At 33.1% G+C, this 72,089-nt stretch overlaps 5 protein-coding genes and 1 long non-coding RNA gene across 8 annotated transcripts in view; 4 read left to right on the top strand and 2 right to left on the bottom strand.

Moving 5' to 3' along the window:
• Nucleotides 1-17,996: 17,996 nt before the first annotated feature.
• On the top strand, nucleotides 17,997-22,100 carry LOC139889503 (uncharacterized). The gene is made up of 9 exons (XM_071872450.1): nucleotides 17,997-18,021; nucleotides 18,075-18,353; nucleotides 18,438-18,685; nucleotides 19,314-19,474; nucleotides 19,555-19,615; nucleotides 19,897-19,962; nucleotides 21,513-21,598; nucleotides 21,696-21,759; nucleotides 21,882-22,100. Exons 1-7 carry the CDS (start codon nucleotides 17,997-17,999, stop codon nucleotides 21,579-21,581), a joined length of 909 nt encoding a protein of 302 aa, XP_071728551.1. The 3' UTR covers nucleotides 21,582-21,598; nucleotides 21,696-21,759; nucleotides 21,882-22,100.
• Nucleotides 22,101-27,993: 5,893 nt separating this feature from the next.
• LOC139892761 (uncharacterized) lies at nucleotides 27,994-29,267 on the top strand. Of its 2 annotated transcripts, XR_011774231.1 has the most exons (4): nucleotides 27,994-28,053; nucleotides 28,509-28,588; nucleotides 28,672-28,835; nucleotides 28,945-29,267. It is a non-coding gene; the product is annotated as an uncharacterized lncRNA (long non-coding RNA). The 2 variants fall into 2 exon arrangements; XR_011774230.1 differs by lacking the exon at nucleotides 28,945-29,267 and having other exon boundaries at nucleotides 28,672-28,915.
• Nucleotides 29,268-30,529: 1,262 nt separating this feature from the next.
• LOC139892763 (uncharacterized) lies at nucleotides 30,530-33,657 on the top strand. Of its 2 annotated transcripts, XM_071875884.1 has the most exons (5): nucleotides 30,530-30,688; nucleotides 30,794-30,928; nucleotides 31,298-31,450; nucleotides 31,557-31,732; nucleotides 33,396-33,657. In XM_071875884.1, the coding sequence occupies exons 2-5, from the start codon at nucleotides 30,800-30,802 to the stop codon at nucleotides 33,526-33,528; spliced, it is 591 nt and encodes a 196-aa protein (XP_071731985.1). In that variant the 5' UTR covers nucleotides 30,530-30,688; nucleotides 30,794-30,799; the 3' UTR covers nucleotides 33,529-33,657. The 2 variants fall into 2 exon arrangements, with proteins under 2 accessions (XP_071731985.1, XP_071731986.1); XM_071875885.1 differs by lacking the exon at nucleotides 30,530-30,688 and having other exon boundaries at nucleotides 30,775-30,928.
• Nucleotides 33,658-35,720: 2,063 nt separating this feature from the next.
• LOC139892764 (GCN5-related N-acetyltransferase 6, chloroplastic) lies at nucleotides 35,721-37,524 on the top strand. The gene is made up of 8 exons (XM_071875886.1): nucleotides 35,721-35,878; nucleotides 35,954-36,152; nucleotides 36,416-36,468; nucleotides 36,580-36,616; nucleotides 36,710-36,775; nucleotides 36,896-37,003; nucleotides 37,079-37,235; nucleotides 37,322-37,524. Exons 1-8 carry the CDS (start codon nucleotides 35,784-35,786, stop codon nucleotides 37,462-37,464), a joined length of 858 nt encoding a protein of 285 aa, XP_071731987.1. The 5' UTR covers nucleotides 35,721-35,783; the 3' UTR covers nucleotides 37,465-37,524.
• Nucleotides 37,525-38,609: 1,085 nt separating this feature from the next.
• On the bottom strand, nucleotides 38,610-42,219 carry LOC139892765 (uncharacterized). The gene is made up of 7 exons (XM_071875888.1): nucleotides 42,090-42,219; nucleotides 40,498-41,911; nucleotides 39,904-40,340; nucleotides 39,642-39,803; nucleotides 39,450-39,525; nucleotides 39,138-39,293; nucleotides 38,610-38,940 (listed from the first exon to the last, which is right to left on the bottom strand). Exons 2-7 carry the CDS (start codon nucleotides 41,893-41,895, stop codon nucleotides 38,815-38,817), a joined length of 2,355 nt encoding a protein of 784 aa, XP_071731989.1. The 5' UTR covers nucleotides 41,896-41,911; nucleotides 42,090-42,219; the 3' UTR covers nucleotides 38,610-38,814.
• Nucleotides 42,220-68,315: 26,096 nt separating this feature from the next.
• Nucleotides 68,316-72,089, bottom strand: part of LOC139892766 (G-box-binding factor 4-like) — a 4,526-nt gene continuing 752 nt past the window's right edge. Inside the window, exons 2-5 of the mRNA XM_071875889.1 lie at nucleotides 69,712-70,079; nucleotides 69,549-69,620; nucleotides 69,065-69,094; nucleotides 68,316-68,776 (exon numbers count right to left, since the gene is read on the bottom strand). Of these exons, the coding sequence (XP_071731990.1) occupies nucleotides 68,693-68,776; nucleotides 69,065-69,094; nucleotides 69,549-69,620; nucleotides 69,712-70,079 (554 nt within the window). The 3' untranslated portion in view covers nucleotides 68,316-68,692. The remainder of the gene's footprint in view (nucleotides 68,777-69,064; nucleotides 69,095-69,548; nucleotides 69,621-69,711; nucleotides 70,080-72,089) is intronic.

Genomic DNA, 72,089 nt, shown 5'->3' on the forward strand with positions numbered 1-72,089 from the left:
GTGACCAATAATGCAGATTATAATTAGGAGTTACTAATTAACATGGTCGTTCCGTTAAAATTATGGGTCTTGTTCAACAAATATAAAGTAGACTCTTTGTATAACAAAATTTTTTATATACATAATAATAAATTCAATAATACTAATAATATCATGATTATTATTACTAACATCTTTAAAAATAGTAGTTTTAAAAAAACTTAATATCAAACTATTAACGGCCGCCCTGGATCACTATATATAATATAAGTTGGATTTTTCTTGGACCCCTTTAAATTATGGGCCATGTGTCATAACACACTTAGAACATGCTCAAATCCGCCCCTGCTAATTAAATAAAAATGTAAAATTACAAGGTCTATTCTAGCAATTTTGTCTAAATAATACGGAGTAATAATAATTAAATTTTAGTTATAATTATGTGGACTAAAAATGATTTTTATTGGTTACTTCTTCCTTATAATTTTGAAACGTTTGACCTGAAATTTACTAATATACATGAGGTTTTGGTTTAATTTTGAAACGACCGCTTGAAAATATTTAAACCAATTTTCGAAAAGCCACGGTTAGGATTGGGATTGCCAATGAAAGCTTCGCTCTCACTAAGGTTTGTAAAGTTTTCAAAGCCCCACCACTTATAAACGCGAACCCATAAGTCCATTGCCACTTTACATATGATCAAGGAGTGATCAATGGACTCGAAATCTTCATCGCATACGGGACATCGAACCGTGTAAAGGTCAATTCCACGTTTGTCCAATTCGATTAACACCGGCAACCTCCTTTTCATTGCTCTCCAAATAAATATTTCGACTTTCTTCGGAACAAGGTTGTTTCTTAATGTTTCCGGTTGACCTCTACCATCCATGAGCAACTTATCTCTAAGGAGAGTGGTTAGCATCCTTGTAGTGAATTGCCCATTTGATGATAATGACCATCTCCATATGTCCATGTCCCTGGAATGACACACATGAATTTAACATGTTAATAAGCAAATCAAGCTCATCCTACGCGTCTTAGTCTTTAGGTTATGTGTATTATTCCAAAAGTTGTGCCATATAGTATAGTTTCCTGGTGCTGCACAACCTGAGATTGTGCGACATTACTGACGTAGTTACGTTTCAAGGCATTTATGTGCATGACACATAGGATATTGACGGGATATATAGTCTATTTCCTCGGATAAAACTCTAATAAGATCTTATTCGCGATTAATTAAATGTGATCAGGCATGACTTTTCATCAAAGATCACGTGAATTAGTTGTGGAATGGATTTTATCCATGTTTATCTAGACTGAGGGTTCACTTATAAATACTTGATTTTGTTTAATAGCAAAGAATACATTTTTCACACGTTATAACATATATACTTGATACTTGACACGTACGCATCTGGTACGTATGCTTGGATGACGGTGAACCTAACAATTAACCACCCTCCAAGATCGGTGGAGAAAACGAATTTTTTTTCACCCGGGACGATTTTTTTTTAAAAACGTAGCAACTTTTTTGGGTAAAATATTGAGGTTTTGGGGAAAAATTTGAAGGTTTTTGAGAAAAATATGGAGATTTTTGGGTAAAATTTGAAGATTTTGGAGTAAAATATGGAGGTTTTGGGACAAAAAAAAAATTCACTGGGGCAAAATCGCAAACCCAAAATTTCTACACTGAAAATTGCAAATCCACTGGCGCGACTGCTGCCGCCTGTCCCTTAGTGTTTCCGCCACTACCCGAGATTGTCAATATCTTGGTTAGGGTTATCGACGATAATCAATCGAAGAGTTAAATCTGTGATCCTTAGTAAATACTGTGCTAAAGTCAAATAATCACACTCATGTAAATATTTGTTTGATTAGTAAGTTTTAAATAATTACATTATCGAGTTAAGCAACAAAAGCAATCTTTTTTTTTTTTCTGAACGGAATGTGATATCAAGGAAGGTTTGCATAATTAGAATTTGGAATATTAATCGAATTACATTGTTTTTCAAATAAAATCTAATGATGCGCTTGGTTCGTGTTAAGAAATGAGAATGTTAATGGTAATGGGAATATAAAGGTAATGGAATGAATATACCTCATTGCATTGTTATTGCTTGTTTTAATAAGAGTAGGATATTATGAAATAATATATATTTTTTTTAAATAAAAATTATTGTGCTTTGGAAAAACGTTATGATATAAATCATACCTTCCGTCCATGATTATGTATAACTCAAGTTAAGTGGTAACTTAACATTAGAATTTTGAAAAGATACACATCTAATAAATTAAAATGGTGGATAGGTGAAGCTTTGAGCATTTCATTTGAAAAATAGATACAAATTAAACGTTAAAACTGATGGCTGAAATTCTTGAAGTCAGGAAAAAATAGATGCAATTTACAAATAAGGATGAAGATAATCAAATAAGGATGAAGATAATCAATAAATTGACGGTTCCTATTTATTGGGTTGAAGAAGTTACAATATTTCATTACCCTCTTTCCATTACACCCAGTTTAGTGAGAAATGCTTCATTACCCTAAACTCTATAATGATTCATTCCATAATAGCTAACCAACCACTATTAATGATTATCAAATGATAATGAGTTGCATTCTTTACGTGTTGCATATTAATGTTCTTTATTGCTAGTTGCTTATTGCTTGTATACATTTGTGTTTAATGTTTTACGTAATCGTAAATATTTATGCTAATGTACCTTTACGTCAGTAGCGATTCCAGGATCGAAACTCAATGGGGTCCCAATTTTTTTTTTCAGTACTAATTATATTTGAATCCTATTTTAATGGTTTTTTACCTTCAAAAAAACTACAAAATCGAAATATATATTGAGTCCGACTAGTTTAAATTTAGTGGTATCTTATACAATTTAAAGGAAAAGCTATAACCTATAAGTTCGAAAAATATATGGGGTCATGTAGTTAAATTTAATGGTGTCGTATACATTTTAAAGAGTATTTTCTACACAAAATTTTTAAACTAGTGATGTCTCGTGACCCCACGGGCCAAACACTAAACTCGCCACTGCTTTAAGTTTTAATCAACGTTTACTTTTACGTTACATGTTACCTTTTACGTTTTACACCTACCTTTTACGGATATGGTTACGCTACACATTACCTTTTACATTTAAAAGTTAGCTATAGTGAGCCTGCTTATAGTGAAACACGATGCAAGACGCAAACCAATCTTTGCATCTTGTGTTTAGCGTTCACGTGCAACTCATAGTCTGAAATAAAAGTAAACAAGATCGAACCTGTTTGTAGGGCAAGACGCAAGACACAAAAGTCGCCTTGCATCTTGTGTGTAGTTGGGACAAATTTAGAAGTTTTCTTTTTAGAAAGGTAAAAAGTCGTAGTTTCTTTCAAAATAACTTCAAACCCATTAGTTGATACCACCTCGTTCATATTGATAGTATATTATTCCATTTTTAGTTGTTTCAAACATGTTTCACATATTGATAGTCTATTATTCCATTAGTTGATACCCTCTCGTAGGATTTGGATGGATTTGCATTTCAAATTCCATAAAATCTCATGTTTAATTTGAGGGATTTGAATTTCATGTTTCAATATCACATTGCATGTTTTAGTTTTCAGTTTTGAGTTTTAGCTTTTAGATTTGCGTTTTAGTTTTTAGTCACATATTTTGTGTTTCAGTTTCTAGTTTCGTGTTTCAGTTTTGGATTTCGTGGAATAAAAAACAAATATAAAACGTAAACATAATATTGATACTGATCAAAACTCTTTTTGATTAGATTGCGTATCGTGAGATTTCAAAACCTCCAACCAAACAAATGATAGGATTTCAAATCCTCGAACTAAACGCCACAATAGGATTTTGTTTGTTAAAGCTTGGCCAAATTAGGCTTAGGGTGTGTTTGTTTGGTGCTGAATGAGACCATTCAGAGCTGAATGCTGAATCGGTCAACATTCAGCGTGTTTGATTTGTCACTGAATGAGACATAGTGCTGAACAAGGTTGCAAAAGACGTGAGACGGGATCGAGACGGTCAGGTCTTAAAAAGGTCGAGGCGTTTGAGACGAACGTTGACAAAAGTTGACTTTTAAATATAAAAGTATATAAATATGTATATGTGTACTTATTTTAAAGCCAAAAACTTTAATTGACTAATTTGTACCTATAAACGCTATCATAGTTAATTTAATATGGAAAATTCAACTAAAATACGACAAATCTGACCGATTTTACCAACTCTCTAGTTTTTTCAAATTTTGACAGACTTTGACATTATTTTTTTCAACTTTGACCTTTGACTGTCATATTAGACGGTTTTCTTCGAGACGAGACGGGCTAGTCACCAAACCGTCGAAATGGGCGTCGCAACAGCTCGGGACGGGGTCTTTTGCAACAGTGGTGCGCTGAATGAGAGTAAAAAACCCACTGAATGGTTCATCTTCCAAATTGACTCTAAATCGTTCAGATGTACAGATTTTCCCTCCTGATGCAAGTACTTCTCATCTTCTTTTCTCATCTCGAATTTCAGGTTTACCAATTGTGTTCTTACCAGGTATTTCTGTTTTTCATCTTTAATATTCTTAACTTTAAAACCCTAATTTTTCTATCTTCTTCTTCTGGCATGTACATATATATAAAGGCACAAATCATGAACATATATAATATAATTGTTATTTTCTTAATTTATATTACTGTTAGCATCGATTAAGCCTTCTGAGTCACCTAATCTAGGGTATTGTCACACCCTCAAATAGGGCCTGGGGTATTTGTGACTAATTATATCAAGTCACAGTTGTATAAACAAGAACGACTCTAAATGAGGCGTTTTATTGAGTTTTGCAGCGGAAGATAAATAGATTACATTGTGTTTAGAGCATTAAATGTTCTTAATTGATATGATATGTAATGAAGACTCCAAGCATAGCAAGCAGTCATCATCAAAGCAGCAGATATACAGCGGAAGCAATATTTAAGTACCTGAGAATAAACATGCTTTAAAAAGTCAACACTAGGTTGAGTGAGTACATAGGTTTATCATAAATCAATAGTTCAGTATAGCATTAGACCACAAGATTTCAGTTTAAAGTTGATTGATACCAAATATATCAATCGAAAGAGTTGCTGTTTGTAATATCGCTACTAAACAAAGTTACCCCGTGACACTTGTTATTCGTGTCGTTGAATCATTATTATGTATCCAAAGACCGACGGTCAAATGGACAGAGACGTCACTCTCAGTAGCGCTACTCACAATAACTAAGCTTGCATCTTATACCTCAGCAATTAACGATATTACGGCAGGGATTTAGCATGACAAAGCACGTATATAGCATAAAAGTTTGAGTACTTGTGTCTAACGTGTAAAACAGTTATAAAAGTTGCGCATGTATTCTCAGCCCAAAAATATATATATAAAGGGACCAGATGAACTCACGATACGATACGATAGTTTGTAGCAATTATGTGTATGATGGCACTGAACAAGTGCGGAGTTGTCCTCGGATTCACGAACCTATATCAGTTTATATATATTAAAACCTATAATTTTAATCAAACGATTTTATTTTTAATGATGTAATTGTTATTTTAATAGGTTATATGTTTCATTATATACTTTAGATAAATAATATAGTTTTGCTATATGTATTAAATATCTTTTTATATGACTATTACTTATTTATTATAATAATATCAATAATGATAAATAAAAAGTTGTATTTGATTATAATAATAATAGTAATACTAATGATGATAACTATTATAGTAATAAATATCATAATAATAATAATAATAATAATATTAACAAAAATAATGATGATTTAAATAATAATCATGATAATAATAGTAAAAATAATGATAATAATAATAACTTTAATGATAATACTTAAATGATAATGATATTTGTAGTAATAATAATAATAGTCTTAATTATAATTTTAAACGTGTTAAATGAAAAATAATACTTTTTGTAATAATATTAATAATTATAACACTTAATGATAATAATGGTAGTAACTTAATAATAATAATAATAATAATAATAATAATAATAATAATAATAATAATAATAATAATAATAATAATAATAATAATAATAATAATAATAATAATAATAATAATAATAATAATAACAACAACAACAACAACAACAACAACAATAATAATGCCCAAGACGGGACTCGAACCCATGACCTCTCACTCACCCGAACCGATCTGTCTTTCTGTTTATATCTCTCTCTGATATATATATAACCAGTATTTACTAACTCTCCCTCTTCTTCAATTGACCACAACCAAAATCCAATCTAACAGCGAGTTACCCATTTGATTTAAGACTTATAATTGAATAGAATCGACTTGTTGTAATTGTTATTGCATTAACAGAAAAAGAAAAAAAAAATAATAGCAGCAACAGCCCGTTATGAACACAACATGAACTCAAAATTCGATTTTGAATTTTTAGGACGTTTTAGACTATGATTATAACATGAAAAAGTTTCTAAATAAATCTTATAAACTTTCTGGAGCATCAATTCAACTTAAAACTTCAAAACAAATTCGAATTTCTCGATGAACAGATTGTTTGACTTTTGAAAATTGAACTTTGACTCCAAAATTCGGATTCGTTTTAAGAAATTGGGACTCAATATTTTGCAGATAGTTTGAAGGAATAATTACTAGCAACTCTGCATTAACACATTTTGAAAAACATTACGAAATCGAATTATGGCCAAAAAGCTTAAGAACAGTGTATCGAGCCTTTTTTTTCTTTTTTTTCTGTTTTTAATTTCGAATAACAATATTTATAAAGTGTGCAATTGATATTGATGGTAGAAAACTGAATGATTTTATCAACAACTGGAATTAATCGATTTATATAGAATGAATGGGTGTCGACTTAGACTCACGAACACAGACAGAAAAATATAAAAAAATAAAATAATGAAAAGCAGATAATAAAAATAAATGGAAAGCATATATGAATTAAGATCCAATTAAAAATAAAAAGCAGATTAAAAAGTAGTTTACCTAATTTAGGTATCTGACTGGATTAGCATAGCAGGTAACATTTTTTTTAAATATTAATAATTAATAATAATACAAATAATAATAATAATTATTAATAATTATTAATAATAATGCAAATAATAATAATAATGATACTAATAATAATAATAATATTAGTAACAATAATAATAATACTATTAATAATATCAATAATGATAATACTTAAACGATAATAATAATTTTAATGATATATATTATGCTAATGATATTACTAACCATCATAATAAATGATAAATAATAATAATAATAATAATAATTTTGATAATAATAATAACAATATTAATAGTAATAGCAATACTGATAATGATAATTGCAATTAATAATAATAATAAATGATAATATTGTTAATTATAATAATAATAATAATAATAATAATAATAATAATAATATTAATATAATAAATTAATACTAATGCATTATTATTTACGAATAATTGTTCGTGAATCATCGGAGTTTGTCGAGGTTCAGTTTAATTTTAATCGGAAATTTTTCAGGTTGTCATAGGTATTGCTCCTATCTTTTTTTTTTTCTGTAGATAACGCACTTTATACCACCAATTTGGTCTTTTTTTTGTAGGATTTTAGCGATTTTTCTATAATTGAAAAAATTGAAGGTTTTAGCCTCTGTTTTTTCGAAGGCTTTAGCCTCTGTTCTATAAATGAAAAAATTGTGTTTGCTATATTTTGATGAATATTGTATGTACTAGAAACCAAATACTACGAATTATTTGTACTAGAAACCAAATACTAAGATGGTGAAAGGACACAAGGTTTATTGAATCTCATGTGGTATTAATATTATCGTTCATGGTTTGTGTCATCTAATCATCATGGTTTTGGTTACGTAGTTTTATCCAAAATGTATCCGTAAAATGTATCCGTCAAATTGTACATATGATTGGATAGCTCTTACTTCACATAAGGTTAAATGATACATAAGGTTAAAATGATAATTTTATACTATTCAGAGTATTCATTCAGAATGCTTATCAAACAGTTATTTTCATTAAGAACCATATTGAATAGAGCTTCTGAACCATTCATAATACTGAATCATTCAGTGCTAAATCATTCAGTTTTATCAAACGCAGTTTAAAGCCTAATGGGTTTTATATAACTATAACCCAACATATATAAACAGCCATATTTACATGAGTAGTTGACACAGATCAAATCGCCCATCATCACGACCACCACGACAATATTCAAAGAAAAACTGAAATGGTGAGCAAAGCATGGGGCATCATACCACGCCCAATTATTGAAACCATCCTTAACAACCACGCTCTCCGCCACCGTGTCCACCAACCTCTCATCCTCCATGGTCCACGTGGCGTCGGCAAAACCACACTTATCCTAGAACGTAATTCAACTTTATATACTCTCATTTTTATTTCTTCTATACATATATACATGTATGTGATGACCCGGAAAATTCTGACCAAATTTAAACTTAATCTTGTATGATTAACGTTTTCGACACGATAAACAAAGTCTATGAAGTTAAATTTCAAAATTTTGAACTGTTCAATTAATCTTCGATTGTTCTCAACGAAACGCGAACAATTATATATAGATACATATACTATAACTTGAAAACGTAACAAAGTGTTGAGGATATGATACTGTGCATTAAACTTATTGGTTTAATTATCTGATTGATATATTTAACTACAGAGTTAAAAGATTATGCCAAACGATTCAAGTAAAAGATATTTACCGAGTCTCTTAAGAATTATGATATTATTACGAGTCTATGTTGAGAGGTCCACTTGATTTGAGAAATCATTCATTTTAACGGTATTCGGAATAAATGGTGAATTATTTGTTTAAATAACGTAATTTGGACACATACAATAATAAGGAATATTAACTGTTAAGAATTAATTATATGAATAACTGGCGATACGTATTTTAAAACGTGTTTATAAATATTGAGAATAGATATTAACTTGGTTATGAAATGTTTGATAAATACTATTATATTAATAAATAACGAGACAATGATTTATAGAAGTAAATGACCAAAATACTCTAAAGTTTAAGATATACTCTGGGTAGTATAATTTAGGGATAATTTAAGGCTATATTTTGACAAATGTACGTGTCCCAGAATGAAAATTACAAGTTTTCTCAGCGTACGAAGGGACACTCGAAAAACCAGAACCGGGACATAAGTCGCGTAACAACGTACGACTTATCGGAACAAAAATTACAAGTTAACTATGCATGTGAATTTAATATAATATATAATTAATTATATAAATTAAATATATTATATATATTATTAATTATTATGTTGACAAACAAAAAAAACAAAAATATGTGAGCTGGATCTGACGGCCATGCGATCGCATGAGAAATAGGCATAAAACTCATGCGATCGCATGGGCATCAGAATCAGGAATTATGCCTATAAATACTAGGTTTCTGCGCGAGTTATTTTACACATATATTACTATGTGTAAATTTATTTATTTAAATTATTATTATTATTATTATTATTATTATTATTATTATTATTATTATTATTATTAAGATTATTATTATTTATTTTATTATTATTAGTAGTATTATTATTATTATTATTAATTATTAATTATATCACTTAAAATACTACGACGAGGTCATGAGCGTGTCACTTTCAAAATGGGTTTTCAAGTGGGATAGAGCTAAGGAAACTATGGGTTATTACTAAGGAGGTTATGGTATTATTCGAGGGTTTTGCTCGTAAGTCAAACCTAGTGTTTATCATCTCCGTTACTTCTACGTACTATCCTACAATATTGAATCTCAATATTGATACGTAAGCACTCATATTTTATATTTTATATATTAATTGTGTATCCATGTCTAATGCTCTAGTATATATATTTATACATACGTGTATGCTAAATTTCGCCGTTAAACAGTTAATAATAGATCACGAATTAAATACATATATTACTGGTAAAAGGTATATGATATACATTTTTTTGGAAAGCTGGCGAAAAATCAATAACTTTTCATTTAGATATCGAATAATTTCGATGAAAGGATTAAAAGATATGAGCAACTGAATTATGATTGAAGTTAATTGAAATTGCTTTTGAATCTACAATTAAGATTTAAACAACTTGTTTACGAGATTGATAAATTGAATTTTTGAATATTACCAACCGAGTAAATGAATCCTTATATAAGGTACGTCTCGTTTTGTTAAACTATTGTCAAAATTGACTTTTTGAAACGACTTTGGATCACTTTTATATGTCGATCTCGAGCATTAGGATTGTGATACACTATGACCTGACCTAGATTGATAGACATTTATTGACCAACATATGTTCTCTAGGTTGAGATCTACGATTCTTTGATATACCGAGTTTCGGTTACATTACGATGAACAACTGTATGTGCTGCTAAGGTGAGTTTCATAAGATCCCTTTTACTCTCTACATTTTTGGGCTGAGAATACATGCAAATGCTTTATTAACCGATATACAATATTTATATGCGTGAGTTTCATTTGCTCCCTTTTTAATTGCTTTTGCAATCTATATTTTTGAGCTGAGAATACATGCACTTTATTTTAAACAATGGACACAAGTACATACTAAATTCTATACTGAGTTTGAACCGAAAATCCCTTAGCTTTGGTAACTAGTAACTGCCGATTATAAGAACTGGTGGGCGCGAGTAGTAGTATATGGATCCATAGGGCTTGATATCCCCGTCCGAGCTAGAGCACTAGCCTTTTAACGGACGTATGCTATTTGAGAAGCGTACACGTTGGTTTGCGTGTATTATTAAGATGATTATACAAAGGGTACAAATTATATATACGTTAAGTTTAGTTACAAGGGTGCTCAATTTCATAGAATATTTTGATAAACGTTTCTGGATGAAACAACTGAAATCTTGTGATCCATCTTTATATACAGATTATGCGAAACATACAAACTATGAACTCACCAACCTTTGTGTTGACACTTGTTAGCATGTTTATTCTCAGGTTCCCTAGAAGTCTTCCGCTGTTTGCTTATATGATAGACAAGCTATGTGCATGGAGTCTTATATGGCATATTTTTCAAGAAAACGTTGCATTCACCAATTCATCATCATGTACCTTATTTTGACTGCATTGTCAACGGAAGTACTATTGCAAACTATTATATACGGTGATTGTCTATATGTAGAAATCATCAGATGTCGAAAACCTTTGATTTAAATATTCATTTATGGTATGCCTTTTCAAAAGAATGCAATGTTTACAAAACGTATCATATAGAGGTCAAATACCTCGCAATGAAATCATTGAATGACGTGTTCGTCCATATGGATTTGGAGCGATCGTCACAGTTGGTATCAGAGCGTTGGTCCTAGCGAATCAGGTCTTGCATGAATGTGTCTAACTGATAGTTGTTAAGATGCATTAGTAAGTCTGGACTTCGACCGTGTCTGCAAGTTAAAAGTTTTGCTTATCATTTCTTGTCGAAAATTACATGCTTATCATTCTTAAGTCTAGACACGTTTTCCTGCATTTATTGCATAAATAGTGTATAGACAAAAATTCATATCTTAGCGTATCTGTTACTGTAAACTTTTCCTGATATCTTCCGAAAATTTCTCCGTGATTTATGGAATTTGGTATTATATATACATATGTAAATTATGTATTGAAGAATACCAAACTAAATTCTATAATCTAATTAATATCAAAAATCATCTCCCTATTTATACAAGATGGATCCCATATCTAGTTCAAACACTGACAGCTATTCCGATATGGATATTCACCTGAATTCCGAAGACAGTGTAACCGGAATGGATCAACCAATTAGCCATCATCTATTCTGGATGAATTGGGGATGGGTTCGTAGCCTACTTAATTATTGGAGACAAGAAGAAGGCGATCCCTTTCACCCACCATATTGCCCTCTTGGCGAAGAACCTGAAGCACTTACCGGCGAACCTGTTCGAGACACCATTTTCTCTCTCATTTCCAGAGTATCTCGTCACGATAATATACTATCTCAAATTCTGGATCTTATTCATCCGCTCGTCCGAACCGCCAATCATCCCGGTGTAGTAGAAGAAGTCAACGAGCTTCGTGCTCGGGTAGTGGCTTTGGAGAATATGGTGCAAAGGTTACAAACACCAGCAGCATCACCGGCAACAACAGTACCACCGACAACAACACCAACAGTACCATTACCACCACCAACAACATCTGCATCGCAAACCTCAACTTCATAATCTGTTCCACAAGCATCAACGTCATACGCACCGTAGTTACCAAGAAATACCAGCAACAATAACCGATGAAGTATTAACTCATTTCCCCTGAAGAAATTTTATGTATATTTAATATATATGAATTTTGAAATCAAAATAAATATTTTCGTACTAAGCTATTACGTGTGAATCTTAACTGGTAGGTACTACTCGGTTAGTTCATATTACTAATATGCAATGATGCACATCCTTCATTAACGGCTTAATCATCGATAACTACAATCTCTGTTTCAATTCAATGAATTTCATTTCATAATAAACCAAGTGTATTATTCAATAACATGGTTGATTTTACACTTTCATCTTCGATGCACTCGAAACTTTCTAGAAAACATCATTTGCACCTTGCGAAGTTTGCAAGAATTCCACGAATATCAACACCCTTCACCAAGGAATATCAATAAGAATAAATAATGAAGTATTGATTTCATTAGTGAAATACTCCGCAAAGATTATGTAATCTCTAATGTTTTAGAGATTATTCATTTCTAATTCAAGTTAAAAATCAAATGAGCTTAATATGATATTAACTCATTAAATCTGTATTATATCTGAAGAAATATACATACATATATTTTCATAAAGACTGTAATGAAAATTCTTTTGTACAAAATATTAATTGTGAAATCTTTAACGGGTAGGTAATACTCGGGAATATATAAGTTCACAATTAATATGTTACAATGTACATTCTTCAACTTTGATTCAAAAATTATTAACTATGCTCACAGCGATATACAATCGTTTCCATACAAATTCAATTACATATTCTGATATTGACGGATCAGAATCCAAGTCAAGATTTAACGGGTGACATCATTCTTAGATCTCTACATCTTTCAAAGCTATACTTTGACTTCAAAAATGTGAAAGATCCTTTAGCATTGTTATTACTGAAAATAATCTTGCCATCCTTTTCAAAGTATCCAGTTTTATCACACTTTCAACCAGTCAACTTCGACTTTTCAGATTAACCTTATTGTAACCTTGACATATATGTTTTTGTTACCGGGGAACCTTTTATGTTCCACCACATTAGCAGTAAATTTACTAACAACTTCATTAATCCTTGACCTTCTGAAAAATCATTATACTCATTAAAATCCTATCATGTACTCATCCACATCTTGTAACAATAATTGCCATACCAACTACCGGGAATTAGCAACCAGTATTTTGAATTTCGCAGCAATTCTACGCCAACAGTTATATATATACATATAATGTCTATCTTCTAGACTTACATACTTCGAATGTGAAGTTTCTGAAAAACACCCCAAACTACGAAACTAGTTCTACGAATTTTGGAAAAATGCTGATGAATCAGCAAAAACTATAAACGACTTTAACAGTCGAAAGTTTGATGATAAAGAGTAGTGTGCTGGAAAAGCACAGAAAAAGAGAAGGTTTGAAACTGGAAAACGGGTTGAGCAAAGTATGAAGGAAGCTGTAGACAAATCACAAGGACGAAATCTACCTTCAAAGAATCCAAATGATTCAGTGTCTGCTGAAACCATTAGTAAGAATCTTACTTCTTATTCTAAACCTTCACAGACAGATTTTCCGCATCATCCTCCGATATTAAAAATTCTAAGATATCATCGTATCTTCCATTATAAATATCCTTCATATTTCTGAAGATATTTTCATAACTATTCTTATCTGAAATCATTTATCTCTTCACGCTATCTGTGTTACATCATAAAAGAAACTATTTTAGTTTCTAATTTCTGAAAATTTCAAAAAATGGATGTTTTTGAAGTAGTGTTGGGAATTGAAGCATGAGTTAGTATAATATAATGACACTTGATCAACGTGATTATATTACAGTAAGTCATGCTGAGTTTCTAATGGAACGTGATAAAGGTTCACAGATCATACCCTCATCATGAACCATGTTACATAACTCTTTCATTCTATATAATCTCTAAAAATATCAAGAAAATATTTTCTTAATGATTCGGTCTTTTTCAAGGTATTCTGGTAATTTGACAAGTCAGATTGTGTTATTACCGTTTCTTTCTTAGAACATTAATTATGTTCATTCCGAAATGTATAGCTACGAATTTAGGACCATTATTCGCTTGACTTAAAGTCGGGAAGAGAAAACGAAAGCATGAAGCTCCGAAATATAATGGAAAATATAAAGCCCGAAAACAACCCCGAAATTTAAAACCGTGTATATCAATACGTATTGCAACGTAAAGACACGGGAAAATTAATAACACTATAACCCCAAGATAAAAGTAAAAGTAAATAAAATCCTCCGGTGGTAAATGAAAGAGAAGAATGACAGATATGAAGGTTAGAAGTATATCAAGAATCAGAACTGGATGAAGCATTTCACAATCTTTTGGAAGTATGAAATGAGGAAGAAGATGTGGGAGTGGTGAAAATAATGAAACGGAAGTGGGCAATTTATAGCAAAATATCAGACATAACAATCGAGGCAGATTACGCAATTAATCAAAGGAAATCTTAATTTTCTTAATTCCCGAAGAATCAAATCTTATTTAGATTATGAAGATTTTCTATTCCTTAAATTTCAAAAATCAATCGTTACTACGTCAAGAGATAAGACGCATCTCTATTCTCCATTTCACTTTATTACGACGGCTTCTCTCATACGCTTCAAGTAATTGGATTGTTTTATCCATATTATTCAACGATGATAAAACTCTATTTATCGACTCATATTCGTCATAAAAACTTTTATTTATTGTTATCCATGACAACCTCACTCAAATTTCGGGACGAAATTTCTTTAACGGGTAGGTACTGTGATGACCCGGAAAATTCTGACCAAATTTAAACTTAATCTTGTATGATTAACGTTTTCGACACGATAAACAAAGTCTATGAAGTTAAATTTCAAAATTTTGAACTGTTCAATTAATCTTCGATTGTTCTCAACGAAACGCGAACAATTATATATAGATACATATACTATAACTTGAAAACGTAACAAAGTGTTGAGGATATGATACTGTGCATTAAACTTATTGGTTTAATTATCTGATTGATATATTTAACTACAGAGTTAAAAGATTATGCCAAACGATTCAAGTAAAAGATATTTACCGAGTCTCTTAAGAATTATGATATTATTACGAGTCTCTGTTGAGAGGTCCACTTGATTTGAGAAATCATTCATTTTAACGGTATTCGGAATAAATGGTGAATTATTTGTTTAAATAACGTAATTTGGACACATACAATAATAAGGAATATTAACTGTTAAGAATTAATTATATGAATAACTGGCGATACGTATTTTAAAACGTGTTTATAAATATTGAGAATAGATATTAACTTGGTTATGAAATGTTTGATAAATACTATTATATTAATAAATAACGAGACAATGATTTATAGAAGTAAATGACCAAAATACTCTAAAGTTTAAGATATACTCTGGGTAGTATAATTTAGGGATAATTTAAGGCTATATTTTGACAAATGTACGTGTCCCAGAATGAAAATTACAAGTTTTCTCAGCGTACGAAGGGACACTCGAAAAACCAGAACCGGGACATAAGTCGCGTAACAACGTACGACTTATCGGAACAAAAATTACAAGTTAACTATGCATGTGAATTTAATATAATATATAATTAATTATATAAATTAAATATATTATATATATTATTAATTATTATGTTGACAAACAAAAAAAATAAAAATATGTGAGCTGGATCTGACGGCCATGCGATCGCATGAGAAATAGGCATAAAACCCATGCGATCGCATGGGCATCAGAATCAGGAATTATGCCTATAAATACTAGGTTTCTGCGCGAGTTATTTTACACATATATTACTATGTGTAAATTTATTTATTTAAATTATTATTATTATTATTATTATTATTATTATTATTATTAAGATTATTATTATTTATTTTATTATTATTATTAGTATTATTATTATTATTATTATTATTAATTATTAATTATATCACTTAAAATACTACGACGAGGTCATGAGCGTGTCACTTTCAAAATGGGTTTTCAAGTGGGATAGAGCTAAGGAAACTATGGGTTATTACTAAGGAGGTTATGGGTATTATTCGAGGGTTTTGCTCGTAAGTCAAACCTAGTGTTTATCATCTCCGTTACTTCTACGTACTATCCTACAATATTGAATCTCAATATTGATACGTAAGCACTCATATTTTATATTTTATATATTAATTGTGTATCCATGTCTAATGCTCGAGTATATATATTTATACATACGTGTATGCTAAATTTCGTCGTTAAACAGTTAATAATAGATCACGAATTAAATACATATATTACTGGTAAAAGGTATATGATATACATTTTTTGGAAAGCTGGCGAAAAATCAATAACTTTTCATTTAGATATCGAATAATTTCGATGAAAGGATTAAAAGATATGAGCAACTGAATTATGATTGAAGTTAATTGAAATTGCTTTTGAATCTACAATTAAGATTTAAACAACTTGTTTACGAGATTGATAAATTGGATTTTTGAATATTACCAACCGAGTAAATGAATCCTTATATAAGGAACGTCTCGTTTTGTTAAACTATTGTCAAAATTGACTTTTTGAAACGACTTTGGATCACTTTTATATGTCGATCTCGAGCATTAGGATTGTGATACACTATGACCTGACCTAGATTGATAGACATTTATTGACCAACATATGTTCTCTAGGTTGAGATCTACGATTCTTTGATATACCGAGTTTCGGTTACATTACGATGAACAACTGTATGTGCTGCTAAGGTGAGTTTCATAAGATCCCTTTTACTCTCTACATTTTTGGGCTGAGAATACATGCAAATGCTTTATTAACCGATATACAATATTTATATGCGTGAGTTTCATTTGCTCCCTTTTTAATTGCTTTTGCAATCTATATTTTTGGGCTGAGAATACATGCACTTTATTTTAAACAATGGACACAAGTACATACTAAATTCTATACTGAGTTTGAACCGAAAATCCCTTAGCTTTGGTAACTAGTAACTGCCGATTATAAGAACTGGTGGGCGCGAGTAGTAGTATATGGATCCATAGGGCTTGATATCCCCGTCCGAGCTAGAGCACTAGCCTTTTAACGGACGTATGCTATTTGAGAAGCGTACACGTTGGTTTGCGTGTATTATTAAGATGATTATACAAAGGGTACAAATTATATATACGTTAAGTTTAGTTACCAGGGTGCTCAATTTCGTAGAATATTTTGATAAACGTTTCTGGATGAAACAACTGAAATCTTGTGATCCATCTTTATATACAGATTATGCGAAACATACAAACTATGAACTCACCAACCTTTGTGTTGACACTTGTTAGCATGTTTATTCTCAGGTTCCCTAGAAGTCTTCCGCTGTTTGCTTATATGATAGACAAGCTATGTGCATGGAGTCTTATATGGCATATTTTTCAAGAAAACGTTGCATTCACCAATTCATCATCATGTACCTTATTTTGACTGCATTGTCAACGGAAGTACTATTGTAAACTATTATATACGGTGATTGTCTATATGTAGAAATCATCAGATGTCGAAAACCTTTGATTTAAATATTCATTTATGGTATGCCTTTTCAAAAGAATGCAATGTTTACAAAACGTATCATATAGAGGTCAAATACCTCGCAATGAAATCATTGAATGACGTGTTCGTCCATATGGATTTGGAGCGATCGTCACAATGTAGATAGATGTTTATTATAGTATTAGCTGTTTATTTGAATTGGAAAATACAGGGCATTTGGAGAACTGGAACAAAGGACCTCATGTTACAGGTTATGTTGATTTTGCGGAGTCAATTAAAGATAATCACCCACGCCATGGCCATTCATTTCCGTGGTGTTCGTGGTCGAATTGCGAACCACCTGCTTTACCCACACTTCGAATGCAGCTTGAGGAGTGTTTAGAATCCATGGTTGAAAAAGGTTTGGAGTTAGGAACTATTAGTTCTCACCAGATCTTTAGAACACTGGGGAAATGGCATAATATGGATACTAGTTTGAAACGGATAGTTGGTAAAAATGATAAGGTGAGTGCGAGGTTGGCAAAAAGGGCTTTGTCGAAAAAGGGTTAACTGGTGGATCTGTGGGATAAAGCAGTATGCACGCTAAGTGTTCGATTAAATGCTCATGAGAGTGTTAAAGTGGGGTTGGATTATAAGGAAGGATTTGTTGCTTTGAAATTGGCTAAAGAGGTGATTATGGTTCAACAAGGGTTTAGGGCCAATGCTGTTAAACATCTTAATAAGACTGGAGGGTTTTCGAGAAGTTTGGCTAATTCAGCTACTGACTGGCCTCTTTTGTTGTTGGAGTTGTTGTCCGGAGCTGCTCAAGCTGACTACTTTCAGGTACAGTAGAATTATGATTATGATAAGTTCAATTACTGATTAAATTTATAAACTTTAATTGATTCGACTATGTAAATGTTGATCATTGCCATGATTTTGATGATAGAGTACTAATGCATAAAGTATGAGTACCCAAATTAAGAGTATAAGCCTTTGCCTACTTTATATAGTGATTATTGGTGATAGATATTGCAAATTGTAATGCCTTTGATGTGTTTGATATATCCTTAGTGCATAAGCCGTTGAACTATATTACCTGTCTGAGTGGATGGCATTCTATCTTTTTAGAAAATTTGAGCTGCAATTTGAGAGCATTCGTCTCCAAATTTAATGCCCATTATGTTAAAAGAGAGTTCTTATGGTTGGCCTATTAAGCCACTACTCCATATTAGGCTGATCTAAAGTTCTTATTTTGGTAAGTCCCAAGTTCTGATCTGAGTTAACAATGATTTAATGTAATTACTCCTGTACAAAGTTGAACAAGTTATTGTGTTTTTCAAATTTTTCAAAGATTTTTTCCTTATAGAAAACACCTCCATTTTGCTACTACTAAACAACCTGTAGTTTTTTAGTGCATATGCTGATGAATATTTGTTTTCTATCTTTTTGTTTATTGTTAATGGAACAGCCAAAGTTGGTAATAAACAATATTGATGCGCTGAAAAATGCTGTGTTGGTGGATGATTCATCAGTCTCTGGCTCTATGTATCATGACAGTTTGATATGGAGATTGATAGCTTTAGGTGCAAATGAGACGTGTTTGCCTGTTATTCTTGTAACATCTGACAGGTAACATTCAATATCATAATACATAATCACCTAATTATTACACACAATGCTTCATATTTTTTTCTCTAATTGTTATGCAGCTATTATTCATATGCAGCTTATATGGATTTTGGATTTCCCGACATTTTCATTTCCCGTGAGGTAACCTCAAGTGTGTCCATTGGCCTTTTGGTTTTTGATATCTCATTTTTTTCTCTTCTAGTTATGTAAAATGGAAGCATATGAAAAGTATAATTGATGGTTAGTTACTTATCTATATGTTTTTCTCTCTCATTCAGAATAGTATTTCTTTAAATGGGTACATTTTGCAGAGATTATTTGTTTGATTGGCATGAATAATCAAGTGCTAGCACATCTTTTGATTATAGGAGCTTGTTCCCAGCAGTCTTAAAATATATTGTATGATTTGTTGCATCTTGCAGACATTTGGATGGACCCCGCCACAAGCAAAAGTACATATGGTTCCAGATTATTTTAGCCAGTCAGAGGTGAATTTATATATATATATATATATATATATATATATATATATATATATATATATATATATATATAGTGGTAAGATCAAGAGGGAAGTAACAAATCGGGGGGAAGCATTTTTTTTTCATTTTTTGAAAAAACTTTGTTCACGAACATTATAGATTGGATGAAAATATGAACATTTAATAAAGACACTTTGTGATAAATGTTTTTGTTTTGGCGGGAAAACGCTCGAAGAATTAATATATAGCAATTATCGTGTTTTTCGAGCATATGTTGAGGTTTTAGATATTAGGGTTTAGATATTAGGGTTTAGATATTAGGGTTTATAGGGTTTATATATTAGGGTGTAGAAATTTAGGGTTTAGATTTAGGATTTAGATTGAGTTTTTAACACGAACGGTTTAGAGTTTAGGGTTTTGGGTTTAGGGACTAAACCCTAAACCCTAAACTCTAAATCGGGCTAAATTTCACTTCACAAAACATGAAAAAAACGGTTAACATTCTTCACGATCAATATTATCTTGAATGTTATTTTTGTCGACCGTTTTCCCGCCTAAATAATAACATTCATCATGAAGTGTCTTTTTTAAATGTTCATATTTTCGTGTGATCTTGATGCCTGAAAAACAAAATTCCAGCAAAACAAAAAAAAATAAAAAAATTGCTCCCCCCGCTTCCCCCCGATTGGTTACTTACCCATTGATCCTGCCCTATATAGGGGCATGATCAATGGGGAAGTAACCGATCGGGGGGAAGCAAAAAAAAAATTTCGTTTTTTTTGAATTTTTTTTTCCGGCATCAAGATCACACGAAAATATGAACATTTAGAAGAGACACTTCGTGATGAATGTTATTATTTAGGCGGGAAAACGATCGACAAAAATAACATTCAAGATAATATTGTTCGTGAAGAATATGAACGTTTTTTTCCTTCATGTTTTGTGAAGTAAAATTTAGCCCGATTTAGAGTTTAGGGTTTAGGGGTTAGGGTTTGGTGTTTTGGGTTTATTCCATAAACCCAAAACACCAAACCCTAAACTCTAAACCGTTCGTGTTAAAAACTCAATCTAAATCCTAAATCTAAACTCTAAACCCTAAATTTCTAAACCCTAATATCTAAACACTAATATCTAAACCCTAATATCTAAACCCCAATAGCTAAAACCTCAAAATACGCTCGAAAAACACGATAATTGTTATATATTACTTCTTCGAGCGATTTCCCGCCAAAATAAAAACATTTATCACAAAGTGTCTCTACTAAATGTTCATATTTTCATCTCATCTATAATGTTCGTGAACAAAGTTTTTTCAAAAAACGAAAAAAAAAAAAAGTTTTTGCTTCCCCCCGAATGGTTACTTCCCTCTTGATCCTACCACTATATATATATATATATATATATATATATATATATATATATATATATATATATATATATATATATATATATATATATATATCTTTGATTATTTCCTTGTGCTGTTATATAAAAAGATTCGGTTGCTTAAGTATCTAAATTTGAACAACTCATTGCTGTTATTCGTTCCTTTGTAGTGGGATTTGATTATTGAGGTCCTTGGTCCCAATGCACGACATCTTTTCGAGATATATGCACTTAAATAGAGCAATTATTACCAAGCGTAAGTATTGTATAACTGTATGCAAATTCTGCATGAACAGTTGAAGGCACTTTTTTATATACATATGTAAATATGTAATATGTATTTCTTTATGCAGGCTCATGGATGATAAAGAAAGTACATTCGAGGACATCATAGATGCCTATCTGGCATATTTGCAAGTAAGAGTCAAACCTTATATGATATATTAAAAACCATGTACAAATTGATAATGATCATCCATTCATCAAGTTAAGAATTTTAAAGTTGGGTTTGTCGGATCTGTTCTGATTTCACTTTATAGGTAACCGTTGTGAATCCTGCAATGGATAGAGCACTTTTACTCTTGCAAAAGTTTGCATATGATGCTCAAAAGGGGAAAATTCCAAAAGATAAATTAAGATTTGGGGCTCCATGGAGGCATTCGCCAAAGAAGGATGACCCGTTACAGCGTTCAGAATGGGCTAAGCTTCAACTTATGGATTTTATTCAATGTTTAGTCAATGCAGAGTTCGGGGTAATTTATCTTCTTTTCCTCTCATAATTTTGTGTCTTTCCTGGAACTTTTATGTGGTTTTGAAGACTACACAGATATAGAGATATAGACAGACTAATATTGATTTCTATTGTGTAAAGTATGATTACAAATTACAATAAAAATGTGACTGTTTCAAATAAAGTGACTATATGCGTTGAAATTACTTTTGCCTCATATCATTTAAAGCCAAATTTTGATGATTAAACCCTTTTAACTTGGTTGTGGAAAACTTTACATGGGTCGATATTGCCATGGTTATAGAGATGGTTCGGTTTAAATGTGTATCTGCATTCTGATTGGCTGTGATTTTTTATCCATTTCCCTCAGTTATTAAAAGAAAAGTCTTGATATGTGAGTTTATTTTTCTGTTTGTGTTATTATCCAATATTATCTGTATATACTAATTCGTTGCACAAATCATGTGCAGATTAACTACCTTGTGTTGGGTTATTGGTTTCCAATTAATGTGAAAGGCCCAAGCCCAACAAAATAGGCCCAAGATGAAGTTTGACTTGGTCAACATCTGGGTGCATTATTTGAATCAGTTGTGTGCAGCTGTTCTTTGATCTATCAAGAGGGAGAGAGATCAAAAAGTAATCAAGAAAAAGAGAGAAACCTCAAATTCCCGTTTTTATGTACAGCAGCTCAGAAAAGAGACGATCCCCGGAGATCCGACCGTTGAATCTTCTCCAATTTTGGACTGTGTCTTCTTGACATCAGTGCAAAGGTTTTCAACCGTTGAATTCGTCTAAAAAGGTCTGTAGCTCGTATTTTCGCTGCTGGAACAGTAGCAGTTTTTGGGGTAGTGTTGTTCATCTTTTGTCTTTAATTTCTTCATATACTTGTTGATTATTGTTGTTCAAGAGTATGATGATGTTGTATACCTCTAGTTGAGCTAGAGAAGAATTATTGTATTGCTCTCTTGTTGATGATAGTGGAACATTAAGTGGCTTACGAGTCCCGTGGTTTTTACTCTCGATTTTGAGAGGTTTTCCACGCAAAAAGACTCGTGTGTATTGTGTGTGCTCAATTATTTTGTATTTGCTGATTTAGGACAGAATTTGGGCTGATTGGTGGTGATTGTGGTATACCTTATTTGTTAGTTTCCTCACGGGTTCATACGGGTCGGGAAATGCTTGTCAAACGGGTTTGTTTCCGCTTTGTAATTTGCCCGTTGTGACCATTTTCCCATCAAATTGGTATCTAGAGCTAGGTTATTTGATTTGACTTGTGTGAAAGATGGAAGCTAATACAAGTAAGATGATTAGTTTAAATGGTTCAAATTATCATGTTTGGAAAGGTAAAATGGAGGATCTTCTTTATGTGAAAGATTATTATTTGCCTGTTTTTACTGAGGATAAACCTGAGGAAAAATCTGATGCTCAATGGAAAATTTTGCATAGACAGGTATGTGGGTATATTCGGCAGTGGGTTGATGATAATGTAGTGAACCATATTACTGGGGAGACTGATGCTAAAGCCTTATGGAAAAAGCTTGAGCAGTTATATGAACGAAAGACTGAGAATAACAAGTTGTTCTTAATTAAGCAGATGATGGCTTTGAAGTACCATGATGGGACTCCTATTACAGATCACCTAAATGCATATCAGGGTATTATAAATCAGCTTGCAGGTATGGGTATCAAGTTTGAGGATGAGATTCAGGGTATTATAAATCAGCTTGAGAATGAAGAGATGAGAAGAAAGTCACAAGGTTCCTCTTCACAGTCAGATATCTTGGTCACAGAAACGCGGGGGAGAAGTCATAGTAGAGGTCAGGGTAAAAGAGGCAATCATCGTAGCAGCTCACGCAAAGGCAAATTTGCTAACGTTGAGTGTTATAATTGTCATGAAAAGGGGCACACAAAGTGGTATTGTCCAAAGTTGAAGAATGAGAAGAAAAAGACATATGACAAGAATAAACAAAAGAAAAGTGATGGTGGTGATGATGATAAGGTTGAAGTTAACGCTATCACAGATGAGTTCTTTGTTTGTATTGATTATGATATGATCAATCTTACTCATGATGACACGAGTTGGATTGTTGATAGTGGTGCTACATGTCATGTTGCAATTTGTAGAGATCACTTCTCATCTTACACTCCAGGTGACTATGGATTTGCTAGGATGGGTAATGCCGGGTTATCAAAGATCATTGGTATTGGAGATGTTTGTTTGAAATTTGACACGGGAATGGAGTTAGTTTTGCATAATGTAAAACATGTTCCGGATATGAGACTTAATGTTATTTCAACAGGCATTCTTGATGATGATGGTTATTATAACGATTTTGGTAATGGTATTTGGAAACTAACTCTTGGTTCTATGATAGTGGGAAGAGGCAAGAAAGACTCAAGATTATACATCACGCGTCCGAAGATCATCCAGAACATTGTTAACGCAGTGGACAATGTTGATTCTACTGAGTTGTGGCATAAAAGACTTGGCCACATGAGTGAAAAGGGGATGTCTATCTTGTTCAAGAAGAATGTGTTGTCGGGTGTTAGTAGTATTGATTTGAGTAAGTGTTCTCACTGTTTGGCAGGGAAACAGACCAGAGTTGCGTTTAAGAGTCATTCTCCTTTTCGAATGGAGAACATACTTGATCTAGTTCATTCGGATGTTTGTGGGCCTATGAAAACTAGGACACTTGGTGGATGTTCCTACTTTGTTACATTCATCGATGATCATTCCAGGAAGGTGTGGGTTTATACCTTAAAGTCAAAGGATCAAGTATTTGAAAAGTTTAAGGAATTTCATACACTAGTTGAAAGGCAAACGGGGAAGAAACTCAAGTGTATTCGGACTGATAATGGTGGTGAATACATTGGCAGATTTGATGCTTATTGTAAGGAGAATGGTATTCGACATCAAAAGACTCCACCAAAGACACCTCAGTTGAATGGCTTAGCAGAGAGGATGAACAGAACTTTGGTTGAGAGAGTTAGATGTTTGCTTTCACATGCAGGGTTGTCCGATTCCTTTTGGGGTGAGGCTTTAAATACGGCAGTTCATATTATTAATCTAACCCCTTGTGTTCCTTTGCATTTTGATGTTCCTAACAGGGTTTGGAGCGGCAAAGATGTTTCTTACCGTCATTTACGAGTTTTTGGATGTAAAGCTTTTGTTCATGTTCCCAAAGATGAGAGGTCAAAGCTTGATATGAAGACTAAGCCATGTGTATTCCTCGGCTATGGTGAAGATGATTTTGGGTACAGGTTATATGATCCAGTTCAGAAGAAACTCGTACGAAGCCGAGATGTTGTATTTACAGAAGATCAGATGTTAAAAGATGTTGATAAGACAGATTCAGTTCCTCAACCTAGTGCTGATCTTGTTGATTTGGATCCAGTTACTCCACAACATGTTGGAGATGATGTTCATAATGATGAACATGGTACTGATGATGATTATGCTCCGGATCAGGTAGAGATTCCAGTACCAGATGTGCCCCCATTTGTCCCACTTAGGCGGTCTACCCGAGACCGTCATCCTTCTGTTAGATATTCTGCTGATGAGTATGTATTAGTTACTGATGGGGGAGAGCCAGAATGTTATTCAGAAGCAATGAAAGATGAGCATAAGAAAGAGTGGGGTGAAGCTATGCAAGATGAGATGAATTCCTTGCATGAGAACAATACTTATGAGCTGGTGAAGTTACCTAAAGGCAAGAGAGCTTTGAGAAACAAATGGGTATTCAAAGTGAAGACAGATGAGCTTACTTCACAACCAAGGTACAAAGCTAGGTTAGTCGTTAAAGGATTCAGCCAGAAAAAGGGTATTAATTTTGATGAGATTTTCTCACCGGTTGTGAAGATGGGATCTATTCGAGTGGTTCTTGGATTAGCTGCTAGTCTTGATCTTGAGGTTGAACAGATGGATGTCAAGACTGCTTTTCTTCACGGTGATTTGGATAAGGAAATCTACATGATGCAACCTGAAGGTTTTCGGGTTAAGGGTAAAGAAAATTATGTTTGTAGACTTCAGAAAAGTCTATATGGGTTGAAGCAAGCACCGAGACAGTGGTATAAGAAGTTTGAGTCGGTTATAGGAAAGCAAGGCTACCGAAAGACAACTTCAGATCATTGTGTTTTCTTTCAGAGGTTTGGTGATGATGATTTCATCATATTGTTGTTATACGTTGATGATATGTTGATTGTTGGTAAAAATATTAAAAGAATTGCGCAGTTGAAGCGAGAATTGAGCAAGTCTTTTGCTATGAAAGACTTGGGGCCAGCAAAACAGATTCTTGGCATTCGAATTTCTAGAGATAGAGGTGCTAAGACGTTACATATATCACAAGAGCAATACATTGAAAAGGTGCTAAGTAGATTCAACATGAAGAATGCTAAAGTGGTTAGTTCCCCTCTTACAAACAACTTTAAGCTAACAGAAAGAGATTGTCCTACTTCAAAGGAGGATGTTGAGGAGATGGATATAGTTCCATATGCGTCAGCAGTTGGTAGCTTGATGTATGCTATGGTGTGTACTAGGCCAGATATAGCTCATGCGGTAAGTGTTGTTAGTCGGTTTATGTCAAATCCGGGTAAGAAGCATTGGGAAGCGGTTAAATGGATTATGAGATACTTACGAGGTACTTCAAAGTTAGGTATCACATTCGGAAATGGAGAGCCGGTGCTTGTTGGTTATACAGACTCAGATATGGCAGGAAACAAAGATAACATGAAATCCACTTCTGGATATTTGATGACTTTCGCAGGGGGAGCAGTTTCATGGCAATCAGGGTTACAAAAGTGTGTTGCATTGTCTACAACCGAGGCTGAGTATATGGCAGCAACAGAATCGTGCAAAGAACTATTGTGGATGAAAAGGTTTCTACAAGATCTTGGGTTTAAGCAATCACGATATGTGGTTCTTTGTGATAATGAGAGTGCGATTCATTTAGCTAGAAATTCTATGTACCATAAGCGGACAAAACATATTGATGTGAGGTATCATTGGATTAGAGAACGTCTTGAAGATGGTTCGTTTGAACTTGATAAAGTTCATACCGATGATAATGGTTCCGACATGTTCACAAAGGCTTTAGCAAGTGAGAAGCTCAAGGTATGTTGCTCGATCGCCGGGATGGCGATTCCTTCCTCATAATTGGAAAGGGGGAGATTTGTTGGGTTATTGGTTTCCAATTAATGTGAAAGGCCCAAGCCCAACAAAATAGGCCCAAGATGAAGTTTGACTTGGTCAACATCTGGGTGCATTATTTGAATCAGTTGTGTGCCGCTGTTCTTTGATCTATCAAGAGGGAGAGAGATCAAAAAGTAATCAAGAAAAAGAGAGAAACCTCAAATTCCCGTTTTTATGTACAGCAGCTCAGAAAAGAGACGATCCCCGGAGATCCGACCGTTGAATCTTCTCCAATTTTGGACTGTGTCTTCTTGACATCAGTGCCAAGGTTTTCAACCGTTGAATTCGTCTAAAAAGGTCTGTAGCTCGTATTTTCGCTGCTGGAACAGTAGCAGTTTTTGGGGTAGTGTTGTTCATCTTTTGTCTTTAATTTCTTCATATACTTGTTGATTATTGTTGTTCAAGAGTATGATGATGTTGTATACCTCTAGTTGAGCTAGAGAAGGATTATTGTATTGCTCTCTTGTTGATGATAGTGGAACATTAAGTGGCTTACGAGTCCCGTGGTTTTTACTCTCGATTTTGAGAGGTTTTCCACGCAAAAAGACTCGTGTGTATTGTGTGTGCTCAATTATTTTGTATTTGCTGATTTGGGACAGAATTGGGGCTGATTTGTGGTGATTGTGGTATACCTTATTTGTTAGTTTCCTCACGGGTTCATACGGGTCGGGAAATGCTTGTCAAACGGGTTTGTTTCCGCTTTGTAGTTTGCCCGTTGTGACCATTTTCCCATCACCTTGCTGATTGTAGTCTTGAGATCTTTGACGATCCTTCTGTAAATGCAATGATTGAGGTAACTTGCTATTCTTTGCAAAATATATGTTGGTGTGTGCTAGTCACTTTAGTTATCTACCTGGATTCATGTCAAAGGTCACTATTGGTTCACGATATTATCTTATAGTATGTTAATGTTAATGTTAATGTTAATGTTAATTTTTCAAACAAAGATAACGTCCATCTTTTTATATTCTACCGCTTTAAATTGTTATTACAATCATCAATATCTAATCTCTCTTTTCCAAAGACAAAAAATTGCATTTTAATATGTTGAAGTATAACTTATTGGTTTCCTTCTAATAAAAAGTAGGTTGAACTGCCAATTGGGCGGAGAGTCTCCCAAAGTAAATATTCGATACATATACATGTAACTTTATAAAAGTTCACTGCATAGTTTGTTATTAAACAATATATCTTTGTAATCAATAATTCTTAGAGCTAATATGAGGTTTTACTTTTTCGAATCTACAGGTTGGTTTACTGTATGTCCAACGCGATCCATCCTTCTTTCGCCCAATATCTCGTGCTATTCAGAGATGTCTTGTGAGATGGTAAAAAAGATGCATATTTATCTCGAGTTACCTTGAATGCAGCAAAAAGTTACCATAAGCCGACAATCCTTTTTTTACTGCAGGCTTGTCCAGGAGAGAATTCAAATGAGTCTAAAAAATTCCCTACTTCTCGAGTGGCACCGAGTTGTAAGGGGACGCAGTTATCGACATCTCATGTTACAAGTAGGCAATAAGTAGAATTCATATATGCTTGCAGAAGCTTCATCATTGACCTTATTGAAACAATGTAAGAGATCATCTTCCCTTTTTAAGTTTTACAGTATATACCAAGTTGTCTTCTCTAACATAATAGTACCATTTGATGCAAGTTATTAACACTATTTTGCTCTTTGTAGCTGTTGTGTATATATTCAAATATGCGTGGTGATAAGACATAAATTGTAACATATAAAACTACTTGTCCTTCTGAATGAAGACTATACTTGTATTATATTCGGGATTTTGCAAATGACTATTGGTAATGAGTCGAGCTCTAGTTAGTCAACATGGTCTGATCTGTTTTTGTTCAAGTACCTTATGAGTAGGTGACATTTTTTGGGGCATTATGTCGCATCTGTGCTTTTAATTCTAACAAATATTGCTCATGTATGACTATGTATCCAAACTCAAAATGGAGATCACAAGTGACCTTTATCGAAGGTGCAAATATCAATGTTTTCTATTTAGTGTGTTTTGTTGGTGTGTTCCATCCATGTATGTTTATTTTCTTAAATATAAAAGAAATTTGATTCAAGTGTAATTACATGTGATTTGATTTATAATTTATGACTAGTTTAATCGTTAGTATTGTGATGGTTTGAATTGAAAGAAAATACAACACAATTAAATTTTACTTGATCTGTTGTACATTAGATTCAAATTAACCTAGTACCTAAACTTGGACCTGCCCTGATATTTAAACTTTATAAGTCAAAAAGATGATGGAATTTGTTTGCAAAATAGTTTTATAGCAACCGAAGCTTAAAAGTGGTTACTGCTTAAACTTAGACCATCAAATCAAATAATGAGAAACTAAAAGAAAAAACATACCAATACTCCGTACTTCACTTAGTTGAAACATCTGTAATACTATCAACCGACTCCATTAAGAACCTTTTATTTTTAACCACTTTTTTTACCTGCATTCCAAAAAAGCACCTCCTTCAACTGTTTATCAAGTTCATCTTCTTCATAAATACCACACCGTTAGAGGTGCCTAATGTGATGTAGTTGATTATAAGTTTATGTTGATAAACACACTTAAAATTTCTTTTTATCAAGCTCATAATTCTGCCTAATGAGGGTTGCTTTCATGTTTGTAGTTTTACTTACGCAAACGACATTTTTTTAATGGCTATTAGTGTATGAGAAAAATTGAACTACTATTTGTGTTGCAAGTTTAAGTTCTCTAGTCGTTCTATACAAATAGATAATACGTATATATTTTCAATAATCCTATCTTGAAATCCTATTCTTATAGGGTTCAACATGCAAATCACAAAGATTAGCTTATGAGCTACGAATTTCCAATAACATTCGGAATTAGTAAATTAAGAAGTACATTCGGCAATTTGTCAATCGCAAGTTGGTCCACGTGATTTGTGTGTGCGTGATGTGAGGACATTTTTGCAAATTTGTTTTGTCTAATTTAATCTAAATCTAAATCCTAATTATTATTATTATTATTATTATTATTATTATTATTATTATTATTATTATTATTATTATTATTATTATTATTATTATTATTATTATTATTATTATTATTATTATTATTATTATTATTATTATTATTATTATTATTATTATTATTATAAGTTTGGAAGAAGAAAAAAATATTTAGTAAATATCTCTCGTCTCTAGTAGTTAATATATCTCTAGATAAAAGTGAAATAAGGAATCATTGTGGGCTGTGAGTCCATAACAATAAAATAAGTAGGCTTTTAAGTCCAGTTGAGGCCAAGGAATAGAAGTATCATCAATCTTCTGCAATCTTTCTATCTTATACGGGATACCAAGTACTGTATATCTTGAACCGCCACAACGGAAGCAGCAAGTTTGTTGAAATCGGTCTCCTAGCGAGCAGGGAAAAAATAAAAGGTAGGTACGCTCAATTGTGTGTATCAAATCATAATTTTATTATACCTAAATCATCATCATCATCGCATATACAATTTAATAAAAAGATTTTTGTTGTTGTTGAAGTGAGAGATGAATGACAGAGAAGAAGAAGCAGGGAAATCATGGGATGAGTTATACACAATTGATTTGATGCCTTCTGAGTTGTTTTTCAAGTTCAGACAACAACTTCAAGGGTTCCAACTCGGTCTTAATTTGGAGGTATCATTATTATTTTTATTTATTTATTATTATTAATTAATATTAAATATAATATATAATGTATTAATTGTTTAATATAAGTTTTCCTTTTAATTATTATTGACTTTCAAGCCAATTGAGGCAGTTACACTCGAATTAATTTGAAGGTCTGTATAACTATATGTGTATGTATCATGTATGTCACTTTATATTCACATGTCTGAAATACATTCTGATCTGATATATATAATATGATACACACACATAGATAACTTATCCTTGGGCATCAGTTTATTATTATTGTTAGTAGTAGTAGTAGTAGTAGTAGTAGTAGTAGTAGTATTATTATCAAGTATCGAAATATATAATAATGTGTTCAAGTTGGTCCAGTTCTACAATTCCCCTATCAACGAGTTTCACGGGAAGATGGTTTTGAAACCGTTATCAGACGATCGAAAATGGAAATTCATATACCAACCTTTACACCACGATATACGCCTTGTTTCTAAGAAGATCCCACTAACCAAATTCCTAAATCTCCAGGTATATGCTATCTCAACTTCCACACACAATCTTTAATTGTTTAAATTTAAATTTGAATATAAAGTTATTATGAAAACACATCTCTCTGGTTCCATACATAATGCAGGTAGGAATAGGTCATAGTTTAGAGATGCATACAACTGGTTGGAAATGGAAGCTAACAACATGTTTAGGTGGAGACGGTGTATCTAGAATCCGTAACAAGACATCTCTTGGTTTGTACCCTGGCGTCGATATGCGATTTGGATGGAGGGCAGATTACGTTCTTCCTGAATTTACAGGGTAATTATACTACTACCATGAATACATTTACGTACGTACCGTTTCATGATTAAAAAAAAAAACTTATTATTGTCTGTATATGAGTATGAGTTTGACCATTGTTTCTAAACCTTTAGTTGTTATATTATGGAGGCAGTGACGGAGCTTGATCTTGTTCATTGGGAGGTCACTATATTATATAATTAGAGGTTGAACTTGTTTATTGGGGAATAAGATCACTATTATATATAGCTGGCAATTGAGACCCATTCTCTTAAATTTGGGTCAAATGGGTCAAGCTTTAGGGTCAATTGAGTCTTGAAAAAAAAAATAAGCCTGACAATGTAAATCAAAACCTAAAAAAAGGTCCAATGAGTTTTTCTTCAACCTATTTAGTCTTATAGAAAATATAAAAGAACGGGTTAAACGGGTATTAAATCCTAAGTTCAATAAATAGAGAACAGGTCTAATGGGTCTTGTGAATGGGTCAAATGGGTCGAGTATAACAAGATACATCCGTCAATAATTTATAAAAGCATTAATGGTTATATAAGTTATTATGTACATTAATATTTTCTTATGTATATAATAAATGTTATAAGAACTAAAACAATATAATAAATGTAAACAATCAAATGTAAAAGTATATGACCTGTTTGTAGGGGTGTGCGTGGTACGGTTCCGGACCAAACTTGTTCGGTTAGGTTCCGTCCCGAATCCCAATTTGAAGCAAAAATATGGACCGAGGACCGGACCAAATATTATCGGTTCGGTACGGTACGGTACGGTACGGTTCGGATATTTTTAGTGTTTTTTTTGGTTTTGGTCCGGTCCGGACCGAAGACCGAAAATCCGTAAAATTATGGACCAAGGACCGGACCGAAAAAGTTCGGTTCGGTTCGAAATCGGTTCAGTCCGGTACGGTCTTCGGTTCTTCCCATACCATGCACACCCCTACCTGTTTGGACCTATTTTACCCATTTGACCCGTTACCCGTTTCGACCTGTCACCCAAACCGACCCAACCGACCCGTTTGGAGCCATTTAAAACTTTTACCCGTTTGACCCCATGACCCATTTCAACCCAAAACCGTTTTGACCCGTTACCCAAACCGACCCAACCTGACCCGTTTGTCATGTATACTATTATATATAATAAAATCTTTTTAAATAGTATATGATTATAAAAGCACTTTGAGTTACGAGCGTTTTGACTTTTAAATCAATTAAATCGGAGTTCGTATGAAAAAATATGACCAAAATGGTGCAGGCTTGCTGAATCTGTGAGCTGTCACCGTTTTCATCGTGTCTTCTCTATACGGACTCCGCTTTAGTTGATTCATAAGCCCAATCGTAACTCAAAGGGCTACAAATTTCATTTTGGTTGGTGGGCCAAAGCCCATCTCTGTCCTCGCTAAGCTTCGTCCTTGTACGGAGGATCATTCCCAATTAATATCGCCTCCTCATGTAGAAATACCTAAATACTCTCCAAACCAAATACCAACAAACAAAACTCAGTTTTTACTTCTTGTCAACATCTATTTTAGATTCTGTAACCCTCATGACATATACGTTTGTTTCCGATTTAAAAAGTGGCTTGGGCATCGCTTTTCTTTTCTTTTTCTTTTTTACAAAATCTGAACAAATTTTAATCCTGCAACTTCTTTTCTTTGTGGCGTTGACAGGGCCGTGGGGACTGGCGAAGCGTTGTTTAACATGAATTCTGGCCGATTAGAAGCATCACTTGACAGAATCGAGACCATCATAACTCATACTTATGATTCCCCAAAGGATCAGGTTTCGAGTATATCTCCTTGAATCATAGTTTTTACTTTAGGTTTGTAAAGATTCTGTTTTTCCAACGTTGTAATTATAGATAGATTACTTTGATGCCCTGTTTCTACAGCGTTTATTTTTATGTTATATTTACTTTCTATTTATTTAAAAAAAAATTTGTTTCGGTGTGTGTTTAAATTTAGAAGCAAAGTGTTGAATAACCATATCTTTATATGGGAATCATAGTTGATCATTATAGGTGCTATTCAGGATCCATGAAGTTAAGACAATGGCAGTGTCTACTCCAGATTTACATTTTGCAAAACAATGATTTCAGGCTCTTGATACTTTGTCTGACATGTTTAGTCCCAACAATTATCACCACCAACTGAAGCTTAGCTTGAGTGGTATGGGGTGAGATTCAACTTGGGGTACTGCCAATCCAGGTTCAATTCTCACTCCAAGCGGGAGTTTCCATGGTACTGTCAACATCAATGCGATTTGGCAAGGTCTCTAGGGTTTTTTTTCCCAACCTTCGATGGTACCACCAACATTTTTGTGATTTGGGTTTTCTCTTAACGCGTGTGTGGGTGACAAATGAGAGCATTCGATGTCGATATCGCCGTTTAAAAAAAAAAAAAAAAACAATTTTCACCACCAACTTTTAATTCCCTTTCAACTCACTCATTTTTGCTCAATTTCTTTATCTACTCTTTCAGTGTTGATAGAAGCAATGGTTTTGGTGATGTGTTTGATTGTTTTATGTTTAACTTATGCTGGGATAATATGATGAACATGCTGTCGATTATCAACCTGCTACATTGATAGTCATTTACCAATTACTGTGCACTATGCACTGTATTCTAGTCCAGTTTACGTTTTGCAATTTCATTGTTGAACAATTGACGAATATATATTTCATTGTTAATTGATCTCTATTCTTGGATTTAAAACCCTCAAATGGCACGTTATACTTGTATATATATATATACTTGATACTTTACATCAAAAGGCAAAGTAGCTTTTGGTCAATAATGTCAAAAGACTAGCAGAAGAAGGTACTATTATATATGTCTTGCAAAAAAATAAAAAAATAATAAAATAAAAAAAAGAATTAAAATATGCAAAAAAATTCCCTTAACTCTTTAAAACTCCAATTTTGTTAGTAATTAATTAGTGTTTTGGAGATCTTTGATTCTCAGACAAAACTTCAATTTAGAATCTACTTATTCACCTACTTCGTTTATGTTGTTCAGAATAAACAAGGGTATTACCCGTTGTTTTGGATGGGATGACTATATCGTGGCAATGTTATTTATTGAAATGGTGTAACAGAGGAGTTTTGTGAAGCAGGTTTTAGAATTGATGTTTTTTGATAGTTTAGTGAAATTGTATTAAAAATTAAAAAAAGGAACCAAACATGAAGGTGAAAAAATCACACCCACGAGTAAAATTGACGAAAGGCATTTTGCCCTGTAAGGATGGTCTTATATATAATAGCTAATAGGTAATAATGTATTATGTAATGTTAAGTAGGTCCGCAATAATTTTAATTAATATTAATATACTAATTAATATACTAATACCAATACTAGTGTAGATTAGATGGATGTAATAAGGCATTTTCATCAAACTTATATGTAGGAGGAAAAGGTGGGTAAAAGCCATCCACATGTTATCAATCTATACATATGCAATATTTAAGTATATGATGTATCTACATATTAATTTTATTGGTTGGTTGGTTGGTTGGTTGGTTGGTTGGTCATTTCTGTTGACATCTCCTATTCCATTGGATATCTTCCAAACACTTGCAATATATTTCAACTTTCATAACCTTCCACCTTTTATCATTTCTTATTTATTAATTTATTCCTTAAATAAAATACAAGAATATAATACACTCAATAATCATGTCAATGGGGGAACACCAAAACTTAAGCACTCTAAATCCCCAGATTTGTTTTTAGTCTTCTATCATCATACATATCCACACCAGTTTCTTTCTTAGTCCCCTACATCTTCCAGGTAGGTCTTTTATGTTACCAAACTCATGTGCCATGTATAAAATTCTCAATTTTAAAACCATAAAGTAATGCTTTTAATTATAATAATATATAATGTGTTTGTGGGTTTGTCTCATTGGTTATCCTTCATTGCATCATCATCATCTCTATTATTGCAGCCTTATTAAAAAATTATAATAAAATCTATGTTGTTCATCTATTCAGGTTACTTATGAGAACCTGATACCATACCTGGAATTGGGGGGAATATATTATAGAAGCTTCGATTCGATGATGACGTTCAGAATCCAGAAGCCTGGTTTCAAGATGCCTGCTTGTTATGGATCCAGAAATCATCAAAAATATATAAGATCAATGATCACAATGTGAGTTTCTTCTACATATACCAGATTGCCTTTAAAATCTTTCTTCTGATTGTTTATATCTCGATAAATAAACAGGACAACGAATCCACAAGGTGTAAACAAACATAAATTATCACTACAACTTGATAAAAACTCGTTAAAAACCACGAGTCAGACCCATCTTCATTTTGACCGGCTGCAACTACAACAGGCTGATCAGATATTTGTTCATAACAAGAAACATGAGTTTGGGCAGTTTGTAGCACGTGAAGCTCTGATTGATGAAGAATATTGGGTAAGCTTTGGAAACAGACTATACTTTTATTTTCTATTAAGTGCTGTTTCGATATGCCTATGTTTTTAAGGGGTCTCTGTTTCGATGAGACCATCTTTTAAATTAGTGACACAAAAACAACAATTTTACTCAAGTGTTGTACAGACACATAGTATTAAGTAGAAAGTTAGCAGACCCTTAAGTCACACATATCACTTATCACCCATCAATCAATATCTCTCTATCAATCCTTTGTTAGCTAAATTATTTGCAAATCGTGGCAGACAGCGGCATGGTTACGAGCAGAAACGCATTGGGAAGATAGGATTGATGATAGGTATCAATCAACTATATGTTGAATAAAAATGGATTATTGTCACTACTACAAAAGATATTGAATATGCAACTTAATAATCCCACTGATACTAAACTCTTGTCGATAATGCAGATTTGCTGATAGCCACAGAAGGAAATTTACAGAGCAAGTAGTTTTCTTTATTTTTTCCGCACCCATAAATGGACAATTGAGTATATAAATATATCATTCACAAGAATCCCTTTTTCCTCTTTATTATTAGGAATTTAATGCACTAAAGCGACAGGCTGTTACAAAACTTGGTTTAAAAACTGCCTGCATCATCACGGTATAAGCTTTCACCCAAAATGTAATGTAATTCTGCTTCCTATATTATATGTTGTTTCTTTACATAAGAAATAAAAGTTTGTGAACGTTCCTTAACGCCATTATTCTATTCATACCGCAGGTAAGGAAAGAACATAGTAGTGAGAAACGTACAACTGTACTCAAGAGTGTTGTTGGAACCCTTGATGTCAGCATCCGCCCGTTCTTGCACGGGGAGACTTTTCCGGGGGTAAATAACATTTTTATGCATAGTGCAAATTAAAACTGCTATTGAACTAATAATAAACATGGGGGGATATTTCAGGAAAAAGTTAAAGCACCAATTTTTTACACTGATAACACAAAAGAGCCGAGAAAACAATATGGGTACATTTCAAATCTATGTGTAGCAAAATCAGCACGTCGGCAGGGTATTGCAAGAAACATGTTACATTTCGCCATTGAGTCTACCATATCGGATGGTAACATTTTTATTAATTTTATTTAGTTAATTAGTTACCTTAAACAGTATGATGGTAGCCTATCAATAGTTAGATTTGTTTGGCAGGTGTAGAACAAGTGTATGTTCATGTACACAGGAACAATATAGCTGCACAGGAGCTGTACCAAAAGATAGGATTCACGGTTGTTGACTTGGCAAGCCCTCAATTGTTACGAGATAAAATGTACTTGCTTTCCTACAGACCATAAATATATCATCAACATATATCCTCACTCCAAATTCTTGTATCATAAAAAGCTTAAAAAAAAATAAAAATAAAAATAAAATCACGCTGACTAACTTAAAAATGTACATCACTTTTTTACAAATTAATAGCTCAACCAACAGGAAATAAGCTTACTGATATAAGTTGTATATCACCTACAGATTCTTACATATGGTTACCAATGCCATACAGTTCAATTTGTAATGATGTATGAAGCAACGTTATATCTTTCTTTGTAATCAATATATTACAGTAGTATATTCTTTTCGCCTCCAGTTCATCTAGTAATGTTGTCAATCTTGTGACATGATCCTCCATCAACTAGCTTCCGTGTATATTACTTAATCCTAATGATGATATCAGAACTAACATATTTGACGGCTGAATAGTCTAAAATGGGCATGCGTTATCTGATCAACAAGGCACTAGCTATCTCAACATTACCTCGCTTCTAATATAATCCAATCAAACTACGAGTAAGAGATATTTGCGAGTACACTACAAGTTTAACTCCGACCATTAGTCAACATTTCCAAATCAAACAGGTCACAAGTGATGCACCATTTAGTTTAGTCCAAGAACTAGCCATTTCAGCTGAAATTCTGTCACGAAAAATCAATTATGCTCATAAAACAGCAACAATGGCAGTCCAAGAAACCAAAATTACTTACTGCTATATCAGCAAAACTTTAAATCCAAGTGTTCCAGAGGAAAACATATATGTGGTGCATTTTGTCGAATACCTTGTGGGCGCACTTTATTGTTGGGTTGGGGATAGAGGGAAAGCCTAGTTGACTAATTTGGTGATTTCCATTGCAAGTTGAGATCCATCATTTAGAATGAGATCATTCACGTACTTGAAATCAAAGGATTTGTGAAAAAAGTTTGAAATGTTTTCCTATAAAAAGTAAAGAAGGAGATCATCATTTATGTGCAACTTAAACTGAAATTAAAGAAACAAAAATCATCTTTTTGTAATGCAATATAATATTAATTAAAGCACGTCCAATCCAAGTCTAACATCATCTTCTACTTACGTTTATATAAGAATGAAAGAAGCTGAGAATCACTTTGAATAATATAAAGATATAAGTTCAGGCAACAACAATACCAACAGCTGGTCCCATCTACAAATTCAAAAGTTAAATGACCATATTTGCTATAATTAGCATGATCATAAATTCAATCTACAAGTACAACATCTATAACAAAAGTGGCCAAAAGGTTGGTACTTGTTTACCATGATATGCCAAAACATCTATAACAAAATTGACCAAATGGCAAGTACTTGTTTCCCATACTATGCCAGAGTTTCCAGGTCAGGATGGTTACTTTAAACTGCTGAATACCGCAATGGTAAAGGATCAGTTGCTTCAATATTCTTCAATATATGACTCTCTTTCAAACCAATAATTTTGACCTTTTCGTTTGAGTGTCCATCCGTGAATACATTTGTAATCTGCATACAATTCCACACATCAGACCATATTGACAGCAACACTAACTGCTTGTATGCCAAGCATCAAGATGAATAAATAATAATAATTACACACTAAAAGAAGTCTAGGCACCAACTAACAAATTACTTTTTTATACAATATATGTTAATAATTTCTAGCAGACTTGAGAGAACAGAATGGCAGGCAGCAGCCTTACCTGTGTGCACCCAAATAATTTGAGCAGCTTAAGTGATAAGCAGGTATCTACAATCAATCCCAGGGCCTCATTCGTCATTTCACGACACCAAGATAAATCCAAACTTTCCAAATTTATACTACGTTTCGCAAGTGATAAAGCAGTGTGATGGGCAACCTGAACAACACCATATATGATATAACCGACAACATTATAATGTATAATATATTGATACAGATTATAAACCATCACAACCCTATAACAAGGGATGGTTAAACAGTCATAGTTCTTCATTCTAATGTAATTTTTGTTACAGGGAACACAAAAAGGTACCTTATCAACATGATTAAGTGATAGTTCCCTCAAAGGCCCTCCGCATGTTTCAAGATATGCAGCTACAGCCTCATCACTGTCATATTTTTAAACCAATTTTCAGGAAATATTATCAACCGAATAAAAGAAAACCGAAATGAATGTAAAATTAAACAAACAAACAACTTGAATAAAAATGGAAAACAGATAGACCTGAATGCATTGCGACATAATTTCATTGTTTGAATTTTTTGACAACCATTAGCAAGATGTCCTAATGCAGCATCAGTTAACATGCACAAGTTGGTCAGATCTATTACACACAACTCAGGACACCTTTCTGCAATAGCTTGCAATGCTCTATCTGTCAGTCTCCTGAACATAGTCAACAAGTCAACATAATCAATAAGAGTTTAAACAGGCATCATCATAAAAAAAAAAAAAATGCACCCTTCAAAAAAATATAAAAACTAACGTGCAATCTGCCAAGATAAGCTCCTTCATTTTCTGACCTCGAGCAACCACAAACTTTATAATGAAACTATCAGTAACAGTTTCAAAACGAGAAATAGATAACACTTCCAATTGTTCTAGCTTCAATAATGCTGGAAGAATAGCCTTAACATCAATTATACCAACACACTCATCGATGTACAACTCCTTTAGTACTGATCCTAGCTTGTCAGCTAGATTGTTGATACTATCAGACGTAAGCAAAGAACAGCACCCGAGATTAATAGATCTCAAACCAGGAGCAGATGCAACAAGTGTATTTAGACCAGCATCTGATAATCGGCATGCACCTTTCAGGGATATATTAGTCAATGCAGAAAATTTATTAGGCGAGTGAGTCAGTGCAGTAAATAGAACATAGTCTGGTAAACATCTTCCACACTGATCCAGTTGTAGTACCTACAGTCAAACATACATACATGTCCATTATAAGCAAGCAAAAAACAGATTAAATGTTGATGTGAAAGATATTGTGTAACATAATTAAATTAATCCCACTATAAATACAACACCAAAATAACAGAAAATGAAACAATCTGATTGATAAGAAGCTCACCGTGAGCTTAGTAGTATCATTCTTTTCAAGAGTCTCTGTGAATTGCTCCTCACTTAACCATGAACAATCTCTTACGCGTATCTCAGTAGGAGATCCTCTTGCAAGCAAGTCAAGAAAATGGTGGTTCATTTTTCTTGAGTCACAAAGTAAATGTGTGAGCTTGTGTCTAAGTACATCAGGAACACTTTCAAGGGAGGTTATTGCATCCACATTTTCTGCCATAACTGACATGCATAAATCCTGTAATAAAGGGACCTTCTTCATAAGCGGCTGGTTCCTCTTAGGAACCCATATTAATGGAACAGGTTCGTTTTTCTTCTGTTGAGCAGGCATCTTTGTTGCTCCCTCTTTAATTATTTTCAAAGCAGTTGAAAAAGGACCAGGCCAATCTTCTACATTCCCATTGGCTGCTTCCATTTGTAGTAGTTCAAGTTCATCCTCAAAATCTTCGTGCAGGTCTTGTTGTTGTTGTTCTTGAACAGAGAAATATGCAAACCGTGTTGCATTGTGTTTGGCTACACTTCTAAACCTTTCCTTATACCCCATATTAGAGCTCGTTGCCCGTTCCACGTTCATAGTATTAGCAGCTACTTCACTTTCTACTTTAACTTCCACATCTGAATCATCTGAATCGCTTGAACTTGAAGATGATGAGTGAAGCTCAAACACTTTCCCCTTCCCCTTTTCTCTACTTATATTTAAAATGAAACTTACATCACTCCCTATATCGATATCCATATCTTCACCATCCATCAACACGCCTTTCTTTTTATCTTCTTCTTTGTTGAACCTTTTCGAACCATTTTGATTACCGTTTAACCCTCCTTGTGGCTCAATCGTAACAGCCCCTTTGCTTACAATAACAAATTCTTCCCCACCTCGTTTTTCTTCGACTTCTTTCTCATCCTTCTTATCAGCAGACACATTATCATCATTAACAAGACAGTTAATCCCTGATTTTAATCCAACCTTTTTGCCCGACCGAAGCTTTAATCGGTTCACATTTCCTACACCACTCTCTTCTTCAACCCCATTCAGACCCGAACCTTTCACTAAAGCACAGTGAGCTTCACCTTTTTCAAGATCATCAACCTTTCTCTTCCTTACAGGTGTCACAATCTCAACATCAACAACATTATTAATAGTGCTATTATCATCATCCTTACCATTATTAATATCATAAGATCTCGAATTCGATAAAAATCTAGCACTCCGTCTCAAACCTGAGTCAGAAATAGACCCTGATTTTCCAGAACTGGAGTTGAAACAAGACTTCTTCTTCTTAGTAGCCTCAACTTGTTTTGCAGGAGTTAATGGTTCAATTTCAACATTAGAAGATTTAGGGAAATGTTCATTTTGAGTTGCAGTAACAACCTTTTTGGACCTTAGAACCGTCATTTTGATGAGTACTGACCTAAATTTATAAAACTAAGTATAAGCAATTAATCAATTATTATATAAACGGATGAAACGAATTGATAATAGTAGAAGTGTTCAATTGATAATGTATTGAGAATGAGAATAATAATAACACGATGTAATAGATATAGATATAGATAGATATAGAAAGATCGTATGAAGAATATACTTACGTGATTGATGCGTCTGATGGTGAATGCAACTACGAAGAAGAAGACGGTTAGGGTTTTATTTTAGGTATTTAAAAGAGGTGGGAGATGACTTCTTTTAGGGCAAGATTCGTCCGATTCCCGCCAAACTCACTTCACTTCACTTCACTCCACTCGGTAAATTGTAAATCCATAGACTATACACATTCCTTTATTCAATGAGAATATGGGTTTGGGTCAAAGCCCATTTCAAATTAGGGTTTCGATCACCAATTTAGGTTGCGTTTTTTTGCCTCTTAATGGAATGGTTCAGTCAGTGCGTTTGTTTCTGACCACTGAATGACATATGGTGCTGAATGGTTCAGAATTCAGTGCCAAACCATTCAGAGATGAAACACTCTCTTAACCATTAAGAGCCTAAATTTTCTGTAATTTTCTCCTCAAATCCTATCCTGAACACTTAACTAACAAGTATATTGAAAATTTTATTCATGTTACACTTTAATAAGGTAATTTTACTCAGTTTATATCGTTCACTCTAAATGATTATCAAATAGCTTATTTTCATTCAGAACAAACTTTATTCAGAGGCTTTGAATCATTCAGATTCTGAACCATTCAGCGCTAAATCATTCAGTTTTATCAAACGCACCCTTACTAATTATATACTCCGTTTTTTTGTTTGCCGTTTTAATCATTGCTAATATGTCATCTCCAAAGTCCAATATCTTTAGTCCGGTTTTAGGTTAGGTTTTACTATTATATTGTTGGTGTTCGATTTGTTAGTTGTGTTGGATTTTGTATGTTTTGTTGCCTCTAGTTTTTGTTTTTTGTTTTACGGAGATGGCTCGGTTTGAGTTAGTACTTTTTTTTTTTGAACATCGGTTTAGGATTACTCAGGGGGACTAAACTACTCACGAATTCATCTAACGTAGTTGCATAACCTTTGTTTCTATAGTAATCGTTATTTTTGCAAAAAGAAATAAAATATATCCAATATTTTGATTGAAAAAATCTACAATATGGTATACATTTTGGCTCTAATCTTGTTTTATCTACAATATTGTCTCATGTATGTGAAACGCATATAATGCATTAAACACTTGTACATTAATATAGAGGGCACATAATAACTTTTCATATGCATTCAAAGAATCAAAGGTGATTAAAGAACTAAGTTCCTTGTTACTTGACTCACTCAAAGCCGTTCTTCTAGGCTACAAGTCAAATTCAAGTGGCGTAGCACACAAATTGAAACTAAATTTGAAATTTGGTGTTAGATTGCTTGCTTTCTAGCTTCCTGTTGAGGTGTGTATATGTTAATGATAAAAGCATCTATTTAAGTAAGAACAAAAGTTTACATGTTGCTATCTTATTTTGACATTGTCAGTGATCAATTACTGAAAGCTATTTTCTTTGCATTGAGAGAATAAACCGTCATACCAACCAACCGAACTCACTTGAACACCATTGAAAGAGAGATATTTCCACACTCCTCGTTTAGCACCGTTTAATTTGGTATACCACCGAAACTTGGCTTAAGTGGTACATGGGTGGGATCAAACTTGAGGTACTGCCAACCCAAGTTCGATTTTCACTCCAAGCAGAGAGTTTTCAACCTTTGATGGTACTGCCAAAATCAATGCGATTTGGGAAGGTCTCTGGGGGTTTTCCCAACCTTCGATGGTACTGCCAACATCGTCGCGAATTGAGTTTTCTCCTAACGATTGCGTGGGTGACAAATGAGAGCATTTGATGTTAATATCGACGTTGGAAAAAAAAGTGACCTTGGTATTAGATAATGTTAACACCTATTTCCTTATGAGGTAAGGCTTAGTGTGTCAACACGATACTAGAAGTAATCTAGCTTTAGGTGGACGAGTGTTGCCGATTGATGTTTGCTCTTAGGAAATAATCCATGCAGACCCGGTTCACAAGTGTAGAAACTTGTGGGGTGGCTTAATCAATCTGTCGTCCGTAGAGCGTAAAAGTGCTAGCCGGATGACTTCTAGTGAGAGAAAGTGCTAGAGAGAGAGAGATGAAGTCTCAGCTCTCAGGTTTTTCAAAATGTCTGAACTGTGTAAAATGACGACCCAAGGGGTCTATTTATAGTGTCAGATCCACCGGATTATTCGGGGACACGTGTCAGATGATGATACGTTCTGTTACTTGTGATCCGAAATTTATTCTGAAAGTGGCGTTCTCCGGCCAGGGCTTACGCGCTAGGCGGCCTTCAGGGCTTACGCATGACAGAGCAGCCTGTACAGCGGAGAACGCTGGACGGATAACTTCACAAAACTGTTATTTTCAGTCTTCCTGATGCTACTTTTATGCAACCATTATGCCTTTTATGCGTGTATACGATAGGATACACCATTAAGTCCCCCCAGTTTAATGACTTAAGCATTTGAAAAATGATTAAGTTGTTAAACTTTTGATAACGCATGCCAAACTAGCCTTTTCATTGTCCATTTGCATCGGGAAAAACGTTACAAGCATTAAATGCAGACGAATTTTACTGACGCTGTGATGATTAACTTTAAATGGCTGAGAATCTCCACGCGCCTCCAGCTGTAAAAAGTGTCATTTCGTACCCCACGTTTGAACTTGCCCGTACACGTGTCACAATCGTGTCCATAAAAATTGCATCAATGAGCACCTATATAAACCGTCATAACCCTTTTATCTTCACTTTTTTACCTTTGCCAAGATCTAAAAAGCACATTTCCTCCCAAATCTTCATCGCTTTCTTCAACCTTCAACTCTTTAAGGTTTACCATCTTCCAAGGTCAGTTATACCCCATCTTGCTTGTTATTTCTTAGTTGTTGATACTTTTATACTTTATTGTCATGACTTCTACACCGAGTACTGGCCAAGAACACGCAGAGCCTTCTTCTTCAAATGCTGCAGACATTTAAGAAGTTAGCACGATGGCTTCATCACTAACAGGAGAATACTTAGACGGTTTGAAGATTGCCATTCACCATATTAATCAATACAACCCTGTTCTTCCTACCGCCAGGCAAACTGCCAACCATCCTCCTGACGGAAAAATTACTTTATACGCCTTACAACTTACTCACGGCAACCTCCTTGTTCCCCTTACTAACTTTCTCCTTCGCCTTCTTAAGTATTATAAGGCCTGCCTTAGCCAAATGCATCCCCATGGCCTTCAAAAAATTATTCTTTTTGAAATGTACTAAAATGCCAGCAACATTAAGCCTCGCATTAAAGTTTTTATCTCTTTGTTTAGAATTCGTACAATTAGCGACTGCTAGCTTACTATTGATAGTAAACGAAATACCCATTTTGTTGGTACAAATAGAGTATCAAACTTGAAGGACTGGAAGAGTCTGTTTTTCTTTGTTAATGAGACTATTATTCCAGAGGAGTACTCCGTTGTCCGGAAATGGGGTGCTATTGATGCTGGTGTAGGAAAGGGTGTTAAGATTTCTACCGCAGAGCAGCGAATAGTAAATAGTTTGAAAGAGCTCCGCATTCCGCCCAGATCATACGAGAAGTATGAGGGGATTCTTGTGCTGTGCAGAGTGAGCCAAGAATGGCCAAGCACTTCTGTGCCAGTACTCCGTAAGAAGAATCAGGGTAGGATGTGATATGATCATCCTAATATATATAAATGCTTATCTATTGTTTACCATGTTTGCTTATATTGCTGTCCATGTTTAATTTTTGCAGCCAACTCCGAGATGCAGGTTCGCTCTGCTCTTTTATCCTTCGATCTTGAGGATGAAGTGGAGATCACTAACCGTGCTAAAACTGCTGAAGAGCTAGAGGCAGAAAGGGCTGCAGCTGAGGCTAAGGCTGCTGGCTGATGCTGCTACTACTGAAAAGGGTGAAGAAATCATTGTTAGCAGTTCTGACACTGAGTCCGGGTCTGAACAGACAAACACTGAACGGACAGCGGATGACACCACCATCGCCGAGCAGCAGACATCAGGCTCGGTTGACATCACGGGTGAAACAAACCCCACTCCTCCTCCAATTCAAAAGACAAGGAAGAAGAGCATAGGCTCTAAGAGGGTGAAAAGTACAGAGGGGATCCAAAAGCAGAAACGTAGAAGAAGTATGCCCATTCTGCTTTTTCTTGATAATGCACATGTCTTTGCTTATAACTGTTATATTTGTTCATAATGCTAATTTGTTTCTGTTAGTAATTTTAGCAGAATCTGACGATAGCCAAGGGAAGGCTACTGAAGGCGGTGAGCTGAGGCTGGAGGAGAACCTTGAAGGTGAAGGAGATAAGGGTCGGAAAACTCCTGACCCAAACTTTACTCCAATTGAGGAATCTGAATTCCATGAAGAGAGGCCGGAAGGCGACTCTGCTTATCATTCTCCTCCTCCTAGTACCACTAACCCTGCTGTCACATCTTCTAATGTTCAAGAGCCATCTCTTCCTGCTCATGTGAGGACATTGCAGGCGATCATTGAGAATCCTGCTACTAAGGACAAAGAATTTTCAACTCTTCTTCAGGTATGAATGATAAAACTTCCTGTATGTATATGCTTGCAATTTATTTATGTTAGTTGCTTGAAATTAACTGTGACGACCCGGAAATTTCCGACCAAATTTAAACTTTAATCTTTATATTATTCCAACACGATAAGAAAAGTTTGTTAAGTTAAATCTCAAGAATTTTAAACTGTGTTCATACATTCATTATAACCTCGACCAAATTCCGACGATTCACGAACCGTTATATATAAATAGATATGTATATGTATATATATATTATAACTTGAGAATATTAATAAAGTATTAAACGTATAATACTTTACACGAACGTATTTATTTCAATATGATTTTCGACGAAAAAAATATATTAAATGATTGAATTATCAGAAACATTGAATTATGATTACAAGTCTCTGTTGAGAGGTCCACTATTGAGAAAATCTATTCCTCTTAACGATATTCAGAATAATTTGTAAAGCTATTTATAAATAAAAACAAAAAGTGTCATTTACGAAAGTTAGACAAAAGTTAGTAGAGAATTGGTTTCCATAATATTCTATTAATCTATTTTCAAACGTACAAAGACGTTTTCAGTTTAAAAAGAACTTTATTATTAAAACGTATATAACTTTTATAAATATCTAGAATCACTTTTGATAACTCATTACTTAACCAGTATAATAAATATAATGATATTTATATTTTATTTCATTAAATATATATAACGATTTAAATTAATATTATATATATTTATACGCGTATTATACATACATAGTTTTTTATACTTTTACTATACTTTAACTTTAACTTTATTTACTTTAACTTTAATAATTCACTTTAATAATTCATACTTTAATAATTCACTTTAATAATTCATACTTTAATAATTCACTTTAATAATTCATACTTTAATAATTCACTTTAATAATTCATACTTTAATAATTCACTTTAATAATTCATACTTTAATAATTCACTTTAATAATTCATACTTTAATAATTCACTTTAATAATTCATACTTTAATAATTCACTTTAATAATTTAAAAATCTATTATAAATAGAATTCAATATATTTCATTATTTCATAGAAACTTGAAAATATATTTCTCTAAACTCTCTCAATCGAATTACATATATATATATTTACTTAGTATTATTTCAAGATATTATTAGTATACATAAAATACTACGACGGAGTTATATTCAGACGATTTCAAAATAAGTTTTCAAATGAGATAGAGCTAAGGAAATTATGGGTTATAGCTATGAAGGTTATGGGTATTGATCGAGGGTATTGCTCGTGAGGTCAACCTAACGTTTATCATTTTCGTTGCGTCTACGTACTTTCCTGCAATATTGAATCACAATATTGATACGTTCGTGAATCCGAGACAAACCCTCCACTTGTTCAGTGTCGTCATATACATAATTGCTACGAAATATAGTATTGTGATTTTCATTTGCTCCCTTTTATATATATTTTTAGGACTGAAAATACATGCGCTGTTTTTATAAATATTTTACGAAATAGGCACAAGTACTAAAACTAATTCTACGTGAGTTTAAACCAAAAATATACCCTTAGCTTGGTAACATTAAACTACTTGTCTATGTACGGTAGGCGCGAATCCTAAAGATAGATCTATTGGGCCTGACAAACCCCATCCTGACTATGGGATGCTTTAGTACTTCGAGGTTATTTTAAACACACCTGATCTGGTGTACTTCAGAGGGTAAAACATGAACGTTAAGGCTTGTTACCGGGTGCCTATAACTTATAGAATACTTTTATACACTTGCGAGTGTACATATATTTATAAACGGAAATCTTGTGGTCTATTAATATATTGAAATGATTGTTATGATAAACCTGTGAACTCACCAACCTTTTGGTTGACACTTTAAAGCATGTTTATTCTCAGGTATTAAAGAAATCTTCCGCTGTGCATTAGCTCATTTTAAGGATATTACTTGGAGTCATTCATGGCATATTTTGAAAGACGTTACATTCGAGTCATTGAGTTCATCAAGATTATTATTAAGCCAATTATAGTTGGATGTATTATGAAATGGTGTGCATGCCGTCAACTTTCGTTGTAAAGAAAGTTTGTCTTTTAAAAACGAATGCAATGTTTGTAAAATGTATCATATAGAAGTCAAATACCTCGCGATGTATTCAACTATTGTGAATCGTTTATAATGTATATGAACAGGTCCTTTCAGTTGGTATCAGAGCGGTGGTCTTAGCGAACCAGGTCTGCATTAGTGTGTCTAACTGATAGTCGTTAGGATGCATTAGTGAGTCTGGACTTCGACCGTGTCTGCATGTCAAAAGTTTTGCTCATCATTTTTGTCGAAAATTACCTGCTTATCATTCTTAGTCTAGATACATCTTATTGCATTGATTGCATGAATAGTGTATAGACAAAATTCATATCTTAGCGTATCTGCTAATTCATATCTTAGCGTATCTGTTACTGTAAACTTTGCCTGACATATTCCGTAAATTCCTCCGTAATCTACGAAACCTTTTGCTCTATATAATTAGAATACCGCCCGATAGCCGGAAAATCATTTCATATCGAAAAATTCTTTATTCAATCGTACGAAATGAAATTCTTCATTAGTTCAAGTCCCTCGGATTCCGAAATGGAATCCCACTCAAGTTCCGAAAGCAGTGTGACCGGAATGGATCAACCAATTAGTCATCATCTATTCTGGATGAATTGGGGATGGGTTCATAGCCTCCTTAATCATTGGAGACAAGAAGAAGGTGATCCCTTCCATCCACCACATTGCCCTCTTGGCGAAGAACCTGAAGCACTTACCAGCGAACCTATCCGAAACACCATTTTCTCTCTCATTTCCAGAGTTTCTCGTCATGATTATATACTACACCAAATTCTAGATCTTATTTATCCGCTCGTCCGAACCGACAATCACCCCGGTGTAATAGAAGAAGTCAACGAGCTTCGCACTCGGGTAGTGGCTTTGGAGAATATGGTGCAAAGGTTACAAACACCAGCAGCAGCACCAGCAGCATAACCAGTACCACCATCAACAACATCAACAGTACCATTACCACCACCAACAACAACTGCATCGCAAACCTCAACTTCACAATCTGTCCCACGAGCATCGACGTCATACGCCATGTAGATACCAAGGAATACCACAACGATGAAGTATTAATTCATAAACTTCATTGAAGAGATATCTCTGCGACAGTTATGTAATCTCCAAAATATTAGAGATTATTTAATTCTGACCGTAAATCGGATGAGTGAACGGAGATGGTAGAGTAGAAACTTTGATCGAAAATGGTGTACGATTTACAAGCTAGAATTGTTTTACCAACAGCATCAACAGGACCGTAGCATCATCAACACAGTCAGTGCCGTCAGTATCGTCAGAATCAACAGCACCTGTAACATCACAAACTCTGTCAGTTCAAGAATTATTGTGGACATCATTACGAATCAACAACAAATATATTGTATCAACGAGTTATGAAGTATTAACTCATTTCCAATCGAAAGATTTATATGTATATTTTATATGTATAAATTTTTAAACCATAATAAATCTTCCCGTACTAAGCTATTATGTGTGAATCTTAACTACTCAGTTAATTCATATTACAAATATGCAATGATGTACGTCCTTCGTCCGCAACTTAACCATCGTTAATTACAATCTCTGTCTCAATTCAATAAAAAATCCAATTCATAATAAATCAAGTGTATTATTCGAATATATGTTTGATTTTACACTTTCATCATCGATGTACTCGAAACTTTTCAAATAACATCATTCGTACCTTGCGAAGTTCACAAGAATTTCACGAAAACCAACAAATAACAAAGTAATGATTCATAATTTCAATATTATTAAAGAAATACTTATGCAATTTATAAAGTTTTAGGGATTACTCAATTCTAGTTCCAACCATAAAACAAATGAGTTTAATTTAATATTAACTCATTAAATCTATATTACATCTAAAGAAAATATACACATATATTTTCATAAAGACTGTAATAAACTTCTTTTGTACAAAATATTAATTGTGAAAATTTTTTTAACGGGTAGGTAATACCCGAGAGATATATAAATTCACAATTAATATGTTACATTCTTCGAATCTGATTCAGCAAATCATCCATTATACTCCCTACTTTCACAACAATATACATTCTTTTATAGAAATCAAAACAACCATACTCATTCAAAATCTAATTACATATTCTGATTTTGAAATCTCATAATTCGATTCAAGATATAACCGAAATCATCACTCTTAGATTCCTACATCTTTCAAAACTATACTTTGACTTCAAAACTGTCCTAGAACCTCATTTCTATTCATGGAACTCACAAAAATATTTGTATCATTCAAAATCTTAGAACATCATATGTATATTAACAATTACAATATGTGTTCAAACACTTCAAAATTCCTAAAGACATGCGAGATGATGATCCAACCACATATTACCCACTGTCATGCATCTGAAAAGCTCTTGAAACCAAAGTTATAGTTTAACACGTATCCGTATCAGATCCTTTGATATTTATTACCAAATATAATTTTTCATTCTCTTTCCAAAATAGACAGTTTTGTCACAGCTCCAGCAAATCACCTTCATTTGTTTATACGAATAAACCTTATTATAACAATTACCCCTTCATCATTGTTACTGGGGAACCTTTCATATCTCGCCACATTAGCAGTAAACTTATCAACAACTTCATTAACCTTCGACTTAAGCCTCTCCGAAAAGCCACTATACTTATTCATTAAAACCCCATCATGTACTCACTTACATCCTGTAACAATAATTGTCACACCAACTACTAGGAATTAGCAATCAGTATTTTGAATTTCGCGACAATTTTACGTCAAAAGTTATACATATAACGTCTATCTCCTAGACTTACATACTTCGAATGTGAATTTTCTGAAAAACATCCCAAAATATGAACTAGTTCTCCGAAATTGGAAAAATGCTAATGAAGCAGCAAAAACTGTAAATGACTTTAACAGTCAAAAGTTTGATGATAAAGAATAGTATGGTGGTAAAGCTGAGAAAAAGAGAAGGTTTGAAACTGGAAAACGGATTGAGCAGACCATGAAGGAGGCTGTGGACAAATTACAAAGACTAAACCTGCCTTCAAAGGATCCAAATGATTCAGTGTCTACTGAAATCGTTAGCAAACACCTTACTTCTTATTCTAAACCTTCACAGACAAATCTTCTTCATCATCCATATTATCGTATCTTTTATTATAATATCTTCGATATTCCTGAAGATATTTTCACAACTATTCTTATCCGAAATCTTTTATCTCTTCGCAATATCTGCGTTACAACATAAAAAGAAACTGTGTTAGTTTCTAAATTCTAAAAAAAAAAAATTGAATTTAAAATAGGAATATTCTTGAAGAAGTGTTGGGAGCTGAAGCATGAGTTAGTATAATATAATGACACTTGATCAACGTGATTATATTACAGTAATTCATGCTGAGTTTCTAAATGGAACATGATGATTCACAGATCATAACGTCATCATGTGCTATGTTACACGACTCTTGTATTCTCTTTGATCTCTAAATATCAAGAAAATATTTCTTGATGATTCGGCCTTTTCCGAGGTATTCTGGTAATTTAACAAGTCAAGATCGTGCCATTACAATTTTCTTCCTAGAACAATAACAATGTTCATTCCGAAATTTATATCTGCGAATTCTGGACCATTACAAGCGGTGCTTAATCGCAAGAAGAAGAAACGAAAGGACAAAGCTCCGAACTAGAAATGAGAGTATAAATCATAGCAAATAGAAGAGAGCATTAACTGTGTATGACAATGATTATAGAAGAAGCAAGGACTTTGAAATATAAGGGAAGATATAAAACCCAACAACAACCCAGAAATCACAAATCGTATATATCAATGTATATAGCAATATAAAGACACGGGAGAACTAAAAACACTATAAAACCAAGAGTATAGTAGAAGTAAATAGATTCTTCCGGAGGCAGATGAAAAAGAAGAGCGACAGATATGAAAGTGAGGAGTATATCAAGAATCAGCACTGGATGAAGCATATTGACAAATACTTTAAAATATGAGTTGAGAAGGTGTGAGTTGTAAGAAAACAAATGAGGTGGATTTATAGTGAAATATCTGACAGAGAAATCAAAATGGATTATCGCATTAATTCGAAGAGGATCATAATTTCCTTAATCGCCGAATAATCAAATCCAATATAGATTACAAAGATTTTCTTTTCGGAGATCAATCGTGATGACGTCAAAAGATACGACGAATCACTATTATCTTATTTCATTCATTTACGATAACTTCACTCACACGCTTCGAGTAATCGAATTATTTTATCCATTCTTCTTGAACATGATAAAACTTTATAATCGTTATAATAACATTCTCATTGTTAGTCATGACGACCTCTATCAAATTTCGGGGACGAAATTTCTTTAACGGATAGGTACTGTGACGACCCGGAAATTTACGACCAAATTTAAACTTTAATCTTTATATTATTCCAACATGATAAGCAAAGTTTGTTAAGTTAAATCTCAAGAATTTTAAACTGTGTTCATACATTCATTATAACCTCGACCAAATTCCGACGATTCACGAACCGTTATATATAAATAGATATGTATATGTATATATATATTATAACTTGAGAATATTAATAAAGTATTAAACGTATAATACTTTACACGAACGTATTTGTTTCAATATGATTTTCGACGAAAAAAAATATATTAAATGATTGAATTATCAGAAACATTGAATTATGATTACAAGTCTCTGTTGAGAGGTCCACTATGATTTGAGAAAATCTATTTCTCTTAACGATATTCAGAATAATTTGTAAAGCTATTTATAAATAAAAATAAAAAGTGTCATTTACGAAAGTTAGACAAAAGTTAGTGGAGAATTGGTTTCCATAATATTCTATTAATCTATTTTCAAATGTACAAAGACGTTTTCAGTTTAAAAAGAACTTTATTATTAAAACGTATATAACTTTTATAAATATCTAGAATCACTTTTGATAACTCATTACTTAACCAGTATAATAAATATAACGATATTTATATTTTATTTCATTAAATATATATAACGATTTAAATTAATATTATATATATTTATACGCGTATTATACATACATAGTTTTTATACTTTTACTATACTTTAACTTTAACTTTATTTACTTTAACTTTAATAATTCACTTTAATAATTCATACTTTAATAATTCACTTTAATAATTCATACTTTAATAATTCACTTTAATAATTCATACTTTAATAATTCACTTTAATAATTCATACTTTAATAATTCACTTTAATAATTTACTTTAATAATTCATACTTTAATAATTCACTTTAATAATTCATACTTTAATAATTCAATTTAATAATTCATACTTTAATAATTCACTTTAATAATTCATACTTTAATAATTCACTTTAATAATTCAAAAATCTATTATAAATAGAATTCAATAGGTTTCATTATTTCATAGAAACTTGAAAATATATTTCTCTAAACTCTCTCAATCGAATTACATATATATATATTTACTTAGTATTATTTCAAGATATTATTAGTATACATAAAATACTACGACGGAGTTATATTCAGACGATTTCAAAATAAGTTTTCAAATTAGATAGAGCTAAGGAAATTATGGGTTATAGCTATGAAGGTTATGGGTATTAATCGAGGGTATTGCTCGTGAGGTCAACCTAACGTTTATCATTTTCGTTGCGTCTACGTACTTTCCTGCAATATTGAATCACAATATTGATACGTTCGTGAATCCAAGACAAACCCTCCACTTGTTCAGTGCCGTCATATACATAATTGCTACGAAATACAGTATTGTGAGTTTCATTTGCTCCCTTTTATATATATTTTTGGGACTGAGAATACATGCGCTGTTTTTATAAATGTTTTACGAAATAGGCACAAGTACTAAAACTAATTCTACCTGGGTTTAAACCAAAAATATACCCTTAGCTTGGTAACATTAAACTACTTGTCTATGTATGGTAGGCGCGAATCCTAAAGATAGATCTATTGGGCCTGACAAACCCCATCCTGACTATGGGATGCTTTAGTACTTCGAGGTTATTTTAAACACACCTGATCTGGTGTACTTCAGAGGGTAAAACATGAACGTTAAGGCTTGTTACAGGGTGCCTACAACTTATAGAATACTTTTATACACTTGCGAGTGTACATATATTTATAAACGGAAATCTTGTGGTCTATTAATATATTGAAATGATTGTTATGATAAACCTGTGAACTCACCAACCTTTTGGTTGACACTTTAAAGCATGTTTATTCTCAGGTATTAAAGAAATCTTCCGCTGTGTATTAGCTCATTTTAAGGATATTACTTGGAGTCATTCATGGCATATTTTGAAAGACGTTGCATTCGAGTCATTGAGTTCATCAAGATTATTATTAAGCCAATTATAGTTTGATGTATTATGAAATGGTGTGCATGCCATCAACTTTCATTGTAAAGAAAGTTTGTCTTTTAAAAACGAATGCAATGTTTGTAAAATGTATCATATAGAGGTCAAATACCTCGCGATGTATTCAACTATTGTGAATCGTTTATAATGTATATGAACGGGTCCTTTCATTAACCATAAAATTTTTCTTCTACAGGGTTATGCTATCCCTGAGCTAAAACCCAAGTTCACCGCTCTCCGCTCTGAGCAGCTCAGGAAATCAACTACTGCAGTTCATGTATTGCTGACCAACCATCTAGATTCTGTGCTGCAACTGCAGAAGCAACAGGAGTCCATACTTTCCTTTGCCCGTGCTGAGATTGCTCAAGGTGCAAATGCTCGCAAAAGAGCAATTAATGTTGAACGTGCCTTGACTGATGCTCAGAATACATTGAAGGCAAGAGAGGCTGAGCTGAAAAGTGCTCAAGATGCTGCTGTTGCTCTGCAAGAGGAAAAGGACAGGTTGGTGGATGCTGAAAAGAAAAAGTTTAAGGAGGAGCAGGTGAAGGTGAGCGAGCTAGAGAAGGAGTTGAGTGCGGAAAGGGAGAAGTCTGCTGAACTTCTCCGGAGGGCGGAGGAAGGCGAGGGTAACTTTGCTAAGCTTAAGAAGGGTATATCGGGTGTGATAGCGAAGGTGCTTGGATCCAATCTTGTGGGAAATTCCTACAATGATTATGTTGAAGCTGTTCGTACCCACTTCATTTCTGATGTTACCCACAAAATTACCAAACGTCTTACCCCAAACCAGACGCTTCCTGCTGCTATTGTCAACCTTATGCGTCCTGGAACCATGGAAAAGGTTGATGAAGCCAAAGACAGATTGACTAATCTGAAGATAGATGTTTATGATGAAGTGTGTAGCAGAGAAGAGTCATCTGCTCAGGATGTACTCAATGTTGAATTTTCATAAACTTGTAACTATTTGATGAACAACCGTTTATAATAAACGTTGATAATATTGAATACCATAAATATGTATTGCTTTAATGGTTGTGTCTCCTTGCATACTTCTTCCAATTATTTTGTTGTTTCCTGCTTAGAACAAATCTGTGATGCACTGAAGCATATAATAAATTTGCTATGTACAATTGTACATTGTATAACTGAGCAAAGCACTCAGAAAAGTGTTTAAGGTAATTCATTTTTGGATGTTTTGCATTGTTAACCTCAGCTAAATGAGCAACAGATCAAAAATTCACTTAGCAAACATTATGCCTTCAAACATTCAGTAGGACATTTGTAGTTTGTTATACGCTTTCCGTCATCAAATTAATGAGGAATAGTTATGAAGTGTTCTTTGAAGAGTGATTATAAAATAATCTTTCCGCCATACGCCTTCCGTCATAAAGTATATGAGGAAGAATTGTGTAATATTTTTGGCCTTCGTATAAAATATAAACTTCTTTCGTTCTGTGAAGTAAGTTTTTATAATGTTTGTCATGACAAGTATCTGAGTTTTGTATTTTGCCTCGGTGCGTTCTAGTAAAACTTTAACGTTTTCTAGCCGATCCTATCACACCCCCAGTTAGGGCCTGGGCGAAATGTGATTCAATATCATAATACATACCAACATATTATAAAATGAGAACAAATACTATATGAATAAAACCAAATTTACAGCGGAAGGATTAATAATGTCGTTACAAGAATTATAAATTGTTCAAATGCAGAAAAGTAAATATGCGATAAGTCTTGATCCTAGCCAAGTAAGTCATCACATAAGCAGTAGATATAGAGGTCCTGATCATTCAGTACCTGAGACAAACATGCTAAAAGTGTCAACCAAAAAGGTTGAGTGAAATTCATAGGTTTAACAAATATGATTGACCGTTTATTCTTAGACCACAAGATTTGTTATAAAAGTAGATCACGCAGATTCAAAAGTAGTACTGATTCGTGATATTTTAGACTAAACGTTTGTTTTGTTGCCCCGATGATAATTAACAGTACCTTATCACCATGTTTAAATCATTATTAAGTAATACAAAGACATCGCGGTCAAATGTATCGGGGACATTACTCCAGATAGGCCTACCCCCAATAATTAAGAATGCCTTATCCTGAAAGCAATTAAAAAATATCACTGTGGGGTCTTAGTAGCATAAGCTAGTCATAGTACAGTTTAGGTTCGTACTTGTGTCTAAGTTGTTTAAAGTATAAAAGCAGCATGTGTCTCACCCCAGTAAGTATAAAAAGTGCTATAGCAATAAGAGTGGGGCTATGAAAGTCACCTTAGTAATTCGGTGAGTGAAAGTATTCCTTAAAGAGAAAGTATGGATGATCGAAGCACAGAGAAGTCAACCTAAGAATAAGTTGAGAATAGTTTAGATGTTTTGCCCGTATTATGATAAGTGTAAGTATTTTCTTTTATAGTAAGTTTAAAGAAGGTTTATCGTTTTGGAAAGGCTTTTCATACTAGACAAGCTTCCAATCTAACACTTTCAATTTAAAATGGCCTTTTCAGGTCATAGGTTTCTGAGCCACAGGATCCTTTAACTCGGTAATCCAAACTCTCCGCCTAGACTTTCGAGCGTCCATCCACTCGAGAAAGATCAAGATCTATACCCATCTAATATACTGTTCCAATACGTTTTTAGGTGCGTATAGGAATACAACACTTTAAATACTTTATACAATAAGTATTTACTTAAGTTCGATTGTATTATCGTTATTAAGATTGTTTGGTTTTTAAATCCTAATAATAAGTAGGATATATTTAAGTAGGTAAACAAGTGTTATACATAGAAATTGTGTTTTATGAATGGGTATGTATTAATATCAAGTTAATATGTATGTATGTATATATATATATATATATATATATATATATATATATATATATATATATATATATATATATATATATATATATATATATATATATATATATATATATATATATATATATATATTTATCTTATATGTTAAAATATGTATAGTTTAATTTTAAGTTTTATGTCAATATAAGTACCAATAATTATCTAAAAATGCTAACAAGTGTTTTATTGATTTCATAACAGTAAGTGACATGTATAAAACATTATAAAAATTTTCTATACATAAATATTAAGTTTTATGTAGTAAATATTAAATTTTTTTTATAGCTAAAATACAAATAAATAGATAAACAAGTTTAAAAACACATTTTATATTTTTCTTAGGTTCTAATGACCAAAATAAACTTAGGAAAAATTTATAAATTTTTGTTATGGTGTAAAAGTATTTATTTCTAATTTCTTTTCCGGTTCAAGATAAATCAAAGTTTATAAAGTAATAATTATTATATCAACTCAATTAATTCATCTAAAATTTTTGTATGCCTAATATAGTGTATTAAGCTTAGAAAAATTATTTGTACATTTATATTAATAGTTTAACTATTTAATTCAACTTTTGTATTGCTTTTAGTTTAAATTCGGAATTAAATAGAAATATATAATTATTAATTCTAAAAATAATTTTTATAACTTTCTTATTAGTTCCTAAGTAATTTCCATTGATTATTGTAGTCATAAACATGTTATATCATTAAATTCTATTTTTCTTTTTAAAACAGATTTTCCGGTACTGTAGCAAAAGTAGAAGAAAATACAAATTAACTATTTAAATTGACAAATAAATCAAACATAAATTTTTATAATTACTTTTATGACCTAAGGAACAAGCGAAATCTATAAAACATAATATATAAAATTGTTTACTATTTATTTCTTCATTATCTATATATACCGAATATAAAAAAAATCAGTTTTTGATTTTTAATAAATATAAATTCGAATGTTTAATTCATAAAAATAATTTTTATAGTCATTAGGATACTTAATACTAATTATCATGTATTTACATTATTTATTATAATTAATTTCATATTTATTTGGTATTTAACATAAAACTAGCACAAAAATATGATAAAAACTAAATAAAAACTATAAAAATAATATAGAGAACTTACAAAAATAATTTTTGCAGAGGTTTGAGAGAGAATTCTTCAAGTTTTTGTTGTACAAAATTTGTGAACTAGGCTATGGTATTTATAGTTACAATTTTTGATAAAGAGAAAATAAAAAAATACAAAAGTTTATATAAAAAAAATAACTAGTGTCTTGTAAAAAAAATTAAAAGTATTTATGGCCAGTCATGCCACCATTTCAAAATATAAATAAATAAAAGTAAAGTTAAAAGTAGGAATAAAATAAATAAAAGTGGATCTAGATCTAGTTTATATATAAAAAAATACTACTTTTTAAATATATATATATATATATATATATATATATATATATATATATATATATATATATATATATATATTTCATAGTTCTAAAAATGTTAACTAACTAAATTTCTATTTTTATTTAATTATTAAATACGAATTTTGATAAATATAAATATATATTCTGTATTTATAAAATTATAATTACTAAATGTGGTTTTTATTTAATTAAATTATTACTTTATAATTTTATTAGTTTTATATATGTTACTACATTTATATATACTTGTATTTATTAATTGTATAATATATTAACTAAATACAAAATTAATATAAGTATTTTATATGTAATCATGTTATGACATAAATTTTTTTTATAAAAATTCTTACGCGTACGTTGTTGAATAAAATTTATTATTCGTTTAACGTTCGTTAATTTCGTATGTATATAACGACCTTTTATTAGTACTTAGAGTTTATTCATTATACTTAAATCTTTTGTTCGGGCATTATATAGATGGAAAAATGAGGGTCGTTATAGATCCCTTGTGCCTTTGCTGGCCGGCACAAAAGCTTCTGCCATCGGAGGTATAAAAATACTCTTCTTCTGAGGGCAGGATATAAATGTAATGTTTTACATTTGTCACAGGCAGCACTTTGCATAAGAAAGATATAAAATTTTATTGATCAGTACTGTGCAATACATAAACAATTGATGAAGAATTTAGGTGGATCAAGCCTAATTAGTACATCATGAACGTTTAATGTATGCAATTGAAAACATATGCACTGTAAAGATGACCACAATGGTCTATAGTAAATTGATAAATTATGTTCTTCAGAAATGCTAACAAACTGCTTTTATTAAAATGATAAATGTTGTTCTTGAGAAAATGCTGGAATTTGTTTCTTCAAACGCCAAGCGCCTAGCGATGTCCGGCCTGAACACTTGATAATGGTATAAAGAACTCCTGAACCTCATCCTCCCTGAACAACCGATTACGCCTCCTCTGATTCATATTGCCTTCTGGTAAGTTTGCAAATGTGGATCGTTCCCTTGTTGGTGCCACATATTGTGAGTGTATGGCGGCTACTCCGTTCGGAGTTGGGAATCTGATCTCTGCATGAGCCGTTGATGTTATCGCTCCAAATTTAGCTAACGCTGCCCTTCCAAAAAGGACATTAAATCGAGAGTTGCCATCCAGAATAGTGAAGTCAATTGTTTCAGTTCTCAATAGTGGAAATGTTCCCAAAACGACCTCCAAACGAACTCGACCCATTGCATTTACTGGCGATCCTGTTAGCCCTGAAACCTTCAAACTCGTCTGCCTAGCTCTAACCTGCACATGCCTTGGAAAAGCCTTGAAATAATGCCAATAAATGATGTCAGCCTCACTGCCTGTATCTGTGTAGATATGGCTGATGAACTTGTTTGAGATTTCTGCTGAAATGACCACTGGCTGAACGGACAAGGTCCAATTTTGAATTGGTTGAAAAATGATTGGGGCATATCTCCAGCTATCAATATTGTTATCCGACTGCTCACCTGTGACGACCCGGAAATTTCCGATCAATAAACTTAATCTTTATATGGTTTTGATACGATAAGCAAAGTCTGTAATATTGAAGTCTTGAAAACTCTGAACTGTGTTGATATATTCAATTACCCTTTGACTGCGCTCGACGATTCACGAACAACGGTTTGTAAATAATTACATATATATTTAAATAAATAATTATATATAATAATTTGAAATATAATTGAAAATAATATACGACTTAATTATTATAATTAAATATGTAACATAATATAAGAAATAATAAAATTTATTATTTAAAACATATTTATATATATAGTATGTAGAATATGACTATTAAGCAATTGTAACATACTTTTGTCATTCTGATTGTTATCAAATGAGTCTAATACAATTATGTTCTTACTTTGAATATTAATATTTTGCATATCGTAATTGAGACTCTTATCCGCTATTGATTAACAACGGAGCACGATAACTCTCCATGTTAAAACTGTCGACAGAGTAATAAGTTAATTAATCCGTGAATGTGTTATATCAATCAAGGTCACTTATTTGTTCTTTTGTTATAAGCACTAATCAATATATGTACATATACATATGACATAGATATTAAACAAACCACTTGAGAAATATTGGATCCGTAAATTAGGATTTGTAAAGGAGATTTCACTATGTTTGAATGAACTACTATGTTTGTATGCTTATATATGTAATATGCAAATTTATATAGTATTCCATAACCAAACAAGAATGACAACCCACCATCCACTAAATGAAACTTTATTTGTTGAGCAACCATCAAACCCCATTATTTTTCTTATTTCTGTTAGACGTTTCAATCAAACCCCCATCTCTTTCTTAATATACATATACATACAAGTACATACATGAAACTAAAACCGACAATTTTTTTTTCTTTTATGATTCTATAAGAAACTATACCAACATGTACGTTCTCTTATTCAACCAAACTCAATACCACCCATAGAATGAAGTTAGTGTTTGTAAGCTGCTGCTATTCCTCTTGTTGTATGCTACTGCTACAAGGTTGCTACTATAACTGCGGACCACCTCAATCCCCTTCAATCTCCTTCTTCAACTCTATAATCACCACCACTGCACCCATCACCATCACCAAACTATCGAAAGCCTACTGCTGCAGAGGTAATCAAAATTAGATTTTTAAACTCAATCTTTAATAACTTAGTAGGAAACATTAGATTTGTATTTGATTCATTACCTGTTTGAGTCACCCTAATACAACACTTGTAAAACCATCGAAACCCAATCCATCTTCAATCAATACCCTGCAAACAACCAAGAACCACCATCCTCCTCCATTTCATCATCACTTAGATTGCTACTGCTATTGCTGGCTTCTGCTTTAGTCCACTAACACCATTAAAAATCATCATCAAACCTGCAATACTATTCTATGAATACTAGTAGTTTTATGTCGATTTAAATTCAACATGTAACCACCTGCTCAATCCTTTCACAAACCAAAACAAACCAAAAACCACGTAATTTATAACCTACTGCTACAATACTCGAACTGTTTACCTACTGTGATGATCCGAGAACCACCATCATAGTTCACCACCCATTACAAGTCATACTTAACCACCATCTAATCTTGTTAAACTGATGCTGCGTTGTGTAATTTTGCAATTGAGCATTACCATCAATAAACCTGCTTAAATTGTTATTAGGTAATCAATCATCAAGGTTTAAACTAAATGTAATACAAATAATTGATCAAATACCACTACCTTTCATGATGAGATACATGGAATTAAAACTCTAAATCCTGCTTGTGTTCATCCAATTCATACCATCCTGCTTTTGTTTTCAATTCACTGTAAGCCACCCTTCATCACCATCTTCTTCATTTGTCACCACCACTATCCTTGTGCTCTTATTCTTATTCTCCTAAGATCAATCACCATCGAACCCATTAAACCACCACATCGATCACCTAGACTGCTGTACAGTTTTCCTGTTTGCAAACACCTATACAACTTGATTAATTCGACTGTCTTTCTGTTTCAACCCAAATCAAAGCCAAACCCATTGAAACCCACCAAAAAACGAACGCCTTTATAAATCAAAACCCATTTACACAGTTATTTGATCTCTGTTAATCGCCGCTGCTGCTATTAACAACCAAAAACACAAACAAATCATTGACTATAGTCGATGAATACTAAGAACACCTTTCATTACTGTTCGTTTTCGATCCAATTAAAGGTACATAATACATATAGAGGGATGAAGTAATTAAGAGAATAATCAATGATTCGTTTACTTACTTGCATCATTTGACTTGCCGATTAATTGAGCGATTGACGAAGGATAACGAATAACGATGATGATAAGGACTGAGGATGAAATCAAATGATGGAGATGATGAATCGATGGTCTATTAACCCGTGATCAATCTTCTTTGATTGATGAATCGAAGGTCAATATTTCTGGATCTGTTTTGGATCGAGTCGCCAACAAGAGAAAGAACACACATGTCCCTTTTATTTAATTAGGTATGATAATAATGATATTACTCCGTATATCCTGATGGTTCCTTTATGTTATTTATTTATTTATTTATTTATTTATTTATTATTATTATTATTATTATTATTATTATTATTATTATTATTATTATTATTGTTATTGTTATTATTATTAATAATATCATTAATATTATTATTAGTATTTTTTTTATTAAAAACTATCATTTTTAGTAAAAATTATCATTTATATTAAGAGTATCATTTTTACTATTATTATTATCATTATTAGAGAAATTATCAATTTTTATCAAAATTATTATTATTACTATCATTATTTGACATTAATATTATTATTTTTATATTATCAATATTATTATTATTATTATTATAATAACTATTAGTATTATTAATATAAAATAAAACAACCTTTATTTATTATTATTATTATTATCAATATTATTTTATCAAGTAACTATTAGTGATATAAAACTATATTTACTATACATAACATAACTATATTAATACTTTTAAAATAAATATTAATAAATATAATTAATAAGGTTAGTAATGAAAAACCTAATCAAAATAACAATTAAATCTCTATTAATATATAAACTTGTTCGATTACTAATTTATGTGTTAATATATATATAAATGATATAGGTTCGTGAATCCGAGGCCAACCTTGCGTTGTTCAGTTCTGTCGTATGAATATTTTTACTACAAAATATTGTAGTGTGAGTTTCATTACTCTCTTTTTAAATGCTTTTGCAATATATATTTTTGGGACTGAGAATACATGCGCTGCTTTTATAACTGTTTTACGAAATGGACACAAGTAATTGAAACTATATTATATGGTTGAATTATCGAAATCGAATATGCCCCTTTTTATTAAGTCTGGTAATCTAAGAATTAGGGAACATACACCCTAATTGACACGAACTCTAAAGATAGATCTATCTGGCCCAACAAGCCCCATCCAAAGTACCGGATGCTTTAGTACTTCAAAATTTATATCATGTCCGAAGGAGGATCCCGGAATGATGGGGATATTCTTATATGCATATTGTGAATGTCGGTTACCAGGTGTTCAATCCATATGAATGATTATTTTTGTCTCTATGCATGGGACATATATTTATGAGAAATGCAAATCTTGTGGTCTAATAAAATGATGGAAATGTTTATTTATGTTAAACTAATGAGCTCACCAACCTTTTAGTTGACACTTGAAAGCATGTTTATTCTCAGGTACGAAAGAAATCTTCCGCTGTGCATTGGCTCATTTTAGAAACATTACTTAGAGTCATTCATGGCATATTTCAAAAGACGTTGCATTCGAGTCGTCGAGTTCATCAAGATTATTACTAAGTCAATTATAGTTGGATATATTCTGAAATGGTATGCATGATGTCAATTTTCGTTGTAAAGAAAGATTGTCTTTTAAAATTGAATGCAATGTTTGTAAAATGTATCATATAGAGGTCAAATACCTCGCGATGTAATCAACTGTTGTGAATCATTTATAATCGATATGGACTTCGTCCGGATGGATTAGGACGGGTCTCTACATCACCGTCCTCATAGTGACTTCCATTCAACCACACCATTTTGATTACAACGTCTGGAGTTGACTCACGCTCCGTGATCCGGTCTCCATACTGACTTCTGTTATCTCTTCCGCCATGCTCTTCCCTTCTTCTGTTATCACCTCGACGACCTCTTCCACCATCATTCTTTTGCCATCCAAATTTCCTGCGAGGATCATTTCTCCTATATTGTTTTCCTGGCAACAAGTGGTTTAACTCTCCTGCTTTGATCTTTGCGATGATTTCTCTCATCAGAGATTTGCAATTATCTGTATCATGACCCCATGCTTCATGAAAGTCACACCATAGTTCACTTTTTGGACCCTCTCTTTCCTCCATGGGTGCCGGAGGATTGAAAGTGGTCCGAATTGGTTCGGTGAAAAGAATCTCTTTGGGAGTTTTGGTCAGCGCCATTATCAAAGGATGCCTTTCTATTGGCCTCCTGTTGTGAAGAAAATCGTTGGGATGATTGTTGCCTCTCCATCCACCATTAGAATTGTCATTCCTTCTCTGATTTCTGTCAAAGTACCTCCCTCCGTTGTGTGGTTTGCTACTGTTGCTGCCATCAAACTTGTTCATCCCCCGCTCGCCGGCTCGAACATGCTTTTGTGCAACTTCCAACGCCTGATGCAGAGTTTTTGGTAGGTCATACCTTAATGCATGGACAAGTGCACTAAACCGTCGTTGATCTAAACAGAAAATGAAACCAGATACTAGCTGAGATTCTGGACAATCAAGTATCTTCTATGCTTCAAGTGTGTATCGCTTCATGAAATTACTCAAGGACTCATTGTGATGCATTGTGATCTCATGTGCATCAAGATGTGTCAAAGTGCAGCTACGAAGATTTTGATACTGCATAACAAACTTTGCACGGAGGTCCAAATAACTTGTGATGTTTCTAGGCGGCAAGCTAGCAAACCATTCCCTTGCCATTTTCTGCAGCACCATTGGAAACATATGACAAGCTACCTCGTCATCCCAATGATGCAACCTCATTACGCCTTCAAACATAGTGAGGAAATCCTCAGGATCTGTTGTACCATCATAAACTCCAATTGCCGGTATGCCAAGATTCCTGGGTAACGAATAGTTAGCAATTCGATCAATGAAACACTGAGTGGATTCTGCCATAGCTGGTGGCTTTGTAGCTTGCTCTCTAGTAATGAGGGCGAAGAAATTATCTACAGCCACAGCACGGACGGCGGGCTGCGCTAAGCGTTGCTTATACTTTACCGGAGCTGTCTGCTTAAGGATGTCATTTAAAAGCAACACTGCCTGCTTCTCAGACATGAACTCATCTTTGTCAATTTCATCGTCAGAGTCATTATTAATATAGCTCAAGTCATTATCATCCTCAGAATCATCAATAAGACTGCCCAGCTTATCAAGTAGTCTGGATAACCTGTACTTTGATATAGTTTGCTTTTTCATGATTTGCTTGTCTTTGCCATCCGCCATCCGTCGAAAAGGTATAAATTATGGACATCGTCGTGGTTGCATCAATGGTCGCCTCTCTGGATTAGTAACAAGATTTGGAAGCCTTTCTGCACTTTTGGTTGTTGTTTCTTCGATTACTGGCCTTTTCTCTGAATTAGTTGCCAAACGCTGAAGCCTTTCTGCAGTTTCAGCAACTGTTTCTTCGATCGTACTGTCCGGTGGCGGAACAGGTACATCTTCAACAGTTATCATGTCTTCAGTTAATGGATTGTTAAGTGCTTCAAGTACAAATGGAGCTTCAGTTGTTTTTGTTCCTTTTCCGTTTCGCGTGTTCTTTGCATTAGTGGATGGCGCCATTGTTAACACCTATTTCCTTATGAGGTAAGGCTTAGTGTGTCAACACGATACTAGAAGTAATCTAGCTTTAGGTGGACAAGTGTTGCCGATTGATGTTTGCTCTTGGGAAATAATCCCTGCAGACCCGGTTCACAAGTGTAGAAACTTGTGGGGTGGCTTAATCAATCTGTCGTCCGTAGAGCGTAAAAGTGCTAGCCGGATGACTTCTAGTGAGAGAAAGTTCTAGAGAGAGAGAGATGAAGTCTCAGCTCTCAGGTTTTTCAAAATGTCCGAGCTGTGTAAAATGACGACTCAATGGGTCTATTTATAGTGTCAGATCCACCGGATTATTCGGGGACACGTGTCAGATGATGATAATTTCTGTTACTTGTAATCCGAAATTTATGCTGAAAGTGGCGTTCTCCGGCCAGGGCTTACGCGCTAGGCGGCCTTCAGGGCTTACGCATGACGGAGCAGCCTGTACAGCGGAGAACGCTGGATGGATAACTTCACAAAACTGTTATTTCCAGTCTTCCTGATGCTACTTTTATGCAACCATTATGCCTTTTATGCGATACACCATTAGATAATGACTTTTGTTTTGGTTTACATAATGCTTCTTTCACCCTTTCATACTAATCTTTCATACTAATGAGAATAAACGGTGGAATCCTTAGCCACATAGATAATGACTCCAAAACCTTTGGCAAGTGACTCAACAAAGAGCCGAAGGGTACACCTCTTATTTTAAGCCATAGAATCATAAAATATTTTCTTTCCACTTGGGCCATCGTTTATTAAAAAAAATCATGAACTCGTAACTTAAAAAATAATAATAATAATAATAAAAATAAATAAATAAAAAAACTAATACCCACTACTAATTTAATTAAATCATATCAAAGTATAAATGTTAATTCAAAATGCCTAAACATTTTTGCTCACAAATGGGAACTTAGCTTCTCAGGTTATACATAATTTATCTAAATGAAGTTGTGAATGGTTACTATGAAATAGCTAATAAACCAATGTCACGTGCAACGTGATAAAATAATTGATTTTAGATTAGAGAAATGCTAGTATCAAAAATAATTGTCATAACAAAAAATCTATACAATGATGTTGCGTTCAAGTTGGTACAAGCATAATAAAGTACACATCTCTCACATAGTTATCTGTCATTACGTGAAGTCTTTTGTGTCCAATTTCTATGAACATAGTATTTCTGTTAAACTATATCCTTGAAATAATGGAGCAAGATGATCAAAATGAGGAGTTAAAGACCTCCGTACGTATTTAGTAATAAAGCGATACTAGACATGAAAGGTTTTAAAAGAACCTCGGGTACTCAATAGATGAAGAGATCTCAACACATTATACAATGTCTAGAAAAGCATGGAATCGAGGTAAACGACCAACATATAAGGACACATGAAATTTATGAAATATGAAATCACTTAATTACTTAAATCCGTACACATGAAGTTGTAAAATATTCTTATATACTGTATATCCGTAAACACGTGACAATGATCAAATACGAAGTATCAAATATCAAATACGGAGTATATATTATATATTATACTTCAACAAACATATCAAAAATTAATGCTCTGTAGATCCGAAGTGTGCCAACTCACTAGGTTTAAAAAAAAAAAGTACATACCATCCAACTTTTTAACGAACTTTTTTCAGTCTAAACTTATATCTGAAAATCTGAAATGACTAAAGATGATTGGCACCTAACAACAACTAGTAACAATTCTCATTTTTTTAAACATCTAATATAAATGTATGTACCCCTGCCCTAGTTATCATCTTCCAGCAAATGCAATGCCCATTACACAACAAACTTGATTCAAAAGGAGATGTTGGTTGCTAGTTGCACTCACCCCGTTATATATTTCCAATTTTCATCTCTAACAAAACAAAATTGGAATTTTTTTTATAACTACCACTCCATGGACCGAACTCTCCTTAGCACATACGACGTTGGTCTTCGTTTCTCTGTGACTGGAATTATGCTATCCATCAACTGAAACATAAAACAACGTTTTAACCACATACTCCATATTATTGACAACAAAGGTGCACCATATATAATATATAATAATTATAATTATAAATTAATTTATAATATAATATAATAGTAATAAAGAGTAGAAACGCAACAACTCATTGCTAGAATAGAATAAATAACCTATATATTGTCATCATCATCATTATTATCAATTATTTGTAACTATTATTTTCCAACTCATACTTTGTGAGTATGGAATATGGATCACCTCCTTCTATTAAGAAGAACAGATTAGTTGCATACCTGTTTATACCTCTTTCTAGTTTGATCCATCTGCAAACCAGATAAAAGATTAAAAAAATGAGTTACTAACGAGCTTTTAAGTAAACACACGGAAAAAAGTAAACAAACTAGGCAATTTACAGAGCATTCCCAATGCATAGCTAATATGCTAGCCAATGTGCTAGCCAATGTTTAGCACCACTAGGAGTGAATTGTTAAAGTTATGCCAATAACATTTAGTCTTTCATTTCGTAAATATTAAACATTTTTCATCATGGATAAATTTGCTATAAACACTTGTACATTTTGTTTTAAGATTTGTACTATAATTTATTTAATTAATTTATAGTGTTTGAGTAAATGTGTGATGGTTGGGAGTGATATGTGATGTGTTAGTGATAAGAAAGAAATGAGAATGAAATGGTGATGTGATGCTGATGTGGCAATGTGTTAATCTGAAGCAATGCGTCATGGTTGGGAATGCTAAGAAGACGAAGAAGGGTACCTTTGCTTTCAACAATGTCTGGTTCTCCTCTTCCAATCTAACTGCTAAAGATTCCAGCTCAGCTTGATATGCCTGAAGAAACACATCAATAATTCTATTTAATAATAACAATAACAAGAGAGAAAAAAAGTAATAAGAAGATGAAATGTTGAGAATTAATTACTTGTTTGCGTTCTCTGGAGCGTGCAGCGGACTCTCTATTCTTAATCATCCTTCTTTGCCTCTGTTGAGCAGCCCTATCTAATGGCTCCGAGAGTAGTCTCCTTTTATTATTGATGTTGACACTTGTTGTTGGATGATGATCAAAACTGAAAATGGGTCCACTATGAGTTTGTATTATCGGGATTTTTACATCTTGATGTTCATCTGATGATGCAGGTGCTGCAGCTGCCGCCTTAGCCAAGAAATCTTCTAAAGTCATCATCTCATCAGGCACCTCCTGCTTACAGAAACTAGTACTAGTAGTACTTGTATTCACAATCTCCTTCCAAACATCATCCACATTCTTTTGCCCACCACCGTTTAAAGGCACTACAAATTAATTATTGTTTAATTAATAATTAATATTAAAATTAATAGAAGTGTTGGAATTTAATGACAAATCAGGTAACTAGTGTTACACCAAGATTATATCTTTGTTGATATTTTTTGTTGGTCAGGAACTTGGGTCGTAAGCAGTGGCGGAAGCAGGAATTTTTTTCACCGGGGGCGAAACTATTATTAAAAGCGTAGCAATTTTTTTTTTAGCAAAATATGGAGGTGTTTGGACAAAATACGGAGGCTTTAGGGGCAAAATACGGACACTTTTGGGCTAAAAAAGAAATCCACTGGGGGCAAAATCGAAAAATCCAAAATATTTGCACTGAAATTTACAATCATTGGGGGCGGGCGCCCCACCCTGCCCCCACATATTTCCGCCACTGGCCTTAAGGCAACAAATTTATGTCGAAATAAATGCATGTGTTGGGTATTAACAGTCAGTATGGAAGTTAATAGGTAGTTATGCAATGGCAATTAAGAGGCAATTATAGAAAGGATCAAGGCATGTAAAACGCATGACTTCATACTGGTTCATCAATATATATATATATATATATATATATATATATATATATATAGTGGAAGGATCAAGAGGGAAGTAACCATTCGGGGGGAAGCGGGGGGAAGCAAAATTTTTTTTTTTTTTTCGTTTTTTGAAAAAACTTTGTTCACGAACATTATAGATGAGATGAAAATATGAACATTTAGTAGAGACACTTTGTGATAAATGTTTTTATTTTGGCGGGAAAACGCTCGAAGAAGTAATATATAACAATTATCATGTTTTTCGAGCGTATTTTGAGGTTTTAGCTATTGGGGTTTAGATATTAGGGTTTAGATATTAGGGTTTAGAAATTTAGGGTTTAGGGTTTAGATTTAGGGTTTAGATTTAGGATTTAGATTGAGTTTTTAACACGAACGGTTTAGAGTTTAGGGTTTAGGGTTTAGGGTTTGGTGTTTTGGGTTTATTCCATAAACCCAAAACACCAAACCCTAAACCCTAAACCCTAAACTCTAAATCGGGCTAAATTTTACTTCACAAAACATGGAGAAAAAAAACGTTCATATTCTTCACGAACAATATTATCTTGAATGTTATTTTTGTTGATCGTTTTCCCGCTTAAATAATAACATTCATCACGAAGTGTCTCTTCTAAATGTTCATATTTTCGTGGGATCTTGATGCCGGAAAAAAAAATTCAAAAAAAAACGGAAAAAAAAAAAAAAATTTGCTTCCCCCCGCTTCCCTCCGATTGGTTACTTCCCCATTGATCCTGCCCCTATATATATATATATATATATATATATATATATATATATATATATATATATATATATATATATGGGTGTAAAATGTACGAATTGAATATCTCTGTCACATCTCTTACTATTAACAGTGTTGCACAACTCGGCGAGTACTCGGTTTTTGCATCTCGGGGAGTACTCGACAAGTACTTGGTCAACCTTAGTCAAACTCGGTCAAACTCAGCCAAAACTCGGGATTATTCGGAAAATCAGTCAAAACTCGGAGAGTCGATCGAAATTGGTGAAAGACAAACTTAGTCACCAACCCGAGTACACCCGCAGTTGCAGAGTGCTCCCTAAAAAGTCTCGACGGAGTACTACGAGAGTAGCGATTTTTGCAGCCTCGACTATTAATCAAGAAAGTGTAAAGTATGTCATTATACTTGTATTATTATTGTGATCTTTTAACTGTGTGCCTTATATATATGTCTGGTAAATCCATCAAAAAGTAGCCTAGTGGTTGGGTTTGATTCCTTCACACGATGTCTCAATTTCAAACCTTACTAGCAGCATATTGGGGTGGCCAAAAAAAAGTTCGAAAACATTTACAGAATAAACCGGTTTAACCGTGTACATCTGAATAAAAAAAATAAGGAGTAATCTCCTTTTCCCTTTCCTGGTAGGTAGCCTGATAAACCTTATTCCCATTTAAAATTGGCTGTATATTAATAAAGCAAATACTAAAATTCTCCAGTT

The sequence above is a fragment of the Rutidosis leptorrhynchoides genome, chromosome 2, assembly GCF_046630445.1.
Source record: "Rutidosis leptorrhynchoides isolate AG116_Rl617_1_P2 chromosome 2, CSIRO_AGI_Rlap_v1, whole genome shotgun sequence".
In the NCBI taxonomy this organism is placed as follows: domain Eukaryota; kingdom Viridiplantae; phylum Streptophyta; class Magnoliopsida; order Asterales; family Asteraceae; genus Rutidosis; species Rutidosis leptorrhynchoides.

Excerpts from the sequence above, each read along its gene's own strand:
- LOC139892763 (XM_071875884.1), top strand. The coding sequence starts at position 30,800 with ATGAATGACAGAGAAGAAGAAGCAGGGAAATCATGGGATGAGTTATAC. Across the intron at positions 30,929-31,297 it reads AACTCGGTCTTAATTTGGAG|TTCTACAATTCCCCTATCAA; the intron begins GTATCATTATTA and ends AAGTTGGTCCAG. Across the intron at positions 31,451-31,556 it reads CCAAATTCCTAAATCTCCAG|GTAGGAATAGGTCATAGTTT; the intron begins GTATATGCTATC and ends TACATAATGCAG.
- LOC139892765 (XM_071875888.1), bottom strand. The coding sequence starts at position 41,895 with ATGACGGTTCTAAGGTCCAAAAAGGTTGTTACTGCAACTCAAAATGAA. Across the intron at positions 39,526-39,641 it reads TTATGTCGCAATGCATTCAG|TGATGAGGCTGTAGCTGCAT; the intron begins GTCTATCTGTTT and ends AAAATATGACAG. Across the intron at positions 39,294-39,449 it reads CACTTAATCATGTTGATAAG|GTTGCCCATCACACTGCTTT; the intron begins GTACCTTTTTGT and ends GGTGTTGTTCAG.
- LOC139889503 (XM_071872450.1), top strand. The coding sequence starts at position 17,997 with ATGGATTTGGAGCGATCGTCACAAT. Across the intron at positions 18,022-18,074 it reads TTTGGAGCGATCGTCACAAT|GGCATTTGGAGAACTGGAAC; the intron begins GTAGATAGATGT and ends TGGAAAATACAG. Across the intron at positions 18,686-19,313 it reads CTCAAGCTGACTACTTTCAG|CCAAAGTTGGTAATAAACAA; the intron begins GTACAGTAGAAT and ends TTAATGGAACAG.
- LOC139892764 (XM_071875886.1), top strand. The coding sequence starts at position 35,784 with ATGATGACGTTCAGAATCCAGAAGCCTGGTTTCAAGATGCCTGCTTGT. Across the intron at positions 35,879-35,953 it reads ATAAGATCAATGATCACAAT|GACAACGAATCCACAAGGTG; the intron begins GTGAGTTTCTTC and ends ATAAATAAACAG. Across the intron at positions 36,153-36,415 it reads TGATTGATGAAGAATATTGG|ACAGCGGCATGGTTACGAGC; the intron begins GTAAGCTTTGGA and ends AAATCGTGGCAG.